We start from the raw sequence: 72,089 nt of genomic DNA on the forward strand, positions 1-72,089 counted from the left end.
GAATCAGAAAGGGGAGAAGTTGGAAATTTCTTTTGCTCAGAAGAACAAGTGGAACAAAGACTGGATGCAGTATTGGTTCTATGTTAGGACCGGCGGCATGACCTCTATGGATAGCGAAGGGAAAAACACACCCATTACATGTTGGCGTCCGTGATGACCCCGATGAAGCCTTCAACTCAAGGAACTCCAAGCACGGGGACTTTTGAGGGGCATGAAGTGTGCGATAAGGCTTTTGCCTTGGCCTATCGATACTTTGAAGGCCAGGATCTGGTGGAGGAGATGGTAGCAGCTAACTACTGGCCGCTGGTAGGAATAGACCCACAATGACTATTGAGATGGTCAATCTTCCTATCTTTGGCGAAGGAGTCAGGGTTCCCTTCCCTCGGTTTGGCTTTCAACCTAAGGAAGGTCATGCTGCTAAAAAGGTTGTGAAGCCTGTAGAAGTGGGGGCTTGAGAGATACTCAGTGAGATGTCTGATAAGGAGTATCTAGCGCGTAGGGCCATCGTCGACACGATGCCCCATCTTAATCATGTTTTTGAGGAATTTGGGATTCATCATGAGGAGCATGATGTGCCTATGAAGGTACAAAAGTCGCTGGAAGATAAGGCTAGGAAGGCTGCTACCAAGAACGTGACTGTTGCGGCTGAAGCTAAGAAGAGAAAGGGTACTAGCACATCCAAGGTCGTCAGTGAAAGACAGAAGACTGCGGGTGCTTCCACTGCCACCTCCACCACTACCTCTACTAAAGCTGATGAGGAGGTTGTGGAGAATGTTGGTGGAGGCTCGGCCTCCATGAATGCTGGGATGGATGGCGAGCATTCTGCCACCTCTTTAGATCTTAGTGGTAATGACTTTGTCGGCACCGCCCTTCAAGGAATGGGTGGTGGCCCTACTACTGAACCCTTCGTCGTGGTGCCTATGCTGGACATTTTGGGTGATGACTCTTCCAGCTCCGAGGGCGAAGGTACCGGTAGTGGCGATGCTTCTCCGCCGAGAGAAGGGGAGACCGCTAGCGCTGACCATCGTCGTCCTTTGGCTGCTCTTGTGGAAGTGTCCGAGGACGAGGCATAGGCGAGTTCTCCAGCTACTCCATTCTAGAGCATGGCGTTTCAGGCCACAAGTCATCACGCCTCAGATGCTGGTGCCTCAGATGTTGTTCTGAGCCCTTTGCATCTAGGTGAGTTGCCTTTTTAACTTTGTTTTTCCTTGTTGTTTGTATTTTTAGTTTTATCAGGACTTGACTTATTTTGATTGTTTCAGCGGGTTTGACGAAGGCCCTTGGGAACCCTAATGATCTAGTGGGCGTGGACCTATCTCAGATCGGCTTGGAAGGACCTTTGAGGCCTCCGCTTGTGGGCACGACTCCTCATCCATCTACTCCGGGCCTTGACGGTGGCGAAGGTTGGTTTTGCTTGTTTTCTGTTTCTACGCTATCTCCATTTTCTTTGAGTTTTGCTAATGCTTATTTGTTGTTTTAGGTGCCTCTGACAGCACAATAAGTGGGTGGGTGGATATCCTTCAATTTGTTTATAATGATATTGGAGGTTGTTATTTCTATTTTTTGTTTTCTTGCTTTTGGTCTTGCGTCTCTTACACTTGATTTTATATTAGGCCGCCTTTGCCACCACTTGAAGAATGTTGATTACTTCAAGCTGCTACGGATGAATTTGGAGCAACAATGCATGGTATGTTTCTTGTTTGCTTTCTCTATCATTGTTCTGTTGTGCCATGGCTGACCTTTGTCTTGACAGAGCCATTATCTTTTGGAGGCCATCGAGGAACGTGCACACAGGAGGTGGTCCACCGCAATGTGGCTATCGAGGCCTTGAAGAAAGCAGTGGACACTCTTAAGGCCAAGAAGACCTAGCTTGTAGGGGAGGTTGGTGGCCTCCACACTATCCAAGCTGAATTAGAGGAGCTATAGAAAAATGTTGATTCACTGAAGAGGGAGGTGGATGGCACAAAAGCTGCCGAGCAATTGGCTAATGAATGTGCCCTAAAAGCTATTGAGATGGCCGATAACCTTCGCAAGGAGGTAGACACCGAGAGAGAGTCTAGTGCTGCCTTGAAGGCGCAAGTGGATATGCTGACTAAGCGCCTCGAGGACACCAAGGCTATTGGATTGGCCGTAGCGGAGCTCTATGTGGGTGCCCTCAAATAATTCAGGGGCTCTACGTCATCGCTGCATTCTGAGCCTTCGGCGTTCAATATCTTTTCCTGGATGAAGGCCAACTTCTTGAAGCTCCCTGACTTTGTTGGCGGCGCTATCGATTTTGGAGCCCTGGCCTTCGCCACCAACCTTTCCAAGATGCTGGCGTAGGATGGCTGCCCGCATGCCAAAGATGTGAAGGAAAGAGACCTTGAGGGCCTGGCCGATCTTACAGTGACTTCACATGATATCAAGAGATCGGTTCGCCACTTTATGAAGTCATTATGGGTAAAGTTTGGCTAGGCAATGGCTCGCTCGATGGCAGAGGCACGCCGAGCTGAGGTTGGTTTTTTCTTTGTTGTTTATAGTTTTTCGCTTAAGCTTTCTGTCGCTTGTTTGTTGTTTTCAAAACTTTGTATTGTTTTTGTAGGAGTCGCAGAGGATGGAGGTTGCGCGTGTTACTACTGGGGCACCATCTTCCTAAGCTACAGAGATGCTGACTCCAAAGGCTCCTTCCCCTGCTACCGAGGCCCCAAAGTCTAGGGAACCTACGCCTGTGCCTACTAACCCGAAGGTGTAATGTCTAAGTTTTAGCTAGTTTTTTTAGGCTTGTTCGAAGGCGATGTGCTACAAACGCCCACCCTTTTATGTATATCTAGGTCTGAGTTATGAATTTGTCCTATGTAGGTCTCCTTCGCTGGTCCTGTGCAAGACGTACTCCCTGTCACTATATATCAAGATGGGATTTATGTTAGTGGTGACCTTTGGCAATATTGGTGGGAAGCTTTTCCCCAGCGTTCTGTTTGTGACATGTTTGCTTTTGTGAAGTACTATATTGATGATAAACGTGCGGAGTTTACTAGGTCACTGGCCTAGCGAGGGCCTCGCCTTAGTTTTATGTTGATTTGTTTGACTAGCCTTCGCGCCCTTGTAGTTGTTGCTTGGAGGGCTTTAACGCCTTTTGTGCTTTGCTCTGTTATTGCCTTTGGGCTTTTGTACTATTGCGCTTGTAATGTGCTGTTGTTGTAATCATATCTGCTTTTGTAATGAACTTTTCCTGGATTGTTTAGTTGTGCTCTTATTTTTATAAAAGATTCTTAATATAAGTTTTAGCTAGGCCGAAGGGTTACATTTTCTGTGGCTTACTTTCTCTCTCTTGCCTCCGCTTCTCTCTTCTCTGGTCGACATTGAGTATGAGTCTATGTGCTCACACAGAAAAGGTGAGGTATTGGTCTTTGACCTTGCGCGCCTGGTGGAGGCTTTAGTGTCTGTTTTATCGCTTTGGCCTCCGTCTTTGTGCTTGCTTGGGGTTGACATGAATTCTCTAGCATGTCATTGCAGAGAAACTAGAGTGCTCATGTTCAATCTTGCAGTTGTTGCAGAGACTTTGGTATAATTTGAGCATCCATCGGAGGTGCTGGTCTTTAATCTTGATGCTTCTCCATAGGCCACAAAGCAATTTGAGCAAGCAACAGAGGTTGAAGGAGCATTTCTTGGACATTGCCTCCGCTTGCGCCTGGATTGCTTTGTTTTTGCCTTTGGATTGCTAGAGCAGCAGTGCTCCCATCAAACATGCTTGATGCTGGGTTGCGCTAGATGGTGTCTTTGGTTGCGGGGGGGACGTTATGTGCCTTCGTGCAATGCCCTCCCACAACCTCTAACACTGACTTCTTGCTATCGGACTGTGGTCATATGATGCCCCGTGGAGGCTGCACGACATCGAGTGGAAGATGCGTACAACCTTAACGTGGCCTTCGCGGGGCTGTGCGAGCTGCTAGGTTTATGAGTCTTTGCACAGTACCTTTTGCTCTCTCGTTTCTAAGGAAACTCTGGCTTCTATGTTTCTCTTGGTTGGTTTGGCTTCCACCCTAGCACTCTTCTAGGGGTAGGGATATGAAAATGCACTGACTGGGGCTAGTGTTGGGGTAAGGCGCTGGATTTTATAGCCTACTACTTGTACGACTTAATAAATCTTGGTGGTTGACCGATGTTTATTGCTTAGATACATTTTGAGGTCGTAATAAGACCGATGGATTTTTTGTACCTAGCGTATCTTTGTTCTTTATTTCTGTTGTACTTGGGTTATTAATCCCTGACAGTCATGTGATGCCTAATAAGGATAGGTCTTCACCACGTGTTTTCTTGCCCGATGCCCATGGGCGATGGTAGGGGTATGCACCTGTATTCCATGGAATACCCAAGTTTTTGTAGACAAAAACAAATACATATTATATGTATACGTATATAGCTGTTGTAAAAATTGCAAAGTTGGCCCATAAGCCCATCTAGAAGCCCATGATGTTACCGAAAGATAGAAACTCCTCTGAGTCCCGTCCCTGCACTTTGCTTCTCTAGTGGCCGACGGTGGACATTGCAGCACCAGCAGTTTGGTACTCTGTCTCTCGTCTCTCGCTCGCATCGGCTGGGAGCCTAGGATCCATGGAAGGATGGAAGCGGTGGTGGCTGGTGGCATAGGCACGTAGTAGAACAGTAGCCTCCCCTCGGCGCCGGTAGCCCAGCACACCGCACGCACTGCCTTGGTGCCTCCCCCTCTGCCATCACCGCTTGCCCTTCCCCTTCCCCAGTTCGGCAGTTCCCTTGCTCTGCGGCGCTGCAAGAGCGGTCCGATTGAGGCATCGAGCGATGAGCATGACCTACGCAGCTACAGAACCATTGAAGTTGAAGTAAGGTGAGCACAGTAACACAGTAGTGTTAGATCCATTCTTCAGAGTTAAAATTTAGGATTTTATTTTCTAATTTTTTTGCATTGGATTCTTGTAACATAGATGAAGAAGAAGGGTGCTAGCATATTTGCATTGTGGGAGAAAGCTACAAAGGCAAAGAAAATAGCTTCCACATCCACACCAAATCCTCCTCCTGTTGAGGTTGAGAGCCAGTCCCCTACTGAGAGCAATCTGTAGCTAGCAATTATGGAAGCATAGGATGATGGTGAAGCAAATGATGAAGCTCGAGCACCCCAACTGGACACGAACAGAATTCCCCCAACTCTAATTGTAGAAGATGATATCATTAATCAATTCCAAAAAGGGGACCGTAGAGTTACATTTTAGTAGCTTTGATGTTTTGTAATCTTCTTAATTATTAGAGACAATGGCACTATGCCACTATATTCAGAGGTTGTACTTTGCTTATTACTATTGCACATTTGTATTGAAATTTTTTATGTACGCGGAATACCTAGCTATGAAATCCTGGCTCTGCCACTGCTAATGCCTACGGTGAAGGTAGGTCTTTGTCAAGTTTTTAGCCTTTTGGCCGTTTTGATGAATCCTTGATACCTATATGTGGACAAGGCTTTGTCAAGGTTACAGGCTAGTTTAGCCGTGGAGGTTGTTCCATGCTTTTAAAGCCTTCGGCTAAAGCAGTGGAAGGTCCTCTTTGTCGTGGTGTTGTTATTGAATGTTGTGGCTCCATTGCTAGCCACTTTCAACCTTTGCTTTTCATGGTATTCTTGGGGGGAATTCTCTTTATATTTTTAGAGGTTTTTACATGGGACCTGCCCTATTAAAAACCTCACCTCTGGTAGGAGCCCCCTTTGTGAGGAAAAGAGTACAAACCCTTTTGCATGAAATGTAAAGGAAATATAGAAACTAGGAGAGGTGCGGTGACATTCGCTTATAGTTCCACGAAGACCACTTTTTTACATTTTAGATGTAGAACCTGCACAAACTATAGATGTTCCAGGTATGAGTGATTGTTTTACCTACACTGTATGTCAAGAAAAACGACCCTGGCCTCCCGGCGGCCTTCGCTGTGTACAGTCCTTCCCATTTAGGTTGGAGCTTTCCCGTATTAGCCGCATCGGGCTTCCTTCTTAGGACTAGGTCTCCATCTCTTATGAGCTTTCTGACTACCTGGCTATCTCTCCACTTTTTGGTTTGCTCTTGGTATTTTGTGATGTTTTCTACTACTTTCAATCTTGTGCCTTCAATCATCTCCTTGGAGTATTCTTCATCTTCTACTAGGGCTTGCTTTATGATGCGAAGGCTCTAATGTTTGATTTCCTCGAGCAGCATTGCTTCTTCACCATATAAGAGTTTGAACAGTGTAAAGCCTGTTGTTTAGAGGCTATTGTGTTATGGGACCACACAACCTTTGGTAGTTCTTCTACCCGTTGGCCTTTTCAGAGGTTGAACAAGATCCTCGATATTGCTGAGAATATTACTCTATTAGCTCTTTCCACCACTCAATTTGACTGGGTGGTAGACCAAGGCGAAGGCTATCTTGGTGCCTATGCTTTTGCAAAATTCTTTGAATTTGTCTGAGTCGAATTGTTTGCCATTGTCAACTGTTAAGGTTCTTGGCACTCTGAACCTACAAATTATGTTATGCTAGAAGAACTTTTTTACTGTCTCTGATGTGATTGTTGCAAGTGGCTTGGCTTCAATCTATCTTATGAAATACTCTATGGCTACTACTGCAAACTTGTTCCCCCTATGATGGTGGTAGTGGCCCAACAAGGTCCATGCCCCATCTTTGCAAGGGACAGGTGGGGTGGGATGAGTTGTGCGGTAGATGAAGGTTTTGACTATTGAGGGGAGGTGCTCTGGCATGCCTGACATGTCTTGACAATTTCTTTTGCATCTTTGATGTGCGTAGGCCAATAGAATCCTTACCTGATGGCCTTCACAGATAATGCCCTTGGACCAATGTGCGAGCCGCATATGCTTGAATGGATTTTTTTGTAGAAGGTTTTTACCTTCGCTCTGAGGTATGCACTTGAGCAGCGGTTGAACAACCCCTTTCTTGTATAGTGTTCCATTTATTAGTGTGTACCTTCTCACTCTTGCTATCATTCTTGTTGTGCTTGCCTCATCTTCTGTGTGATGTACGTTGTTCAGACAAACTATGATCAGTTGCCTCTAGTCCTCAGACTCAATGACTAAAACTGATTTGAATGCCTTTGTTGTTACTTGCGTGGTCGGTGCTTGCAACACTTGGTAAAAAGTTCCACTTGGTATGGGCAAGTTGTTTGCTGCTGCCTTCGCTAGCTCATTTGCCTTGAATTCTAACCTTGTTTCATATTTTGTGCAGAGGCCTGATGGAGCTATCAATATGGCAGAGGCTCCAGCTCCCAGATGCCCCAAGCCTTGTCTAAATAGAGGGTCCAAGTTTGTACTTGGGGTTGTGAGGGCTGGTGTGCCGAAGGTGTCCAATCTGCCATAAAATCTACCAGTGCTTATGATTTGATTGTTGTTCTTGATACATAGTTGAGTTTGAACTAGGATACTTCTGTTGCCCATTTTCCTATTCTTCCGAAGGCTTCTTTGTTGCTGAGTATGTCCCCAAGTGGTTGCGTAGAGGGCAATGTGATTTCATGTGCCTAGAAGTAGTGCTTTAATTTTCTTGAAGAAATCAACACTACATATGCTATTTTTTTATCTCTATATAGTTCAGCTTTGCTCTTGACAAGGCTTCTGAGATGTAGTAGATAGGTTGTTGAATGACCTTCAACTCTTATTCTTTCTCTGGAACAAGTACCCCACTAACTTTATGGTCGGAGGCTGCCACATATAGCAGTAGTGGTGCTCCTAGATCTAGTACTGTTACCAGGAGTTTGCTTGCCATGTAGTTCTTGAGCTGTTGAAAGGCCTTCAACTATTTTGGCCCCCATTCAACTTTGTCTCCACCTCTTAGGACCTTAAAGAAAGGGAGGCTACGTTTGGTTGACTTTGAGATAAATCTGTTCAATGCTACTATCCTCCCTATGAGCTTTTGGACTTCTTTTTTAGTTGATGGTTCCACCATCGAGATTATGGCCTTTGTCTTCTTTGGGTTAGCTCGAACGCCTTTGGGTCCTATGATCTACCCAAGCACCTTCCCTCTGCTAACACAAAAAATGCACTTTTCTAGGTTTAGTTTTAGGCCTGCTTCCCTAAGGCTGGCGAAGGTTTCCTTTAAATTTGCTATGTGGTCTTCTTTATTCTTGCTCATTACCACAATGGCACAATGTCATCGACATAAGCTATGATGTTTTTCTGTAGCTATGGACCAAGGACTGCCTTCGTCATTCTAGCGAAGGTTGAGCCTGCATTCTTTAGTCCTTTGAGCATTCTGGTGTAGCAATAAGTTCCAAAGGGGTAGTGGAACTTGTCTTCTCCATATCTTCTTTGTTGAGTCAGATCTGGTGATATCCTAAAAATTAGTCTAGGAGGGAGAAGCGCTTGCATCCTATCGCCTTATCGATGGAGGTGTCTATCCTTGGTAACAAAAATAGGTCTTTCTTGCATGCTTTGTTGAGATCTGTGAAGTCTATGCACATTCTCATCTTTCCATTTTTCTTTGGTACTAGTACAACATTTGCTAGCCATTCTGAGTACTTGACTTCTCTGATGACGTTTGCATCTAACAGGCTCTGTACTTCTGCCTTCGCTGCTAAGATTCTAGCCTCTAACATTTTGCTTTGTTGCTGCTTCCTTAGCTTCATTCTAGGGTTGATGTCAAGGGAGTGTTGTATGATATCCATGCTGACTCCTTTGAGGTCGGAGGCTGACCAGGTGAAGACATCTTTGTTCTTGGCTAAGGTTTCTATGAGTTCTGCTTCTTCTTCTTTCGACAAGTTGCCTTCGATAATGACTTTTATATCTAGGACTACATCTTCCAATGGGACTGACTTTGTTTCTTCTTGATCTTTGAGATTTGTTTTGCCCTTCAGCATGTCCAGAGGCTCTAGTGAATTGCTTTTGGCTGCTTCAATAGAATTGATGTTGCGCTACAATTTGTAGATTGCTCTTTCTATGTTTCTTGCCTCCTTTTGACTTCCATGCACTGTGATGGTGCCATGCAAAGCTAGTATTTTCATACATAAGTAGCCCAAGTGAATGGCTATATTGAACTTGTTTACAAATGCCCTACGGAAGATGACATTGTATGGGTAGTAGAGGTCTACTATGTCAAAGGTAATGTATTATGTCCTGGCATTCTCTGGGCTTCCGAAAGAAACTAGTAGGGGTATTTTTCCCAATGCGTTGATCCTTTTTCCTCTGAAACCTATCAGTGGTGCATTCGAAGGCTGCATTTGGCTTCTGCTTAGTTTCATTTGATCGAAGGCATTGACAAACATGATGTCGGTAGAGCTTCCGGAGTCCATGAGAACTCTGTTGATTTCCCAGCCTGCTATATTGGCTTTGATCACCATTGCATCAGTATGGGGGTAGCTCTCCAACTAGAGGTCTTGTTTTGAGAATGTAATGGGTGTCTTTGACCAATCTTTGTAGCGCACTAGACCCTGCACTACTATGTTGTTAATGAGCCTAAGGTGATCTTTCTTCTGCTTCTTTGTCTAAAATTCCATTGAGGAGTGTCTGGATATCGGTAGTATCATGCCAATGGTGGGTAGTGGTGTATGTGGATTGAGCTGGTTTTCTGGGTTGGGCTTGTTTTTGGGAGCGTTTAGCTGTGGTGGAGGTGGTGGCGGAGGTAGTGCTTTAAGTTGTCTATTATGCACTTGAGATGGCTGGCTTGTCTCTATGAATGTTATGGATGGAGGCCTTGGGTTTATGTTGGTGAGGTTGGCTTCTCCGCGCTGACTACATGGCTGCCCGTGTAGTTGGGTGCTTGGTCATCATGCAGGTAGGAAGTTTGGGTAGTATGTGGCTGCCAAAGTGGATGGGTGAATTTGATTGGAGTTAAGGCTTAGGTAGATTGGGCAATATGGTTGTTGCGGAGGTACAACGAAGGTATAGTTGACCTCCCTAGCGGGTTGTTGTGGCGAAGGTTGAGGGTTTGCCCTATTTTTTATCCTCTCCTAGGTTTCTTTTGCATCTGGGCAATCTCTAGTGATATGCCCTTTGTTTTCTCCATGGAAGAAATAATACTGTCTTCACAGCCTTGGTTCCTGGTTTTTGTTCTAGCTCTTCTTTTGATTGTATTTTTTGCCTTCATACTGCTTCTACGATGCTTTGTTTTGTTCTACCTCAGGCATCTATTGCCATTGCTGGCTACGCCCTTGCTACTCTATGTTGAAAACTTATTGGTCAGGCGCTTGCTGAGGCTATGGCTAGCCTTGGCTTCTGTTGCCCCTCTGAGCGTTCCTGCCATTTCCTTGGTACTGCTTGTTCTGATTTTGTTCTTCTATCCTTCTTCAGAGGTCATTGCCTGACCTACAGTACTTCTCAAACTCTCTGTATAATTCTTCTATGGTGCTTGGCTTCTTCCAAGCTAGATGAGTTGTGAAGGCTCTGATGCAGAGGCCTTTAATTGCGGCCTCGATTGCTACATCTTCTGGGATATTTGGTGCCTTCGCTTTAAGCTGCACAAATCTCTAAAAATAATCCCTCAGTGCTTCACCTTGATTCTATTTGCACTAAAACAAGTCCATTGATGTCAAAGATTCAATGGTGAACCCTTTGAAGTTAGTGATGATCTTGTCTCGGAGGTCCTCCCATGAATATACTAAACTCAGCCTCAACATTGAGTACCATGCCAATGCATCTCCTTCGGCTGCAATGACAAATGACTTGGCCAAGATAGTGTCATTTCCTCCTGCGGAGGCTACGGCTACCTCAAAGCTCATGATGAATTGGCGTAGATCGGACCTTTTGTTGAATTTAGGTAGGGTAATGGGCTTGTAAGATGGTGGCTAGGGTGAAGTTTGGATTTCCTTGGATAGTGGGGATCTTGAATCTATTGTTCTTTGCACTAGCGGTAAGTTGAAAGGTGTGTCGAAGGTTGGTTGGGCGGCCATACCTAGTGAAGGGTTAAGCTAGCTTTGATTTGCTGAGTGGAGCTGGTTAGATGTGTTGGGTTGGGGCTAACTTTGCTGCATGCTTTGTATCTCCGCCTGTAGGATAGCCAACTGTTGCCTGATCTCCATCTAGGATCTCTGGTATGCCAAGAGGGGGGTGAATAGGCCTATAAAAATTCAACTCAAACCAAAGTCATATTCACCCACGGCACTGCCGCTCTGAGAGCGCGACACTGTCGCATAGCTGCACTACCGCACCAAACAACGGCACTACCACACCTGCAGGAGAGATTAGTTCACAGTTCAAAATCTACCCAATGAGATTTAGATCAGGTAATTTCTTAGGTTCCTATAGGGTAGAAGATCACACATCGACAGCTGAAAGTGGTGGAAACACCACACACAAGTAGATCGGCCACAATCCTAGAAATCACCTCAACAACAACAAGAACACAAGTGTAGCAACACAATCACAAGATGACACAAGGATTTATCCCATGGTTCAGCTTGCCACCAAGATGAAAGGTCCTAATATGGCCAGAGGGGGGTGAATAGCCTATTTAAAAATCTACAAATCAACTAGAGCAATTTGATTAGTATGACAAATAACGAAATGCAAACTTACTCTAGCTCTACAAGGGTTGTAAGCCACCTATCCAATAATTCTAGTTGCAATGATTACTAGGCACACAACTTACAATGTTACTACTCACTAAGAGCTCTCAATCTTGCTACTCTAAAGCGCTCCACTAGATGAACTTAAAATAACAAAGCAAGCTCTCAATTCTAATTACACTAAAGAGCTTGCCACAACTAGTTTGTAAGAATATAAAAGAGTGAGTAGGGTGATTATACCGCCGTGTAGAGGAATGAACCAATCACAAGATGAATACTAAATCAATCATCGGAAGAATACCAAAGGGCAAGAGACAACCAATTTTTCTCCTGAGGTTCATGTGCTTGCCGGCACGCTAGTCCCTGTTATGTCGACCAACACTTGGTGGTTCAGCGGCTAAGAGGTGTTGCACGAACCTCGTCCACACAATTGGAAACCACAAGAACCTACCCACTAATGAGGTAACTCAATGACACGAGCAATCCACTAGAGTTACCTTTTGGCTCTCCGCCGGGGAAGGCACGAGACCCCTCACAATCACCACAATCAGAGTCAGAGACAATCACCAACCTCCGCTCAATGATCCTCACTGCTCTAAGCTATCTAGGTGGTGGCAACCACCAAGAGTAACAAGTGAATCTCATAGCAAAACATGAATGCCAAGTGCCACTAGATGCAATCACTCAAGCAATGCACTTGGATTCTCTCCCAATCTCACAATGATGATGAAACAATGATGGAGATGAGTGGGAGGGCTTTGGCTAAGCTCATAAGGTTGCTATGTCAATGCAAATAGCCAAGAGAGTGAGCTTGAGCTAGCCATGGGGCTTAAATAGAAGCCCCCACGAAATAGAGCCATTGGGCTACTCACTGCACTGAACATAGGACAACCGGATGCTTCGATCAGATTGACCGGACGCTGGACCCCCAGTGTCCAGTTGTGTGATACACGCCACATGTCCCCTCTCTTCAAATACTAAGCGCCTGATCCCAATGGTTAAGTGATGACTGGACGTGCTGCTATGAGGTGACCGGACACTGGACCTCAGCGTCCGGTCATTTCCAGTAAGGTTCCATTCATGCAAAATCACGACCGGACGCGTCCGATCATGCTTGACCAGACTCACCCAGTGTCCAGTCACTCAATGTCTCCACCGTTCACCACACGTCAGCATATGTCAGCATTGACCGGACGCACCCTGCCAGCGTTTGGTCACAAGACCGAGATGTGTGCTCACTGCTGCTACTGACCGGACTCTAAACCCAGCGTCTGGTCACTCTGTGAACCCCTGTCTTTTCTGTCTAGGATGCCGGTGGCACCATCGGACTATCTGCACTCTATGGGTGGACACTCCGCCGGTGAGGTTTCTAACCCTTGCTCAAATGTGCCAACCACCAAGTGTATCACCTAGTGCACATGTGTCAGCATATTTTCACAAAAGCATTTTCAAGGGTGTTAGCACTCCACTAGATCCTAAATGCATATACAATGAGTTAGAGCATCTAGTGGCACTTTGGTAACCGCATTTCAATACTAGTTTTACCCCTCTTAATAGTATGGATATCTAACCTAAATGTGATCACACTCGCTAAGTGTTTTGATCACCGAAACAAAAATGGCTCCTACTATTTATACCTTTGCCTTAAGCCTTTTTGTTTTTCTCTTTCTTCTTTTCCAAGTTCAAGCATTTGATCATCGCCATGCCATCACCATCGTCATGATCTTCACCATTGCTTCATCACTTGGAGTAGTGCTACCTATCTCATAATCACTTTGATAAACTAGGTTAGCACTTAGGGTTTCATCAATTGACCAAAACCAAAGTAGAGCTTTCACAAGGCTTGCTTAAGTCCACGTTGTTGACATATACCACTAAGGCATAGGGATTTGCAACCCTACCTCATTCTCAAGTCAAGAGAGTGAACTCTTGAGATTAGGGGTGATTTTACTTGCTGCAAGAGGTGGTTACAAACCTCCAGGGGCTGCCACACAAGTTGGCAAGCTTCATGAGCGATGCTCTAGCCAGCTAGGACCCAAGCTCTAAGAGTAACAAACACAACCATCGGCTAAAACGTGAACCAAGTGCTCTTTAGAGTTTGGGAATCAATGGAGTTGCTCTCTAATCGAGTTTTGGACCCTTATCCCTCAAGGATTGATGGGCAAATCAAAGGATTTGCTTGGGGGCTTGAGGTCAACAATGGAGTGAGAGAAAGAGAGCTCCTGCTCTATTTTGGGTATGCTGAAGTTAGGAAGAGGAGTGCAGGTTCCTGTTGGGAAGGAAGGGGAAAGGTATATATACCCCCTAGCCCTCAACAGTTACTTAAATTGCAGATAGCTATTGGCGAGAAAAGGGAAAGGTATATATACCCCAGCCCTCAACGGACACCGCATCCAAGGGGTCGGGCGAGATGAAACCTGTGGCCTCAAGGTTGGGCGAGATAGAGCCTATGGCCTAGAGGTCGGGCGAGATAGAGCTCATGACTTTGGGGTCGGGTGAGATGGAGCCCGCACCCAAGGGGTCAGGCGAGATGGAGATTGCACCCAAGGGGTCGGGCGAGACGGAGCTCGCACCATGCAAGATAGAAAGGGTAATAGTGGAGTGTAGAGTGTCTTGGCTATGAATCTGAGGATGCTTGTAGTTGTTTGAGTACTTGGTAGCACATATTAGCTTAAGCATTGTGTCCCCCTTTATAGTACGGCTTTTTCTATACTCAAATTCAAGATATAAAAGAATCTTAAACCTTTTTTGAGTTTGAAGCCATTTATATTTGTAATTGAGGGCTCCTCCGTTTTGTGCAGCATCCTCAAATATAAATTCCCTGCTTGTCATCTTGATAAATCTTATTAGTTCTCTAATTGCGTGGTCATTATCACCAAAACCCACAATTAAGGCTTGATTGTACTTTCAATCTCCCCCTTTTTGGTGATTGATGACAACCCATTTAGAGCTTTACAAAAGATATGAAATAAACACTGAGACTTTTTGAGCCATGGGTGCAGAGCCACCCCCTAAGTATATGACTAGAGAATTGAATTCTCAAATTGGCATAAGAAGCCAAGATTCACATTTTAGTGAAAGTGATGGGGCTCCCCCTACATCCATGCTCCTGTGGGGTGCTGTATACTATGTCAGGTATGTAAAATGTGATGCAAATGATAGTTTATGCACAAACTGGTCTGCTATTGTAGCTAGGTGTGGCACTACCGCACCAGAGTGCAGCACTGCCGCACTTGCTGTAACAGCATAGATCAGAACAGACACCACATAGCATATGATACATATAAAGATATACATTCTAGCACAATTGTATCATAAGCGATAGCATAGATTAATATATGTCCATATCCCACACAAAAAGTCAAATAGTAGCATTATTTTATAGTTTAGAGTTTTAAGCGACTCTCAAACTTTTCACCTAGCGAACACTAACACTCATTGAATAGGACATGAAGCGCAGCTACTGACCATGGCATCGAAAAGAAAAGTTGTTGACCCCTCTAATTTTCCCCCCTTTGGCATAAAGCACCAAAAAGAGAAGAAAAGAAGAAAGATCAATACTTACTCATCATCTCTCTGGATGTCCATCTAATCAATATCATCACCTCCTACAGCCCTAGCACCTCCTGCAGTAGTCCCAGCACCACCATCACCATCATCGTCGTCGGAGTCAATACGTGCATGGCCCTAACGGCGAGTAGTGGTGGTGTAGCGAGTGGAATGAATGGAATGCCTCAGCTCCTGTCTCTGACGGTATCCCTCCAGGGTCTCATCCCAATCTGCTACTCGTCCCTACTGCTCATCATCATCATCATCATCTGAATCTATATCGGAGAGACTCAGAAGGTCATACTGTGGAGGAGGTGGAATAGGAGGAAGTGGTGGAAGGTACTGTCCACACTATTGACGCTACTCAAGCTATCTCATACGCTCTGTCAGCTGCATAGGTGCACTTGTCGAAGATTGCCTTCAACCACTTGCCAAACTTCTTCATCTTGCCTCCTCTACGAGACCTAGAGTGGGAAGACTCAGGGATATCTACATGAGCATGAGAGCTCCCAGCTCCCTGAGTAGCTGCAGCTAGTTGGGTCTTCTCAATTTTATAGACGATGTGCATCCCATCCTTCGGAAAATAAAATCCAGTGACCCTCTCAATCATGAACATGAGGTAAGGGGCATAGGGCAGCCCCTCCTCCCATCCTCTACTACAAATCTTAACTCAGTCCACATGAGTCTAGGAACATTGAACCTGTCCCCACCAGAAGCAAATCTAGCCAACACATTTCTCACATAGCCATTAATATCTGAGGCTGCTCCATCCTTTGGGTTGATGGTGTTCCTGATGAGGTTGTTAAGGATGTAATAGAAGCTATGTAGACCACTGCTCTTGCCATCTGCAATCCTTTTATCTCTCCACATGTAACTGATGTCACGAATCTTAGCTCGAGGCTCCATGAATGTAAGTGTAACCTCGGTGCTCCTTCCCAAAGCCAATAATCTGGCTAAAAGTGACAAAGTTGACTTGGTAGTGTCGACCATCAGTCATCTAGTGAATCTCATCAGAGGTCTGGTCATAGAAGTATGTGGCATGAAACTGTGTAAGGACCTCCTTATTCTAGTTATACTAGAAACCCATGATGTTTGAAAGCTGGAACCTATCATAAATTTTGATTACCTTGTCAAACTCAAGCTCCTCCTCCTGCATCTCATCCCAATCAATATATTGTATCTTGATGATCTTGGTTTTCTTGGATGCAAGAATGGTAGTGGCATAAAAGTTGGAATGAAACTCATTCCAGAATCTATAATCAATGCCCACATCCTTGCGCATTACATAGGGATTGATCCCCCTTGCCTCTTCCACCAGCTTTCAACTCTTGGAATAGTTAACAACTGCATGCTGGTGGGAGTCATCTGGAGGTCTTATGATGATCTCACCCTCAAAATCTCTCATGTATCTACCATCAAACTTAGAGATATGTTGTGGGGTGTCAGAAATGGCACCAGTGGTACGACCTATCATCTCCAGCCTCTCCTCATCTTCAATGTATTACACGCGCCTCCCCCTATCACCAAGTCCCCTTGGAGCTGCACTACTACCTGCTGTTGTTGACCTCCCTCAACCACGGTGAGATGGATCCTTATCTCTTTACTATTCATCTTCCTTTTCCCTCTTCGGTCATTATCTCCATGCTCCATCTTCTCAAACGAAGATAGGAGAGAAGGAAGACACTACTCGGGCCAGGGGCAGTAGCAGCCATCAGCAACATTGAGGGATGGCTAGCAACTACCACGGCACTGCCAGAGACCGGCAATGCGTAGCCAAGCGATGGCGTAGGCACGAGAGGATAGAGAGACATGGGCATCGGCGTTGAGGGGAAGAGAGAGGGAAAGAAGTTACTGCAGACCTAAGGATAAGAGGAAGAATAAATGGACCCTGCAGTAAAATTGTTTTGGATGAATCTCAATTGAGATTCAAAGTGCAGCACTGCCGCATGCCTAGCCTAGCACTATCGCACGGCAGGCTCGGCACTGCCGCACTCCCCAAAATAGTGGGAGTTAGCTATAATCTATATGACTCTCTCTATATAAGATATGGACACATATCACCTATATACCATGATCAGAAACAAATAATCAATATAGACCATGAGCATGATACATAAGTTGCCTTTTATAAATCATTTTCATGCACAATATGAAAATTTTCAACTCTTTTGCCTAGATACTATTTTATCAAACGAAGGCATGCTAAAATTCAAACCACGTTACAAGAATCAAGTATATTTAGCTCACTACGCAAAACACAAAACTTTGACTCATCGAGGGGCTTTGTGAAGATATCGGCTAGTTGCTTTTTGGTGCTCACATGGCAAATTTTGATATCTCCTTTGGTTTTGTGGTCTCTCAAGAAATGATGTCGTTCTTTAGTGTCTTACGGGATTTTTGGCTAACTTTATAGCACTTTCGTTGTCACTCAAGAGTGGGATTTTTGTGAAGTGACATCCAAAATCTTAAAGGGTTTGCCTCATCCAAAGTAGTTGAGCACAACATGCACTGGCTGCAACATACTTGGCCTCGGTGGTGGAAAAGGCTACATAATTTTGCTTTTTAGAACTCCAAGACACGAGGGACTGTCTAAGGAATTGACATGTCCCCAAAGTGCTTTTTCGATCTACTTTGCAACCGGTGTAATCGAAATCTGAATACCCAAGTAGATCAAACTTAGAGCCCTTAGGATACCACAAACCAAGTTTAGGAGTGTGTACTAAATATCTCAAGATTCTCTTAACGGCTACTAAGTGACATTCTTTTGGGTTAGCTTGAAATCTAGCACACATGCACACACTAAGCATAATATCAGGCCTAGATGTGCACAGATAAAGTAGAGAGCCAATCATGGAGTGATATACCTTAGTATCCATGGCTTTCCCTTCATCATTGAGATCTAGATGTCCATTGGTTGTTATGGGAGTTTTGATAGGCTTGGCATTCACCATGTGAAAGCTCTAGTTTGGTTTTGGTGAATTGATGAAACTCTAAGTGCTAACCTAGTTTATCAAGTGATCATGACATAGGCAGCACATTCCAAGTGGTGAAGCAAATAAAGATCATGACATGATGATGGTGATGCCATGGTGATGATCAAGTGCTTGGACTTGAAAAGAAGAAAGAGAAAAACAAAAGGCTCAAGGCAAAGGTATAAATGGTAGGAGCTATTTTATTTTGGTGATCAAGACACTTAGAGAGTGTGATCACATTTAGGTTTGATAGCCATACTATTAAGAGGGGTGAAACTCGTATCAAAATGCAGTTATCAAAGTGCCACTAGATGCTCTAACTCATTGCATATGCATTTAGGATCTAGTGGAGTGCTAACACCCTTGAAAATGTTTGTGAAAATATGCTAACACATGTGCACAAGGTGATACACTTGGTGGTTGGCACATTTGAGCAAGGGTTAGGAACTTCACCGGCTGAGTGTCTGCCTGTAGAGTGCGGACAGTCCGATGGTGCCACCGGCGCCCTAGATAGAAAAGATGGAGGTCACGGTAAGTGACCGGACGCTAATCTCTGAAGGACCGGTGCGTCTGGTCAGTAGCAGTAGAAAAAAGCATAGCGTCGGTCATCGACCGAATGCTGGCTAGCTGCGTCCGGTCACACTGACATGGTCGTGCACAGAGGAGTCACCGAGTGACTGGACGCTGGGTGTGTTCGGTTGAGCATGACCGGACGCGTCCGGACGTGAAAAGTCATCTCTGGATGCTTACTAGAAATGACCAGACACTGGGGTTCAGTGTCCGGTCACTTTGAGCTGCTGCGTTCGGTCATCACATGACCGTTGAGATAGAGTGCTCAGCATTTGATGAGATAGGACACGTGGCACGTATCGCGTGACTGGACACTGAGGTCCAGCATCCGGTTAATATGACCGGAGCGTCCGGTCACCCCATGTTGTGCCCTGTGAAGGGGTACAATGGCTCTATTTCATAGGGGCTTCTATTTAAGCCCTATGGCCGGCTCAAGCTCACTCTCTTGGCCATTTGTATTGACATAGCAACCTTGTGAGCTTAGCCAAAGCCCTCCCACTCATCTCCATCATTGATTCATCATCTTTGTGAGATTGGGAGAGAATCCAAGTGCATTGCTTAAGTGTTTGCATCTAGAGGCACTTGGTGTTCGTGTTTCGCTACGGGGTTCACTTATTACTCTTGGTGGTTGCCGCCACCTAGATGGCTTGGAGCAGCGAGGATCGTCGAGCGGAGGGTGGTGATTGTCTCTGGCTCCGATCGTGGTGATTGTGAGGGGTTCTTGACCTTTTCTCGGTGGAGAGCCAAAAGGTACTCTAGTGATTGCTCATGGCTTGTGTGATCCTCATCTTGTGTTGGTTGTGCAGCACCCTATTGAGGGTTTGGCGTGTGAAGCCAATTAGCGTGTGAACCACCAAGTGAGTGAATCGCCACAACAAGGAGTAGTTTGCCGGCTAGCAAGTGAACTTCGGTAAAAAATCATTGTGTTCATCATTTGATTCTAAGATGATTGGTCTTCATTGGTATTCATTCTTATGTTTGATTGGCTCCTTCCTCGACATGGCGGTATAAACAAATTGCTCACTCTCTTTACTTTACCGCAAACTAGTTGTCAAGCTCTTTAGTGTAGCTAGTTGTGAGAGCTTGTTAGTTTGGTTAGTGTGGCTCTTTAGTTAGCCTTTGAGAGCACATTAACTTAGTGTAGTGTCATAGCTTTTGTGTGGATAGAAACTATATAAACTAGAATTGTGGTAGGTGGCTTGCTATTTTAGTAGGCTAGCGCAACACTTGCTTCGCCTCATAATTATCTAACTGGTTTGTTAAGTGTTGTTGTAGAAATTTTTAATAGGCTATTCACCCCCCCCCCCTCTAACCATTAGGACCTTTCACCATGTCAAACTTCTTGAGCATATCATGGGTGTACTACATTTGGCTAATGAAAGTTCCATCCTTCACTTGCTTGATTTGAAATCCAAGGAAGAACTTCAATCCACCCACCATGGACATCTCAAATCTCTTTGTCATGATCCTACTAAATTCCTCACAAAAAGTATAATTAGTACTACCAAATATTATGTCATCGACATATATTTGGCACATAAATATATCTTTACCAACTTTGTAAGTGAAAAGGGTAGGGTCAGCTTTGCCTATTTCAAAGCCTTGTTTAAGCAAGAATTCCTTAAGGCATTCATACCATGCTCTCGGTGCTTGCTTAAGCCCATAGAGCACATTTTGGAGTTTGTAGACGTGGTTAGGGAACTTATGATCTTCAAAGCCTGGTGGTTGCTCAACATAGACAAGTTCTTGAATAGGGCCATTGAGAAATGCACTCTTCACATCCATTTGATATAGCTTGAAGTTGTGATGAGCGGCATACGCTAGAAGCATTCGAATTGCTTCAATTCTTGCCATAGGTGCATATGTTTCTTCAAAGTCGAACCCCTGTACTTGAGTGAAATCTTAAGCAACCAACCTTGCCTTGTTCCTTGTCACCACTCCATTCTCATCTTGCTTGCTATGGAAGACCCACTTGGTACCAATGACATTGGTATTGGGTCGTTCCACCAAAGTCCATACTTAGTTTCTTTCGAAGTTATTGAGCTCTTCTTGCATGGTCATCACCCAATCCGGGCCTCTAAGTGCTTGTTCTACCTAAAGAGGCTCCAAAGAGGAAACAAACGAGTAATATTGACAAAAGTTTGCTAAATGTGAATGAGTTGTTACCCCTTTTCGAAGACTCCTAAGGATGTTATCAATGGGATGATCATGTTGTATTGTTTGCCTTAGCCTTGGATGCTCAATGGCCTCTTGTTCATCTTCTGTATCTTCATCATCATCTTGCTCAAATATGGGTTGTAGGTTTTGTCCATGAGCTAGAGTCGAATCAGCTGCTGATGACTATGTAGGTGTGTCACTGCCGTGCTCTAGAGTTGCAGCAGGTGTTTGCTATAGTATAGCATCAGGTACGTCAGCAAAAATTGGTGCAGCAGCAACTTGAAGAACCGCCACTTCAGTGACTTCATCTTCTTGTGGTCTAATATCACCAATAGCCAATTGTTTGATTGCTTCACATGGTGGATCCTCCTTTCCTACAACACTTGAATCAACTTGCTCCACTTGAGAGCAATTAGATTCATCAAATGTCACATTTACCGCAATCTCAACTCTCTCGGAGGTTTTGTTGAAGACATGGTAGGCATGCTCATTTGATCCATAACCAAGAAGAAAACCTTCATCAACTTTAGATGCAAACTTAGAGATTTTGGGTTTCTTGTTAAGTATGAAACACTTGCACCCAAATACTCTAAAGTAAGACACCTTAGGCTCGTTACCGGTTAGAAGCTCATATGAAGTTTTCTTCAACTTCTTGTGTAGGTAGAGGCGGTTGATGGCATGACAAGCGGTGTTGATGGCGTCACACCAAAAGATGTCTGGCGTCTTGTACTCATCTAGCATTATCCTTGCCATGTCAATTAGTGTATGGTTTGTCCTCTCTACTACACTATTTTGTTGAGGGGTGTATGGAGTTGAAAACTCATACTTGATGCCCTCTTCATCAAGAAACTCCTCAACTTGGGTGTTCTTGAATTCGGTCCCATTATCGCTTCTCATTTTCTTGATGGGGAGATCGAACTCCTTTTGAGCTCTTTTAACAAAAGTCTTCACCTTGTCTCTAACTTGACACTTATCAAACAAGAAAAATACCCAAGTGAAATGGGAATAATCATCAACAATAACAAGACCATATTTGTTACCCCCGATACTTAGGTAGGTGACCGGTCCAAAGAGATCCATGTATATGAGCTCCAATGGTTGCATCGTGGTCATGATGCTCTTTGGTGGGTGAGGTACGCCAACTTGCTTTCTGACTTGGCAAGCGCTACATATCCTATCTTTCTCAAAGTGAACATTTGTTAGCCCAAGGATGTGTTCGTCCTTTTGAAGTTTGGCCAAGTTCCTCATCCCAACATGGGCTAGTCGACGATGCCAAAGCCACCCCATGCTAGATTTTGCCACTAAACAAGTCTCAAGATTAGCTTTACTCTTGTTGAAATCAAAAGCTTGTTCTTTAAATGACCCATAAAGACAATAGAGGAATCCTCTCTTCTAAAGACTTCCACACCCTTATTCGTAAAGAGACAATTGAAGCCCATCTCGCATAATTGAGAGACGGACAATAAATTGTAACCTAACGAATCAAGATGTAAAACATTTGTAATTGAATGCTCAAGGGTTATAGCAACTTTACCGAGACCAATCACATCCCCTTAGAGTTGTCTCCAAATAGAATATTTTCATTTGAGTCCATCATCGGGGAATATGATGAGAACATACTCCTTTCTCCGGTCATATGATTTGTACATCCAATATCAAGCACCCAACTTGATCCATCGGAGGAGTATGCCTATAAAACAAGTTTAGTTGCAAGATTTAGGTCCCTAATTTGACTTGGGGCCTTGCATGTTAGTCATAAGAATTTTAGGAATACAAATAGAAGTATTCCTACATATGTTGGTTTCCTTTCCAACATATTTTGCAACTAATTTCCCACTGCTGTTGTTTCTCAAAACAAAGCATGATGTCAAGCTTTGTCAAGGTGCATAAGTCTTTGGTTGATAGGCATACTTATGCTTGGTGGCCCACACGAGTTCCTTAGGCTTCTGGAAAACCTTTTTCTCCTAGTACACCTTCTTCTTGGGATTAATTTGATCAGGAACAGAATTGGTAGCCTTCCCATTTTTGCAGGGCACGGCACTGCCGCCCTTTACTGCGACACTGCCACTATGCGGCACTGCTGCTCAAGGACGCTGCACTATCGCAGTCTGTGTAGGCTGATTTGTACCAATTTTGCCCTTCCTCTCAAACTGCACACACTCATAGCCATTCACTATCCTTCTTCCATTTGTCTTGGCTCCTTTTGTGTGTCCAAGCCCATGTTTGATTGAGGGATGCCTTCCTTGCTTGAATTGTGACCCTTTTGATTCATCAACCTCCTTGTCATTGGATTGGGTCACACTTATCCACCCTTTTCCAATGACTTCATTGAGCCTAGCAATCTCCTTTCTCATAGCTTCTATGTTTGCAAGGTTAGTGGAATAGGCATTCAAATCAAGATTAAAACATTTTTCACAACCTTGACTAGTGGAGGGAGTAGAGGTTTCCTTTGCCTTAGTGAGATGTGAGTTGCTATCCCAAAGAATGCTATATTGCATCTCAAGTTCTTTGTACTTTTCATCTAAGTCATAATACTTTTTCTTGAGGGCTTTATTTGCTTTCTTTATGATAGCATGGTCCTCTTGCTCTTTGGTCAAAGCCTTGCACAAGGATTCCATCTCACTTCTCTCTAATGCAAGAGCTTCTTTGCTAGCAATATAGAGATCCTCTTATTGGATAAGAGTCTCTTCTCTAGATTCTAGCTCGGCTTGGACACTCTATGGATCTTCCATTAGCTTAGTGATGAATAATTTGGTTTTTCCATCCAAATTTTTAGTTATCATGTTTATTTCTTTATCACTAGATTCATCATCACTAGAGCTATCACTAATATCACTACTAGAGATATCACTAGGAGGTGGAGGAGATTTGGCCTTCAATTTGGATTTTACCTTCTCACCCTTTGCCATGAGACAAATGTGAGGAGAGTAGTAGTCATCATCGGACATGTCGTTGAAGAGCCTTGGTGTAGGGGATGACTTGTGAATAGCAAGTTGCAATCTTCTCATCCTCTTCACTTGTGCTTTCTTTAGTTGAGTCCCATTCATACCCAATGTGAGCCTCTTCCATGTACTTCTTGCTCTTTCTATGATCGGCCTTCTCCTCTTTCTTGTCCTTCTTGTATTTGTTGTCCTTGATCTCATATGGACACTTGGCAATGAAGTGATTGGTCTTCCACAATTGTAGCAAGTCCTCTTTTTCTTGTTTGGGGAGCTTCTCTTCACTACCTTGTAGCCTTGCTTCTTTAGCCCCTTGTGATACCTCTTCATAAAGAGAGCAACATCATCAACTTTCTCATATTGATCATCATCTTTTTCACTTTCACTTGAAGATGATGTGGTCTCTACTCTTTCTTGAACTTGCTTGCTTGCTTTGGGCTTGCTAGTTGAAGCTTGTTGGTTGATCTTGGATTTGCTAGTAGAGCCTTGCTTGCTTGATTTGTTGGCCTTAAGAGCTACATCCTTGTTGATCTTGATGCCTTCTAACTTTGCTTGCAATTCTCCAAGCTTCTTCCTCTCATTTGCTTCTTCTCTTTGCATGTCAAAGGTCAAGATCCTCCCAAGTACATCATTTGGTGTGAAGTACTCAAACTTTTTTTTGTCTCTAATTAGAGTTACTATGGTCTCATTTCTTGGTGAATAAGCTTCCAACATAATCTTGACAACTTTATGATCATCTAGCTCATCATAACCATAGCCTCTAATCTTGCCCACCATGGTCATTAACCTATCAAACATCTCTTGTGGCCCTTCTCCATCCAAGATAACAAATCGGTTGAGCTTGGACATCAACAAATCAATTCTTGCCTTTCTCACTTTGTCAACTCCTTCATGTGCAAGATGCAAAGTATCCCAAATTTGCTTGGCAACATCCACACCAATCACTCTATTGTACTCATCACCATCCAAGGCACTAAGTAGCACACTAGTAGCTTGACCGTTGAGGTGGATGATTCTCATTTCTTCCATGGTTGGATTCTTGGGATCAACTGGTGGCTCAAATCCATTGCAAATAACCTCCCAAATGCTAGGATGAAGACCTATAAGATAGGCTCTCATCAAGTGCTTTCACTTGGCAAAGTTAGTCCCATCAAAATGAGGTAACTTGCCCGTGGGTACATGATGAAAGACTTGCGGTCATGGTTAGTCAAAGACATAGAAGAATAGTTAAAGGATACGGCAGCATATTTATTGTCGTCATTCTTCTTGCCCTTTCCTTTCTTGTCCTTCTTGTTATGCACTTAGTAGGACTCATTATCATCACCATCTTAGGAGTTGCTAGATAGCTCACTTGAAGATGCATTGGAGGCTTTTGCTTCTTGTTTCTTCTTCTTTCTTGCTTCTCTTCTTTTTCTTCTAGCTTCTCTCTTGAGTCTTCTTTCTTCTTTTCTTGCTTTCTTCTCTTCTAATCGCTGCTGCTCCTTCTTCTTCTTCTCTCTTGCTTCTCTTTTCTCTTTTCTAGCTGCCCTTCTTCTTTCTTTCTTCTTCATTTTGAGTTTTTTCGACATCGGTTGCCTCTAGCTGGGGGAGCGTGGAGTTGCTCGTTGTAGAGGCGCTAAGCTCACTGCTATCGGTGTCATGCAGCCCAATGTCCTCTAGGTCGACGTTGATGGGCTTCACAACACCGGATCCTCCCCTAGGCTCCATACCTCACACGGTGAAGCGCACATGAGGTAACCTCGCTTTGATACCACTTGTAGGATCTCTGGTACGCCTAGAGGGGGGTAAATAGGCCTGTAAAAATTCAACTCAAACCAAAGTCAAATTCACCCGCGGCACTGCCGCACCTACAAAAGAGATTAGTTCACAGTTCAAAATCTACCCAACAAGATTTAGATTGGGTAAATTTCTTAGCTTCCTGTAGGGTAGAAGATCACAGATCGACAACTGAAAGTGGTGGGAACACCACACACAAGTAGATCGGCCTCAATCCTAGAAATCACCTCAACAACAACAAGAACACAAGTGTAGCCACACAAGCACAAGATGACACAAGGATTTATCCCGTGGTTTAGCTCGCCACCGAGGCTTGCCTAAGTCCACGTTGTTGAGGTATACCACTAAGGCTTAGGGATTTGCAATCCTACCTCGTTCTCAAGTCAAGAGAGTGAACTCTTAAGATGATGGGTGATTTTACTTGCTGTAAGAGGTGGTTACAAACCTCTCGGGGCTGCCACACAAGTTGGTAAGCTCCACGGGTGATGCTCTAGCCGGCTAGGAGCCAATCTCTAAGAGTAACAAACACAACCGCCGACTAAAACGTAAACCAAGTGCACTTTAGAGTTTAGGAATCAATAGAGTTGTTCTCTAATCAAGTTTTGAACCCTAATCCCTCAAGGATTGATGGGGAAATCAATAGATTTACTTGGGGGCTTGGGGTCAACAATGGAGTGAGAGAGAGAGCTCTTGCTCTGTTTTGGGCGTGCTGAAGTTTGGAAGAGGAGAGCGGGTTCCCGTTGGGAAGGAAGAGGAAAGGTATATATACCCCTCATCCCTCAACGATCACTTAAATCGTAGATAGCTGTTGGCGAGGAAAGAAAAAGGTATATATACCCCAGCCCTCAACAGACACCGCACCCAAGGGGTCGGGCAAGACGAAGCCCGCAGCCGCAAGGTCGGGCGAGACAGAGCCCATGGCCTAGAGGTCGAGCGAGATGGAGCCCACAACTTTGGGGTCGGGCGAGATGGAGCTCGCACCACGCAAGACAGCAAGGGTAATAGTGAAGTGTAGACTGTCTTGGCTATGAATCTGAGGATGCTTGTGGTTGTTTGAGCACTTGGTAGCACATATTAGCTTAAGCATTGTGTCCCTCTTTATAGTATGACTTTTCCTATACTCAAATTCAAAGATATAAAAGAATCTTAAACCTCTTTTGAGTTTGAAACCATCTATATTTGTAATTGGGGGCTCCTCCGTTTTGTGTAGCATTCTCGAATATAAATTCCCTGCTTGTCATCTCGATAAATCTCATTAGTTCTCTAATTATATGGTCATTATCACCAAAACCCACAATTAAGGCTTGATTGCACTTTCACTCTATAGTACGGCCTGTAATGATGTCTAGGCTACCCTCTAGTTTGCAGCGAAGGTTGCCACCAACCTATCTCTTTCCTATTGTGTGCTCTGTAGTTGAGCTTGTAGTTGTTGAAGCACCTGCTCGGGGGTGGGGTCTGAGACTGGCTGATCTTCGCCTGCCGGAGGCTGATCTTTGACCACGGGCTCTTCTTCAACTTGGTCTTCTGGGACGCTAGCGTAAGCGCTACGAATGCTACGCCTAGGTCGTCCCCTCGTCAAGGGCTCCACGAGAGTTCTAGCGGAGGCTGCTCTCTTTCTTGCCATCGTGGGTTTTGCTAAGCCAACACGCGGTGGGCACCAATGTTGGAAAGAGGGATTTCCAACAGGTGGGATAAGGAAGGACTAACGGAGGCCTTCGCCTGACCGAGTGCCCTGGGCGAAGGCGTGAAAGATGAAAAGTGGGCCCAAGCCTGATTAGGGTTTCATAAATGTATTCAACCACCTCCCTTTGTACAGAGTTTGAGTCTCCTTTTATAGGGCACTGCTTACTAAAGCTACTCTTTACAATTCTACCCCTTGTCGGTTACAATACATCCTCGAAATATTCCTATACTAATACAAACCGCTAGGGGTAGTTTGGGTGCCTTCTTCTTCAATCGTCTTTGCTTGATGGGCCGCTACCGTGAGTGCGTTTGCGGCCCATGGCCCGGCAACGCCGCCCTGCGGGAAGTCCCTCGGCTCCTAGAACCTTCGCCCGGACCTTCGCGCCAACTCCTATAGCCTCCGCAGGTATCGCCTGAGCCTTCGCCTTCGGCTGCATCCGAGCGCCTTCACCGCAGTTTCCGGACCTTCGCTCAGGGCGTCTGACCGGGCGGAGGTTCTATCCTTCTTTCCCTACACAATGCTCACAGAACATGGTTAATCGTTAGTTCTTAGCGCCACTGCGATCCTTGGAGCCTCTGCGACTCGTAACCGTGTCCCGACAGAGCTTTTAGTTCTTAGGACCATAACCCTCCCTCTATTAGACATATCGGATTCAATTAGATGAGTCTTTCACATGATAGTCCGTAGTACACCTGATTAAATCATTGATGATTAATCCACATGTCATTCAATTATGGTTCATAAACTATTTATTGGATGGTCTGTTTCAATATATATATATATATTGAAACAGACCATTGCGTAAAAACTGTTTCTTGATATTAATTTTTATTTTTCATACAGAAAACTCTTGCAGTTCAAAATAGGAACGGATGCGTAGGATTGCTGATGATTTGCATCCGAATCCAAACCCTTGGAGGGCATTCATTTTGAGCATTAAAGCAACCAAATACACGAGCATGTAACAGTATATTCAAAACTCTATGTAGTTTGCGTCATAAACCATTTCAGACTAAGGCCCTGCCCAGATCCCTTCAGCTTTTAAGAATCTGGTTTTTAAAAACTGGGATCGAAACAGGCTAGTTTTTGTCCAATTTCTTGTATCAGCTTTTGCCAGTTTCTTGTGACCCTATGAGCAAAAAAAAATGAAGCCAGATTCTTAAAAACTAGGGATCCAAACACTCCGACCAATTTTTACTCAGAATCCAGATTTTAGAAACTAAAGGTGAAAAATGTTTTTTAAGAATCTGAAACTCATCCAAACAGGCCCTAAGTCATTTTTTTTTTCTGTCGCTGCACACGTCACACGATCTAACCACTAAAGGTAAACTTAAAACAATAAATTAGATACGCACCAATATTACAAATATTCACATTACATAGAACAAAGTTACAGATAATGTACATAGGAATACATTTCGGTGACTAGCAATAGCAAGCCAGCAGTTGATTTCATCTAGCTACAGCCATAGCCGAAAACGGAACACTGCCATACTCTAGGAACCTACCAATAGACCCAGCATCATATTTCACTCACAATAGCACCCAGAGTGGCGGCTACAACTGGCCGATGCGATCCTGTTAGCAATGCAAGAAAAGAAAATCTCAAATCAACAGGCATCACAGTTTGAGAATAAACAGTACACATACAATCAGTCCGATCCTCTGGGTGCCCAAATGCAGGTGTAATCAAACTCAGCATAATGAAGCTTCCAGCGGGTCGAAAATTAGAAGTGACTACTTGAACACAAGACTTTACCTGGAGCATTTGCATAAGTTTTGGATTTTGCTCTAAAAGCTGGCAGAGCTTCTCACGATCACTAAGTAGACTCTGCAAGAAATAAAAGTTATGACTATTAGTCTCCTTGGCATTAAGTTCATCCCAAAATGTAGTTTCATAAAAATAAATTTAAATGTTACCTGAATGGCTTCTGGAGATGAAAAGAACTGGTTTAAGTTGATCCCTGAGTCTTGCTGCTGTTGTGAGAAACTATCAGCTTGCATACCCTGGTTCTGAAGCTGTGATTGTTCACCAACTTGCCTCAGTGTTTGCCCAGATTCCTGCTGGCTTTGATGATACAATTGTAGTTGAGGAATGGGTAGCTGGTTAGGAAACTGCAATGGAACTTGTGGCAAGATAGCACTCTGGGGATATGGCAGCTGCTGATCTTGGTGTGGTAATTGGAGAGCACCAAGTTGTTGTAGTGTCTGAGAAGGATGTGGCTGCTGTGGTGGTGGTGGGGGTGGAGGTGGCCGTGGTTGTACTGAGGAGACAGAAGGCTGAGGGTTAGAAATATTTTGTGGAAGACCAGATGAAAATTGAACTTGTTGAAGAGGCATTCCAAAAAACGGTGTAGGCATTGAAGGCCTGCCCATCAGAAATTGTGGTGCAAATGATGGCAGCAGATTCGATGTGATCATGCTGCCAGATGCGGAGTTCATGGCTAAATTTGAATCACTAATAATAGAAGCAGTTGGAGAAGGCTGGACAACACTCCCTTGGTTATACAGCGTTGCTGGAGAGCTAGAGCTCATCATAGCATGTTGAGTAGCAACAGCTGAATAAGGTGTATGGGGTGGCATCGGCCGAGCAGATAAACCTGAGCTGAATGTCTCCAGAGGGATCCTATTTACTGGAAATGTGTTCCATAGAAGCTTGGCCTCTGCATTGGGTAAATCATTCGCTGATGAACCGCCAACGCCTGCAAGCATATATTGAGTTTGACCCTACAAAAGCAAGTTCACATTTCAAAAGCTGAATTATAACAGATAAAAACAGAAAAGAAGCTGCATAAAGCTTTCCTATGTTCAATTACCTGAAGGCCTGTGAAAGCACTAGGCATACTAGAGTCAAAAGATTGTGTAGGATGACCAGAAGGACTAGGTGTTGGTCGATCTCTAGCACTAAAGGAAGATGACTGCCTATTAACTGAATCAGTATTTTGCATGGGCACCGATGAAATTGGTGGTGGCATTGGTGGCAGAGGTGGATGGTTATTGGAATGTCTATGCTCATGCCCATGGGATCCACTTGACAGAGAAGTCCCAGAAAATTTTTGTGGACTTCTCTTTTCATGTCTGCGAGATAATTGTTGATGATCTGCTTGTACAGATGATCTCCCAGACACACCAATAGAAGGATAATTAGACTCTTCAGCATGATCACGAAAAGAATTCTTCCCTGGGCTAGAAACTGAATATTTCAGTTCCAAAGAATTGTTAGCTTCTGAAAGCATTGCAGTCTGGGAAGAAATGTCAATGCCAGGACTTTCATCATCCTGTGGGAGTGATGTGGCCCTCTGGGAAAAGGGAATTCTTTCATTCTCCTGATTTTCTGTCTCAATAACAGGACCAGGAGAATTTTCCCCAATAATGACAGGTGGTGATTGGAGACTATCATCTGGTTGAGGGAAAGGAAGTTTATCATCTGAACCTGATTCCTCATCAAAGACAATTTCAATTTCTTGGTCATCATCGAGATCAGTCTTGGGTTGACGCAAGTTCTCTGTCTTAGTACGAAGGCTGTCATCTAAACTTGTCTGACTTTTAGCTTGAGGTGCATCTCCAGTTGGGGCTGGCACAGGATTTTGACGTTCTCTCTGCCTTGCCATAAATTCATCAACATGAATGGATGGAGGCCTTCCACTAAGCATTCCCCGTGGAGTAGAGTTCACAATATTTGACGCACTACTTGCACCATCTATGTTTCTCTCTCTTGCAACATAGTCATCTACATGCATTGAAGGTGGTCTACTTGTGTTAGGTTTCCGCTGGCGGAAAGTGTCTCTGCGTGTATGTCCTGAAGAAGCATTGGTTGTATTTAAACCTCGTGAGAACTGTCCAGTGGGTTCAGGCAGTTGATTATCCCTTACACGCCTACTTGCACTCTCTCCCAGTGCTAATTTCCTCCTGGCAGATTGGCCAGGTGTTAGTTGTTTATCAAGAGAAGAATCAGGCAACTCCCAAACTAGTCTCTTTGCAAATTCACCCTCTTGGCAGTCAAGAGGCTCTTCTGAATCAACAATAACCTTCCACACATTAGAGAAGAGAAAAGAAGATTCATCATTTACTGACACATTGGCTAGGGATGGCATCAGATGAGCTGTCATAACAACAGAGCGAGCAATTTCGGACAGTGAGTCAGTGCCTTCTTCAAGAACCATCTGCACTGAATCTGCGGATTGCCCAGAATTCTCAAGAATAGTGCGTAGTAATGTGATCGAATTCAATAGCTGTGAATTGACATCAATATTAGAAACAGGACAGTAGAGCAAAAATATTCTAACATAGTAATGAAGTTATATACCTTGCGTAAAAGAGTCTTTCCAACAGCAGTCGTTGAATTTTCAAAGCTTTGGCATATCTTCTCTTCAGATGTCTTCATGAATAACTCAATCTCACTTGGACTCTCACCAGATGATTCCAAGGAACCACTAGGATCAGAAGGGAGCCCAAATAGATACCTCAATATTAACAGACCCTCGAGACTACAAGGAACAGCAAGATAATAATTGCAAGTCAATAAGATTTACTCTGATATGAACCCTAAATATGCAAAAAGAAATAAACTGCAAGCCAACGCAAATAGCACCGGAATCAACTAATACCCAATCATGGTAAAAGTTAACTGTGAATACAACAAGTTCGTTTAAAGATATCAAAACAAGTAAAAGTGTATAGTGTTACTTCCTCTGTGAACAAATCAAATGCAATTAAAATTAAAATAGGTATTACTTCTTCACTATCCTGTGTGCACATCACAGGCAATTGAACAGATCTCTGAGCTTTCCAGCGAACACAAATGCCAAAAAATTAAATCAAAGCAGACCACTAAAATGCAGACTAATGTACAATGGAATAGACAAACATCATGCATTTTTTTAGGAGGATTCACAGTGAATTCAGGAGTGAGGGCATCGGATAGGATGGACCAGAAACAGCAACCACACTATGAAAATGATTTTAACTTTGAGAGCAGGATAAGTGGATAAATTGTACCAATAATGAGTACATTATTCAAAAGAGAAATAAATGGAAAAATAAGAAATGAAGAAAATGAAATGGAAATGGAGAAGGCTGGGACATGCATGCACGATGTGACAGCATGGAATCTGGCAACTCAGGATCCTACATGGATGGTCTTATACCCATATGTATAGATAATAGGATCCTACATGGATTGTGGGTGTATGGAGATGGCTATCTCCCCAAACATGCATGACCCACAGACACGGCGCAAGGTAACACAATATACACAGTTCTGTAGAAATTACCATATGTTGACTACCTCAACAAACAGAAAGAGAGCAAAAGGCAAGTGTGCTAAATAAAATGGCTTCACCCAATGAACATTGACAACATGTAACTGCAAATAATACCTCTATACAATCTTCTGTGGATTAAATGCCATTGAAACATTCAAAAGCAATAAGAGGAAGCAACACTTACTTTTCACCATATTGGCTGAGGGTGATAGCACCTAGTGTCAAGGAATAAATAGTTTCTACTAAATAATCCATTGGTTGATTAGAACCAATATATTTTACAAGCTTCTTCCAGCACTTGAACAATGAGGAAAAGCAATTCCAACCATCCAGAGTTGGCAAGTTATGGTTAGGGTCACTCTCATCTTTTTCAAGAACATCTTTGTTGGAAGTATGTATTTGTGACAATATCAAAGTTACTGCACTTCTACAGGTATAAGAAGAAGCCAATTCCTTGAACGCCAACGAACATGCTAACATTTCCCGGCCAACAGGCAAAACCTGGGGTATTTATATTATAACATGATAAACATTATAATGAATCACAGAAATAATATAAACTAAATTTGAACAAAGATATAAGAATGATATTGAATTTTTTAATAAAGATTATAACTTGTTAATGATTTCAAATTTAGAGTTGCATTGTATACGATTCAGTTAAAACAGTGATGAATACATTAGGAAGTACTTCAGGTGGAAACAAACTAACAAGTTTTCTAATATGCTCAAAGACATCTCAGCTACAGGCAAGATAATGTTCAGCATCCGTGTAACACTCAAGAACAAATATAATCCCATCTGCTAGATACGAAAAAGAGAGAAGAAATGCAAGTGCAATAGTGCAAATCGTTCAATGTTTACACTGTCACACCTATTACTTATATTTTCTGCCTCATTTATTGCTGAAGTTTTTTTAGACCTTTTTTAAAACTTCTACATACATAGTGTTTTATCAAAATGAGTATAATTTCCAATTGTTAACTTTTCCAACATACTATTACTTTCCCACAGCATTAAGGAAAATATGCAGTACGGTAAATAATTAAATTTCTAAAGTTCATCTTTCATCCAGGTATTTCTTATTCCGAATATACATAAGTTTGTACACCAAAAATGACTGCATGTACTGGGATATCTTAAGATGATTGCATACATTACTTTAGACTCAAAGGGAATTACAGTTTCAATAATAAGGTCTGTAAAACCCTGGCAAAGAAGAAAAATAGAAAAGCAACGGTCAGCAGGTATCTAGAAAATTTTTCAGCATCCCAGGTCAACACCTTCACGGTTTCCTTCTGTTGTCTAAGAGCAACCATTTTGAATCTAAAGCTGATTTTTGAGGTTTTTCATGCCAAATGGATTAGTGTACCAAAATTCCAGCTCCTAGCCTCTTACAAGGCTACAAGTATTTACCATATAAACTAGGTGGACTCAAAACACAATTGAAAGCTCCAGAAGTTCTCACCATTATTACCATGTGGCCCAACATTACAAAATTTGATGATGTAATTTCATGTGGAACCAACAAGTGCCTAATTGTCTGTTCTTATTGCCAACTCTCAGGCCAAATCAAAACACACAGGGTCATCTCAAATCATATCTAATTCCTTCAGAGCAGGATAACTTAAGAACATGACAATACTGACATCATGAAGCAAAGCTTGGGGATCAAATAAATAAACAAGCAATATATTATGAAGAGTGTTTCAATACGCATCAAAACCCATGTTTCCACAAGAATAGACTAATGATAAACAAACTAAAAGAAATGTACCTGGCAGAACATCATGAGGTGATGCATGACAAGAGAGCATTCATGAACAGATTTCTCATTCAGGGACCTAGTTGAATGGAAAATCATTAGTTTTAGTATGTAAATAAGAAATATGTTTCTAAATAAATAACAGCGTGATTGTGTGTTTACTCTTCAATAACAGCCTTCTCATTATTAGACGGGTCGATACTAAAGATATATGCAATAGATTTAAATAGAGGGATCCTCCATTTGAGCATGAGGTCATTCTTAGAGGCCGCCATTCCAAAAGTCTGATTATCATCCGAAAAAGATGCTCGGCTACAATTCTGTAGTAACTTTCTAAAAATCCTTGTGAATCCCATCCTCCAAAGCAATACCTGAATTAAGAGAAATGAGAAGGGACCACGAGAGAAACAGCTTCCAAGAATCATAGATAGCAAATAACCTCTCACCTTGCCAGTAGGATGCTCAGATAATTTTACAGTAAACTGAAGCAACTGATGCACCTGGAAAATGCATAAAGAACTTCAGGTTGCCAATGCTGTGTTTTTACCAAATAAATGATGACAGAACTGAATTTTAGGAACAAAGAAAAAAGAGGCTCCTTCAACCATTCTATGATGCCGAGAAAATAACCGAGTGTTACATGCTTCATTGTTAAATTGGCACACAAATAGAATTTTCTGAAGTTTGATGCTTGATCGATTTCCAAAGACGATTCAAGGCACATCTAGAAATGTGCCATACAGTTCAAAACAGAAACTTCTCAAAATGCTGGCAGGAGATTCATGCCAGAATCTAGCAAATTTTCAGGACACCCCAGCACCACAGTGGCAAGCATCAAGGTCTTTTGTGGGTTATCCCAGCAGAACTGATTGTTTAGTATGTTCCAGCACATAAAGGGAAGAAAAAAAAAAGCAAACCAAAGCATCCAGACAAAAAGGAGAAACCAGAACAAGGCTTTTGGATTTATCCCTGTTCCAGGAACCTAACCAATTTAGGTGAAACTCAGAAGGCTCCAATAGATAAGTGAGTTGCGCATAAAAGAAGTGCTTGCATCAGCATATAGACAAGCTCTAACATTCATCTTGCTAAAAAACAAAAAAAAAAAATGCAACAAAATCATACAATCATACAAAAAAAAAGCTGGCCTTCAAGAACTGGTCAAACAAAGGATTGCATTTCTCATGAGGTAAATGCCCACCTAACTCCAAGAATTCCAACAGTAATGCATTTACAATCACCAAATTAAAGTGATAGCACATATATTATGCAAGCATAATCACTGCACATTCTCATACCTTAAAGATCTCTCTCTCTGACAGGGAAGTTTTGTCAACTTTATCGTCTAACCATATAAATATAGGGCGTAGAAGAACAACTGCACACTCAATCTTTTCTGAGGCAACACGAACAATGAAAACACGAAGCATGTCCTGTATCACCATCAAGGCCTGCAATATACGATGATTTATGTAAAAAGTGATAAAGAAAAGAAGCCATTTGCTTTGGAGAGATATGATAAGCAAAAGAAATAAAGCCAGTACATACCGAAGTAGCAAAGTTATCAATGATACGAGCAAGTCTATCAAGTTGTGGCATCAGCCTCACAAGTAATATGGCCACATGTTCAGGATGCAGGTACCAATTCACCTCTTTCTCCACTTGAGGCCCAAGCACTGTTCCAGTACTCAAAGATCTAATGGCACTCAGAGAAGGAAGTTCAACTTTCCATAGCCATATGCCTTCATCTGGGAATAGATCACCCTACAATGCACACAAGATATGAGAACAGCAGTAGAAAAAAAAACTAAAAAGATGGCATCAATACTACTTCCTCTGTTCCAAATCATAGTTCAGTTTAGCTTTCTCCTAAGTCAAATTTCTTTACCAATTTATAGAATGTATCAACCTCTGTAGTAGCAAATCAGTTTCATTAGATAGACTCCCTTTGAAATATATTTACTCGAACTTGGTAATGCATTTACTCGAACTTGAAGATGTTAATATATTTTTCCAAAAAATTGGTCAAAGTTAGAGAAGTTTGTCTTAGGACAAAGCTAAAGTGAACTATAATTTGGAACAGAGGGATAAGAAAAGGGAATTTATAGTCATCTCAAATTAGACATTAGGTTTGAGGACATGTGCCACAACCCACGATATTGGCTGAAGCTTACTAAGGATGATATGGTGATGGAGCAAATATTCTTCCACAAACCAAAACGTTAGCTTTAGGTCCTACTTAGGATTGGATGATCCATTCGTTCTCACATCCTCAGTCCCAGAGGTGCAAAAGTAGCCAAAATGCTTACCAGAAGACAAAGCAGACTAAAAGCAGCCTTTGGGCCCAATGGTACAGACGCATTAGTAGCCTCGATATTTTCAAGAAGGCAATGAAACAGACCAGGTGCCCAATTATACAACGGCCAGCAAGCAAGTGCTGACGTGATAAGATGGCAAACAACACCAAAACCGATAGCAAAAGTAGGAAACATGAAGGACAAATCTGCAGCACAAGCTGCTAGCCTCGGGCTGCAAGAATAGAATTGCAGACATTGTTAGATAGAGAGTTTGAGAGGGAAGGGTAGGAGGTATAAAATGGAACGTGATATGCACAACCTAACTTCTCGATGCAACTGCAGAAGAGAACTAAGAAGTTTTTTGTTGCGGTATTGTTCTTTTGTTTCCTGCAATGAAAAGATAACCCAAGACCACAAAATCAGCTTGAAACAATTGTTGTGCTCATACGCAGAAGATATATCCATATTGATTGTGTCACAGAGAATAGGAAGTGCAGCTTACACGTAATATATGAAGGAGATTTATCAACAAGACAAGTGAGGGAATCATGAGGTCAACAATAGCTTGCTCATGAGTTCGATCTAGAAGTAATTCCGTGGTAGAACTCAGTTCAGCCCCTTCATCAACAAGGTAATCTGAAGAATAATTTTGAAGTTTTAGGACAAAAAAGAGCACACAAAGATTCATGAATACATACAAGAATCTAAAGATATACTGCTGTCACAAATTCCATGTCACAGTAAAAAATATAAAACATGTTGCACTCACCATAACTATTTGATAAACGCTCAAGCATAGACTTGCAGTTCATCAGGACTATGTATATAACAGTTATGGCGCCTTCTTCAAAAAGGGATGACGCCACGGCCTTTGCAGATAGCAAAAAGGTAAGCATGTCATCGCGAACTATAAGTCATGAATAAATGGGTTTTCCATGAGACCTATGAGCATGAGTTTCTTACCTTATCATCCGAAATAAATGCCAAGATACGGAAAGCGGTTGTTAATTGGACCACAGAAGTGATGCATAGGGCAACTCCGTCAAAATACTTATCCGCAACAAATTTACCAAGAAGATTATCAATGACCTGACCATCTGAGCTACTATTTGAATCTGCAACTACATTTTCTACATCCATTGAATCTGACACAAGCACATTTCCTGAAGAAAGATGAGCATCTCCACCAGATGCAAGAATAGCAGAATAACGAAGAAGCCCGCGAGCACCATTTCTCTGATAAACAACACCAGCATCAATCCATTCAAGCAACCTTGTTGGTGCATCTTTCCTGTTTGAACCAGGAGAAGATGAATGCAGAGCCTTGTGCAGATCAACAGCAAACCCAATCCATGATTTAAGTGATGAAGCGGTTGAATCCGCAACCAAAACTTCAAGAATTTCTGCAGCTGAATGGAAAATTGCAAGACCCAAAGGCGACCCTCCTGAGATCAGACAGACACAAAGACATGTAAGCTCATGAATACAACACTAAATCAAATGGAAGGATCCAGAAGATTCTCAACCATTCTTAGCCATGACTGAATCAAGATCCTTATATGAAGAGAGAGATCTCAGTAGAACTGATATTGCCTGCAACAAAAATATTGACATCACTCAACAACCCAAATAACTTTTGAGAGAATTCCCCATGTGCCACTAAAAAAACTTACTCACCCATATGTAAAAAAAGAAAAAAAAACATCTTAACTCATGTGCCACAGCTTCCAATTTTCCATTCCAGTGCCACTACTGTCAAGTTCTGCCTACTTGTCACCCATTAGGTCTACTTGTGCTGTTACTCTTTGCTTTAACAGACAATTTTGCCCTTGCTTGAAGGATATAACCCTTCTCCTTGACTGGAGTTGACCCTGACCCCATGCCAAGATCATCCTCCTCGTTATAGCCATGGCCAAAGCGGCGAGCTGTCCTTCCGAGGCTGACATGCTATGTTTCCCTGGTCAACAGAGAGGCCAGAGCAGGCAAGGAAGCAGAGCCTCGCCACCAGGATCCTGGGCACAAGGCCCTTGCCGATGCATGTACCCACATCATCGGCACCTAGCCTTGCAACATGTCTGTCGTCTCGCCAATGACGATCCCCGATGAGCACAGCAGCACATCACCGACAGACTGCATGCGGACACCTTGACTGCATCTACACCAAGGTGTGCCGGGCCCAAACAGCAATTTGGGCCTGCTGACGGATTATGCGGTACCGTTCGCATTCGAGCAATGAGCAGACGCCGACGCCGCAGAGCAAGTGCTGCAGTGGCGCATGGGTGCGTTCCTGAACAGCTCGAATGCCGTGGAGGGGGCAGGGGACGATGACCGCATGCTGCTGTGCCTGTGCCCAGAGATCCCCGGGGGACATGAACAAGATGCGGCCCAAGCCTGTGGACCCCATGTGCATGATGTACCTCACCATTGCCTGTCACATCGTCCTCCCGCTGCAGGTCGTCTTCATATGCTTCAGTGAGCATGCTCTTCTCCCCCTTCCATATACATATTTGTTCGTCTGCTTTACTTGATCTGAGCCTGACCGACGATGATGGCTTGCAGCAGGGCACTCATCCCCACAGGTGGTGAGCAGGTTCTCCCAAGTCTGGGATAACCCAAGAACTGCCATGGAATGGATGCTTCCACCAGTATGCACTGTAGCTGTGTGATCTCTGTGCCAAGGAGCACCCCCTAGCGTCTTTTGTGTGTGTGTGTGTGTGTTTCTTTGTCTGTGTTATTTTGTCTGAATGGCATGGGGAACGAAAACAAGCAGCCTATTACTGAACTAAAGTGTAATACAATATTTTCCACACACATGATTAACAATTACTCCCTCCGTCCTAAAAAACATGGATTTTCAGTTGCCCTAAGTCAAACTATTCTAAGTTTGGCCAAGTTTGTAAAGAAGAGTATTAAAATCTATCACATCAAAGAGCTAAATTATGAAAACACATTTCATATTGTATCTAATGAAGCTCATTTGATATTGTATATGTCATTATTGTCCTTTTCTACAAACTTGATCAAACTTAGTATGGTTTGACCTAAGAGAAAAGCCCTTATATTTCAGGACGGAGGGAGTACGTAGGCAAAACTTGACAGTAGTGGCACAAAGAGCAAGCGGGCTCGAGCCTGGTTGGCTAGCTCGTGTTAGAGTTGAGCTAGCAACCACGGTTCGAATCCCCGTGTGCACAGCATTAAGCCATCTCATATGGCCGGGGTTTCGACCCTATTAGCTTTTTTTAGTAGTGGCACAGGGAAACAGAGAAACTTGACGCCATGGTACATCGGGGAGGAGGATTTTTCTGTAGTACATATGGGTGAACAAGGTTTTTTAGTGGCACATAGGTAATTCCCTCAATAACTTCCGTAAGAGAATAGTAGACGTAGACAAACAGAGTGTACCTCAGGAAAATACCCAAGAGCTAATAATGCTTGCCGACCAGAATCAGACCTGTATCACAATGTAAACCTATGTGGTGAACATCATATGGAGTCATTGAAAAGTCTACAAATAAAGATGTTGGAAACAAGAATCTTTCCCTTTCCAGAAGTGCAAACCTTTGTGTTGAGAATTTAACTAGGCATCTTCAATTTTAGATACAACTCTTAGTTAAAATATAAAATTTGCAGGTATTTAACTAGAGCACTGAGAGGAAATCGATGCATTACTGGACATCCAGAAAATATTGGTGTGATGTTCTATTATTGATTATTGTGGAAAAGATAATTTTGTGAGAGAAAAAAATCTGAGCAGGGTACTGGACACAAAATTGGATGATAATCTCTATTTGCAGCCTCTCGTTATTCTTTTACACAACTGTTCATATGCACAAGTAAATGTAACACTATCTTCAATACTGACCTTGAAATGGCACAAAGTTCCCAAAGAACCCACAAAAGTTCGTCAGAATTTGGAGGAACTGAGGGTATCCTATTGGCAGCACTTGCCTATAGAGAAGAATATTATTATCATTAGAAATAAGAGGCTATATACAGTTCAAATCCGATAAATTATTTGCGTGTAAATTATGTTCCTACAAGTGATATAATATAACTAATACTCCCTCCGTTCCAAATCATAACATTTTGGCATTTCCAGATACACAATTATGTATAGGTGCGTAGCTAAAGCTATGAATCTAAAAAAGCCAAAACGTCTTATAATTTGGAACGGAGGGAGTAGTATATGTAACTGCATTCATAGGGTGGACAAAATGATACATAGTATGAACTGAATGATTTCACAAAAACATGTGAAAACACACACAGAACACTGGTTGTCTAGCCCAGGGCAGGAGATGGAGATGTGGAGAAGGGGAATGCTAGAGATAGTTTATTTTTTATCCTTTCTTTCATGATATCCTTTATTCCATAATGGCATCCTCTTTAGAAAGAGTCCACATTCTTAAAATTGAATTGTATAATCTTATGTATTTTAGTTTCATGGCAGCATAAAGCCAAGTTGCCAGCCCTTGACCAACAGTAGGCCAGTAGGGCATGCCCCACATGACACCCTTTCTTTCATCGACCTCTTCAGAGTGTTGAATATGTGTATATGAAAAAGCTCTTATAAAACAATAGAAATTGAATAGGTGTGATGCAATGAGGCCTGCACAAACCACTTTAAGATGTAATTCTGTGATCATTCCAACTTCTTTTGGGCGGCAGAAGAACCCTTTTGATAAAAGAACAAAAGCCTGCCGAAGAGTTATGCATTCTGCTTTATTCATATTTTCTGCATCTTGAAGAGAAAGAACTACAAGCTCAGTTGCTTCAGGTTGACTGAGCAAGAATGATAACCCTGGGAATATAAAAGAATAAGTTCAGTCAGAATTTCAGGAAAATGGATATTAAGATGTTTCCAGTTTAAGAAAGGTAAAATGCTGATCAAAACCTGAACGACAAAAGAGGAGGGAGAGGATAATAGATTCAATTGATGATGCTATCCCCATCAAAATTTCGGCAGCAGGGCCACTGGCTAAATGCAATATAGGTGATGACAATAAGGCCGCTGACAGAGGAAAAAAACTTCTTTCCTGCATATAAAGAACACAGAAGTAAAGAAATTGTATCTCAAGTAACGAATTTAGCTGTAAGCTTATAGAACAAGTGCATTTATAACGTCTATGAATACTGATAATCAACAGATTGTAGAATGCATTCCCATAAATCATTTCGTTTATGAAGCTAAGTTAAAATATTTCTCATCTTGTGCTTTTAAGTAGTTAAAATTGATAATCAACAGATGGCCAATAAAATACTTTTCATCTTGTGCGATTTTGCAGTTATTCAATTTGCTTTATCCAGTTGCCCAGTTAGGCAACGCCACAGATCACATATTCTCCAAATCATTTTCTAGTTGCCAAACTCATTTACTCCCTCCGTTCCAATTTATAGGTCGTTTTAACTTTTCTAGATACAAAACTTTTATTATGTATCTAGATATATTGTATATCTAGGTGCATAACAAAATTTATGTACCTACAAACTCCAAAACAACCTATAATTTGGGACAGAGGGTGGTACTATCTTAGCTTCAATTTGGCATCAGAATCAAAAGAACAGATATGCTTGCTCCTATGGTTGGGACTGTTGCCTGGATAGCTAGCAAAAGTTACTATTTTCAAGATAAAGAATGGTATGACCATCAGCTCATCATAATTTTTCATATCAGAATGCAAGGGATGGGTCAAACCCGTTCTGATTGGAAATTGTGGAATCCTAGAAAGGCCAATAATACAGGCTAACAGGAAAAGAACAAATGAGATACCATGGTTACAGCAGTATAAGGTTCAGCCTCAGTGGAATTGTAACAGCGGAATAGAATAGCTATCACAAAATTTTCTCAAGTACATGAGAGAACTGTGTATCGTTGCATTAAGAATAAAGAATAAAGATCCAGTTAAGGAGGTAAGGCGATGGGACCGGATGGTATCCCAATCAAGGTGTGGAGATGCCTCGGGGACATAGCAATAGTATGGCTAACCAAGCTGTTCAACCATATTTTTCGATCGAACAAGATGCCTGATGAGTGGAGGAGAAGTATATTGGTACCGATCTACAAGAATCAACAACAACAACAAAGCCTTTAAGTCCCAAACAAGTTGGGGTAGGCATACCGATCTACAAGAATAAAGGGGATATTCAAAGTTGTACTAATTACCGGGGAATTAAGTTGATGAGTCATACTATGAAGCTATGGGAGAGAGTTATCGAACATCGCTTGAGAGCAATAACGCGGGTCTCTATGAATCAATTTGGTTTCATGCCCGAAAGGTCAACCATGGAAGCCATTTTCTTAATAAGACAAGTTATGAAGCGGTATAGGGAGAAGAAGAATGACCTACACATGGTTTTTATTGACTTGGAGAAGGCTTATGATAAAATACCAAGGAATGTTATGTGGTGGGCTTTGGACAAACATAAAGTCCCAACGAAGTACGTCGGGCTCATTAAGGACATGTACAACAATGTTGTGACTAGAGTTCGAACAAGTGATGGAGACACGGATGACTTCCCGATTAGTATAGGACTACATCAAGGGTCAGCTTTGAGCCCTTATTTGTTTGCCTTAGTGATGGATGAGGTCACAAGCAATGTTTTCAAGTCGTTCGATTAATCGCGATTAATCACGATTAATCGTCCTAATCGGTCCCTGCTGACTGATTAGGGGTACTGTCGACTTGTACAAGTCGTCCGATTAATCGCGATTAATCTTGATTAATCGTCCTAGTCGGTCCCATGGCGACTAGGTTCGACTGGACGACTTGAAAACATTGGTCACAAGGGACATACAAGGGGGCATCCCTTGGTGTATGCTTTTCGCGGACGATGTAGTGCTAGTTGATGAAAGCCGAACAGGAGTGAATCAGAAACTGGAGTTATGGCGAGAGACTTTGGAGTCCAAAGGTTTTAGACTCAGTAGAACTAAAACTGAGTATATGAGATGTGACTTCGGCACTACTATTCGGAAGGAGGAAGATATTAGTTTGGAAGGTCAAGTAGTGCCTAGGAAGGATACCTTTCGATATTTAGGATCAATGCTACAGAGAGATGGGGATATTGATGAAGATGTTAGTCATAGAATCAATGCAGGGTGGATGAAGTGGCGGCAAGCATCTGGTGACCTATGTGACAAAAGGGTACCACAGAAGCTAAAAGGCAAGTTTTATAGGACGGCGATTAGACCTGCTATGTTGTATAGTGCCGAATGTTGGCCCACGAAAAGACGACATGTTCAACAGATAAGTGTCGCGGAAATACGTATGTTGCGTTGGATTTGCGGTCATACAAGAAGGGATCGAGTTCGGAACGATGATATACGTGATAGATTAGGGGTAGCACCAATTGAAGAAAAGCTTGTCCAACACTGGTTGAGATGGTTTGGACATGTCCAACGGAGACCTCCAGAGGCACCGGTGCGTAGTGGAATCCTAAGCCAAGATAGTAACGTGAAGAGAGGCAGAGGAAAACCGAAGTTGACTTAGGTAGAGGCAATAAAAGGAGACTTGAAAGGATGGAATATACCCAAAGACTTAGCCTTAGATAGGAGTGCTTGGAAGACAGCTATTCACGTGCCTGAACCATGATTGCTTCTGCTGGGTTTCAACTCTAGCCTACCCCAACTTGTTTAGGACTTAAAGGCTTTGTTGTTGTTGTTGTTATACCACCCAATCAAAGAAGTAGAAAGTCTGCAACAAAAAGAAAAGAGAAACAAGGACTACTACCAGGACTCAACTCAACCCAATGCAAGCTGTGTCAGACCTTGGCTGACAGCACCATAATAGAGATGTTAACACTTATAAGATCAAAGAGCTAGTAAGGTTTGGACCCTAATTCCTAGAAACAGACATGAAATGTTGAGAGCGCAAAGCATTCATAGCCTGTCAAAACAGCAGTCAGAGCACATAGGTACAGAATACGTGCAACTGTGTAATATTGACAATGAAGTTATATAAAATAATAACATAAAAACAGAGAAGATAATGCAAATTGACACACGAGTATTAACCTAACTATGATCAAGCTCAGACCACATAGGTACAAAATATGTGTAGAAACAGCAATGCAAATTAACAGTATTACCTGGATAAGAGACAATAAGTATGGATCAGTATCATACTGCAAAAAACTGTATTTAGACGAAGTTATAAGATCAATTGTTGCTTTGTATGAAAGCAAGCCTTCTAAATGTTCATACTTAAATATTCTTCTAGCAGTAGCCACTGGTGACGGATCTTCAATAGGGCCACAGCAAATAATCAATTTCTGTATCAGCATGTGTCAACATAAAGTCACAATGTAGCCCATCACTTTTGAGGATGACACTGTACACACAGATGTAAAGAATGTTTGCCTGTAAAAGGACAAAGTGATAGTCTTACCAGCATTTCAGCAAATTCAACACTAGCAGAAATAAGAAATGGAACTCCATCAGTAGAAAGTTTATCATCCTGAAGATTGGAAATCACTTTGACTACTGCAGACTGCAAAACAACCAACAGCTTCGCATCATCAACGTTACATATATAAAACTACAAAACAATGCATTAAGATTGAATACAAAGATCAGTCGGTAGGGGGTTAGGAGGGGGGTACTTCGAACCTCGTATTTAGATAGTATCTCATAAAAACGCAAGCGTTGTAGAACATATGTAGCTAGAGAGGCAATATCATGCCTTTCCTTTTCCAGTAGAAGCTTCAGCAAAGAGCAATAGCCATCACTGCCGCCAACAGGTATACTGCTGTGCTCAGTTTGCGGCCACCATCCCAGGAAAGCTTCACATCCAAAACCATTCCGAGTAGCATGCTCCACAATACCTAGGAGAAGCAATATGGTAGCTGCAGATTTTGGTGTCTTCCAGCAAAGCAGATTAATGATTTGCTCCATCCCACCAGTATCAACAAAATAAAAGCAACTCTCCTTTGAGGAGCATAGCAGGAGAACCAAACTCAAAGACAGGACCAACCATTTGTTCTGAAATCGAATTGGCGTGAGATAAAAAAAATGTTGAACATTAAATAGATGTGTAGCCAATCAAATAACATCACATAATATACCTGAGAAGGACATTGTAGATCAAGTAAAGAAAAATTCTTGTAATATGGGAAACATTGGTTAAACAACTCAATTAGAATCTTGGTCGTGGGCAAGTCTTCATCTACTCCAATGGTAAAACCATTATCATTGAAAAGATTACTGTCAGTAACAGCATGGACATTTTTCCAAATTTCAGAGAGCTCATTACCAGCTTCAGCAAGAATTTTGTTAATTTCCTGAGAATCAAAATCACTCTTGGTGAACGCATTTGCTGAGTCTTGACTCGAAGTATGTAGAATATGGTTTGTACTAGCAGTCACATATTTAGAAATAGCTGAGAGAACTGCGCTTCTTAGGTTAGGAATAAGATTTTCCACATCAGACATTTGGTACATTTTCAGAGCCAAATGTAAGACTTTCTTCGCTTCAATTGATAAGTCAACACTAGTGGCATGAAAACTCAACGGTTTCAATGATGATAATGATTCTTCAAATGACAATTTGGATGAATGTAGCGCTGGTGGGAGGTCTTCAAGCTTTCCCTCTGATGGAGAGCTAACAACATTCGCAAGAGAATGGTCCAGGCCTAGTTCTATGTTGAATTGACCAAGGTCTTCGGCGGTATTGCCATATATTACAAGGGTGAGGCTGCGATAAGTTCCACGCAGAACTAAATGGTTTGTCACAATAGCCTGCAAATTAAGAAAAACAATGAAATCCGTGTGAAGCGAAAGAAGAATCATGCCCCACAATATCAGACAAGCACATGTGACAAATACTACCAAGTCAATGACTGCCACATGATTTAGATAACAAGCAGAAAATCTAGAACAAGGCAGTTTACACTAAGTAAAGAGCAACAGAAGTCCTCAAACATGTTTGGCTGTATTTCCAATGTCTATTAACTTGTAAATTGCAGTGCCCAGTAAGAAAATCTGTTACTAGAGAGCTCAATAAGCATGACATCTGACACCAGTGACCTGTAAATTAGTTCGAGTCAAGGTGTAATATTATCCATGACTACCAATTAGAAAGCATAGAACTGCTGCTGACTTATGGTTGCTTGGATATTCAGCTTTACAAAAAATGTCATTTGTCAAATAGAGTTTAAATACAACAACAACAAAGCCTTTTAGGCCCAAGCAAGTTGGGGTAGGCTAGAGTTGAAACCCAACATGAGCCCCTAGTCACGGTTCGTCAAATAGAGTTTAAATACCACATTTTAATTGTTTTTTAATAAGGGCCACATTTTGTTTGTTAGGATAAAATAAGGATACTGAAAATCTGTTTTTCGAACACAAAATGATGAGCTTCATCATATCTTTTTTCACAAAAGAAAATTAAACAAAAAAACAAAGAACAAAGTAGTTGATACTATTACTCCCTCATTTCAAAATATATAGGGTGTAGTATGAGAATTCAAAAAAGTCAAACTTTGACATCATTAGTCAAAATATATGTATATTTATTATTTAGTGCACAAAAGATGCATCAATTGATTTGTATTTCACATGTATTTCAGTAAGACACTAGAAGCATACCCCGCAGATTGCTGCGGGGAATGTGAATGAATTTTAGTGGATGGTGTGGTATGCTGACGTGGACAAATAAATGCATGTTAGTGGATGATGTGGCTTGTTGAGGTGGATAGCTTGCATGAATAGATAGGTGCCACAGTTGCATGTGCTAGTGGGCTGCTGATGTGGATGGTTTGCATGTCGAGATAGAATTCTAGTAGGGTTTAGGATTATAGGATATATAGATAGAGATAGAGATTGGTATGTAGTAATTGGTAATATATTGTAAGACAAAGTACTATAGTCAAAGTATACTTCGAAAGATTTTTTCAAATCCTAATATGGTTTATTAGAGGCAGAAGTAAACAAGGATTGTACTATTAAATAGGACCTTAACTAACAACTTAAAACCATTTTATAAACACTCATTAAACAGCTCCCAAAGAATCTTTAAATAATTTTGCAGCTCTGAGTTCAAGGACTCAATGTCAGACTCTGGAAAGTTCAGGGTCTTACAATCACTTATTGCAATTTATAGATCTGAAATAAACAACTATTTGAAGTCCTAAACCCTATCCACTGTCCTATCTGTCATACACACATAAAATATCTTTAGATCTAGAAATTGCAGTTGAAACTTACTACTGATCATTAAACTGCAAAGATTCACATTTTCCAGATGGATAAAAGGGTGAGCAGATAATCCCATCCTCAGTTGAGGGTGTTCTGCAGGTTTTGTTCATACCACACTCTGGGACTAAAAGCCATAACAATGTTATATGTTAAGTTAGTGAGATTTTTTCACATTTCAGATCAATGGTTCCTAATCCTGTTCAGCCAATAGTTTACCATGCTGAAGAGAAAGTCTATCATATCGATACTGCTTAAAGAGAAATTAGGTGGTTCTAATGGGTTCTACCATATTCACCTTAAATGAATATCTGTGGATTGATTTGCGCATGCACCACATAGCATCCTCAAGTGAGGATGGGATTATCTGCTCACTCTGGATAATGTGAATCTTTGCAGTTTAATGATCACAAGTTTTAACTGCAATTTCTAGATTTAAAGATTTTTTTTGTGTACGACAGATAGGACAGTGCACAGGGTTTAGGACTTCCAATATGAAAAATCTCACTAACTTAACATGAAAGATGAAATGTTGTTATGGCTTTTAGGCCCAGAGTGTGGTATGAACAAAACCTGAAGTAGTGTTGCGATGGCTGCAGCCAAAATTAGAACTAATTCATATCTTAAACAAGAATTCTTGTTTCTCTATAAGTGATAAATTAGCTTCTTATGATAAGATCAGTTACATGATATTTTAGCTGGCCAGAACATTATCTCGATGAGTTGAAATTTGAGAAGATTAGACAACACATTTTCAGAGGCTCCCTATCAATCATCTAAATAACCTTGAAATTCATAAGGAAATATACAAAATGTTCTTTTGGGTCAGCCTCTTTCTTCAACCGGCCAGATTCTTGGCAAGCTGCATAGGAGAAGAGCTCCTGACAAGTCAACCAAGGACAGGCGTCCTACCCTCACACATTGGGATCCTTACCCAACCTGGACTACGACAATCCTTACCTCAGCAAGATATGGGTAACAATAGCAACAAAATAAGAAGTGCCAGTTAAGAGAACAAGACAAACTAGAAACTATGAATGTATTCATACCTCAACTTCTAGCACATTGGATGAAGAATGTGAATATAAGAAAGGATGGCAAAGACGCCTAAATCGAGACTCCCCATCACAGTGAACAAACACTTCCAAAGCAAATGAAGGTGGCGATGTAGCACTGGATATAACAACAACAGTAGTAATCAGGGAACATGGCTCATCAATCAACATAAACAAAAGCAGTGTTGTTAATAAAAAAAATTGCACTTGCTCCTTGCACAGGTCAACAATTAGTACAACTATATTAGGAAATCCAAACTGAAGGAACTGGAATCTTACTCTAAAGAAACAAAAGCATCAATCATTACCAGCAAGTTGTATCAAATCTTAAAAGGAAAAAAAAAAGTGTTTTAAGAAGATTGTCTCAGGCTTAATGAACTGAATGGGTACTATAATTTAACATTACTACCACAAGAAACAACAAAACAAGAAGTCACAAATCATTGGCATCTGCATATAAAGTATTGCCACCAACATGACTACTACCAAGGATTATTGTCGATACACGTATTACCATAGTCCATAGGTCATTCCCTGTGGGGGGAAAATGACTAACTGAAAACTTTGCAAACTCTTCAAAAATGGCATGCCTTATATAGTTTACAAAGGTTCTTGAAAATTGTCAGCTGTAACGCATGGAAAATTCATATGTGTAATCGCATTTGCAAGATTTTAAAAAAAAAAAAGATAAAACTGAGAGTGTTTGTTTGATCCTTCCATGTTTTGAAATATTTTTACTATCTACCATTGTTATTATGATTGTAGTTAGGTTAAATGGCATAAGCAAACTTGTATGCAATCCAAGTTTGATGCAACCATTGTTGTTTTCAGCATGCTTCAGAACTGTAAAAAAAATATTTTCCTTAAGACATGTTCTAACCAAATAAAATCATTCCAAACATTTGGATCTTTTTCAACTTTTACTCATAGAAATATAAGCACTTGATAATCTGATTTAGCTGTTGTTCTACAGTACAAAAGCAAAAGGAACACTCTCATCGAACACCTAAATAGTTGCCAAGGCATGGCATTAAACCTTCAAGGGTCAAAAGGGACAAATGAAGGTAATTAACATATTTACTGTATGCAGAGTCACATAAGCAAATCCTATCACCAATATATCAAAACGGTCAAACATCAAGATCATCAGACGTTATAAAAGTGTTAGGTTTCATGCACCAACCAGATGGACCCAAAAGCTTAAGCGATTGGGAAGAGGTGGGCAATCCACTAATACTTCACAACAAAAAGTTATCCCTGTTTTCGATAAACTGCAATAGACAAATAAGTTCTGCAGGACACATTCTGTCACAAGTAACCTTTACATCAGGATCATCTTTTTGCTGATTAGAAAATTATCGTAAATACAAGAGTGTCGTAAGCACAAAAAACAAGATTCAAAAGAAATGCTTCTTACCCAACAAGGGAAATGTTTGGCATAGAAGGAGATGCATTCTGCTCAAGAAACTCACAAGCAGTTATCACAACTGGTTCAGAAAATAGCACCTGCATGATGTAAGGTGCACTTAAGGATAAGAAACATATATGAAGTTAAGACTTAAGAGAATGCCACTCCGTTTATCTCGACATTTGTTAGTTGCAATCATTGACAGCTAAAAATTAGATTCTTGGCTTAGAGGAAAACGTCCCAAGGTTGAGTACCAGCTGTGCAGATTTCTACTCATTCATATCCCAACATTACATTCATAGGTTAGTGGAAAATATATTAAGGATAGGTTCTACGATACAGACGATCGTATCGAACAGGGACAATAAATAGTTGGTCCAGCGTTAAGGGTCTCATTAGCATTTAATCCATCCATGTATGATACAGTATGTTCAACTACAGGCAAATGCAGAGCCATGGTAGTACAGATCCGGTAGTACAGATCCTATGTCATGAACTTCTAAAATGAAATAGTTCTTAGGTTTTCCGCAATAAATAACAGTTAGCTGTGTTCTGTCTCTGTGAGACCTAAACCTAGTTACCATGATTAGGTACAATATTTTCCTCACTGTACCGCTTCATCTACATAATTAGTGCATTAAGATCAAATCACTCCAATTACCTCTTGTTCTCAACCTTGCCTAACCATGCAAGTGCATTGCATGTACCCAACACCAGCCTACCAAACTATTAGAGCATTTTATTCACCCAGCACAAGCTTGGTCGGATATTCCAGAGTGCATTAACAATAATATAAAGGGGAGAAGAAACGGGATTGGGAACCGCACCTCGTCGACGTACTCGTCCAGCTGGGAGTGGAGGATCGTCTGAGCGAACAGCACGACAGGCTCCGGGCGGCCCATCGCCGCGAACTGTTAAGCCCGGACGGCCTGACTCGGTGTTGCCGTTAGCTCGCCTGCGCAGGGAAGTTAGTAGGCATCAATCAAAATAGCCACATAGCTAATTTAGGGTTTGGGTGCTCGGTTTCGCCTAGCAGGAAGGGAGGAGAAGGGGTGGGAATACCTTGTGGGTTCTCGTCGCCGACAAAGAGACCGGCTAAGGCCTCGGCACCTGGCGTAGGGCGGCGGCGGCGGCGGTAGCCCACCCAGCCGTCGCACAGAGAGAGGGGGAAGAGAGAGCACATGGGGTGAAGGTGAACAGATGCGGCGTACGGCGGTAGCCCGGTCCGAGGTTGTTCGGCCCGGGAGCGCACCCGCACGGGCCTTTTCTGGGCCGTTGTTTTTCGCGTAGAGTATTTTTTTGCAATTTATTTTTTCTTTCACTGTTTTTATTTTTTATTATTCTTCTTATTTCATATTTTTATTTCTTTGTTTATACAGGACACTATCAATGGCTAGAGGAACATTGATTTCAATTAAGTGAAAAAATAATGTTTCATTAGTATATCACAAATAAGTAAATGGAACATTTTTATATTTTATTAAGGTTGAACATCCTTTTTCAATTGAAACTAGAAACCCTTTTTACTTGAATGTAAAACAATTCACGAACTTAGGATGTTTTTCTTGTGTATATCATGTTTTCCTTCTAAACTATAAACAATTTTCTCTTCAATGTGTGACAATTTTCGACTAAATCTATAATATTTGTGTTCTAATAAACATAAACAGTTGTTCCACTAAACTAGAAGCATTGTTACTTAATAAAAAAATATATGAGCTTATTGAAATATGTTCTAGGTGCTCCAAAGAGAACAAATGAAGATAACCTACACTTGGATATATCATGAAAAGATTGAGTCTACCTAAGCCTTACTCTGCTTCCGCAATTTACTTTCTAATAATTGTTATTATTATTTTTGTGATGATTTCTAAGAATTATTATGTTAGAGTAGGATTAAAAATTTAGGTCGCATAACTCTTTTGTTGTCAACCTTGGGCGTATGAGTGATTTCGGCTAAGCAATATGTTTATATTACGCAAAAGGCCCATAAAAGCCCAATTTAGGCCCTGTTTGGCAGAGGTGATTCTCTGTTTGATCCAACAGGAGCTCTGCCAAACAGTTTTTCAAAGAGAAGTGATTATCTGTTGATTCCATGAAGTGATTCTCTGAAATAAAATAGAGGTTGAAAAGTAGCATCTTCTAATTCTATTAAGGGATTCTCCATCATTATTTTGAGAGTTTATGCCAAATAATCAAATAGAATCACTTTCAGTCATAGAATCATTTCTCTTAGAGAATCAGCTTCCATAATCAGATGGAGCTCTACTAAACAGGCTCTTAAGTATAGAAGATTTTGAGTTACTCTCACTTTTTGAGAAACCAAACATTTTTAACTTTGACCAAATATATATAAGAATATATTAATATTATGGTGAGTAATTAGTATTTTTAGATAAATCACTAAATATAATAAATTTATTTGGAATACAAATGTTGCTAATTTTTTCTACAAACCTAGGTCTGTTTGGATGCGAGAACTAGTTTCTATATAGCTAAAAATTAGCTATATTCAGCCCTAGTGTATCCAAACAGGAGGACTAATAGGTGCACTAATTTTGTAGCCAAACCTTCAACTTGTTGGTAGACGACTAGATAGCCAATCCTAATTAATTTGAGATAATTTTTAGCCCAACTAATAACTAGCCTAGATCATCAAACGTGCTTCTAGTTAAATTTAAAAAGGTTTGATCAGCTTTTTTTTTATTTTGTTTTTGAGGAAGTAAGACTGAAGAGAAGACAATTAAACCAACATAATAAACATTTTTAAAGATAGAGGAATGAGCAGATGGTGCTGCTGTAGGCCAGCAGCGGGTTGGTGGAATAAACGGTCCATGAGACCGAATTTTTTGTTTTTTTGTTTTTTGAAAAATTTTCACAAATATGTCTCTGGAGGTATACGTCTCGGCGTCATAGATTTTGGCGCCTAGGTTTTGGGCTCGACGCAAACGTGGCAATGACTTGACAGGCACCTTGGCGCCATAGATCTTGACGCCGAGCTTGGCGTCGTAGATCTTGGCATCGAGCTTGTCGCTGTGGTTATTGATTGAAAGCTCTAGTTTGATTTTGGTGAATTGATGAAACCATAAGTGCTAACCTAGTCTATCAAAGTGATTATGAGATAGGTAGCATATTTCAAGTGGTGAAGCAAATGAAGATCATGACATGATGATTGTGATGCCATGGTGATGAGTGCTTAGACTTGAAAAAGAAGAAAGAGAAACAAAAGGCTCAAGATAAAGATATAAATGGTAGGAGCCATTTTATTTCGGTGATCAAGACACTTAGCGAGTATGATCACATTTAGGTTTGATAGTCGTACTACTAAGAGGAGTAAAACTCGTATCAAAATGCGGTTATCAAAGTGCCACTAGATGCTCTAACTCATTGCATTTGCATTTAGAATCTAATGGAGTGCTAACACCCTTTGAAAATGTTTGTGAAAATAAGCTAACACATATGCATAAGGTGATACACTTGGTGGTTGGCACATTTAAGCAGGGGTAAGAGACTTTACCGACAGAGTGTCCGCCCCTAAAGTGCGTACAGTTCGACGGTGCCACTGACGCCCTATAGGCCTATACAGAAAAGATACGATTTCACAGAGTGCACAGACGCTGGCCTCAACTAGACCGGCGCGTCCGGTCAGTGGAAGCAGTGAAGATGCTGGCGTCGGTCTTCGACCGGTCGTTGGGTCACTTCATGACCGGACACTGGCTGGGTGCATCCAGTCCTACTGATGTGAAAGAGCACAGAGGAGTCAGTGAGTGACCGGACGCTGGGTGAGTTCGGTCAGGCATGATCGAAAGCGTCCGGTCACGAGTGGAACCTTACTGGAAATGACCGGACGCTGGGTCCTACGTCCGGTCACTTCGAGTAGCGCGTTCGGTCATCACTTGACCATTAGGATCAGGCGCTCAGTATTTGAAGAGATGGATGACATGGCAGTCATCTGTTGACCGGATGCTGGCAGGGTGTGTCCGGTCGATCTGACCGGAGCATCCGGTCACCCCGTGTTGTGCCCAGTGAAGAGGTACAACGACTCTATATCATGGGGGCTTCTATTTAAGCCCCATTGCTGGCTCTAGCTCACTCTCTTGACCATTTGCATTGACATAGCAACCTTGTGAGCTTAGCCAAATCCCTCCCACTCATCTCCATCATAGATTCAACATTTTTGTGAGATTGGAAGAGAATCCAAGTGTATTGCTTGAGTGTTTGCATCTAGAGGCACTTGATATTTGTGTTTCGCTGCGGGATTCGCTTGTTACTCTTGGTGGTTGCCGCCACCTAGACGGCTTGGAGTAGCGAGGATCATTGAGCGGAGGTTGGTGATTGTCTCTAGCTCCGATCACGGTGATTGTGAGGGGTTCTTGATCTTTCCCCGGTGGAGAGCCAAAAGGTACTCTAGTGAATTGCTCGTGGCTTGTGTGATTCTCATCTTATGTTCATTGTGCGGCACCCTATTGAGGGTTTGGCGTGTGATGCCAATTAGCGCGTGAACCTTCAAGTGAGTGAATCGCCACAACGAGGACTAGCTTACCGATAAGCAAGTGAACCTCGGTAAAAAATCATTGTGTCATCATTTGATTCTGATGTGATTGGTCTTCATTGATATTCATTCTTGTAATTAATTGGTTCACTCCTCGGCTCGGTGGTTGAAAGGTCCTTGTTTGGTTTTGGTAATTGAGTGACAACCTAGGTGGACTAATTGTGTTTATGTGAGATACACAGGTGATTAGTCCACAGGTGCATGTGTGTGAGCAACATATGCCATGGAGGTGAAAATGGCTTGGAGATATTGCAAAGCTCATATATGTGATGATGAAGGAGCTTATTGCACATGAGACATGACATTGAGTCATGTGATCAAGGTGGAGAAGATCAAGACAAGACTTGGCTTGATGGACCGGTTGCAAGCATGAAGGGAAAGTCGAAGGCTTTGGAGTGATGGACCGCGTGGCGGTGAAGCTTGAGCAAGACTTAGCGCTGATGGACGATGGCAATGGTGAAGAGCAAGTAAAGTTAAGATCGATGAACCAATATGATCACATGATGATATGAAGTGGATCATATCATTATTGATCATGTTGGTGCATGTGTTGCATCAACATTAAAGAAGATGGAATGGAATGCGCAAGGCAAAGGTATAACCTAGGGCATTTCATTTTATCGGTCATAGGTGTGTAGAGAAGTTTATGACCAGGTTTAGGATAGATGGCCATACTATCAAGAGGGGTAAACTTGTTTACATATCGGTCATCTAGTGCCACTCGAGTGATCTAACTTTGCATTGTCACTAGGATCGAGTGGCGTGGAAAGTTGAGTGGCTAACATCCTTTGGGAAATGATTGTGAAAAGCTAACACACATACACATGGTGGTGTATACTTGGTGGTGTTGGCACATTTACAAAGGAGGTGATGTTTGCAAGCTCGGCGGGATTCGGCGCTTTCGGGAAAATGGAATGCCTATTTTCTATTGCGCCAGATGCAAATTCTTGTGGTTGGCACATTGGAGTAAGGATGAAAAAGTTAGAAGTGAAAACGTGTTGATCGTGAAGACGCTGGCGTCGGTCAACTGACCGGACGCTGGGTCTGAAAGCACCGGACGCTGGCAGCATGCGTTCGGTCGAGCTGGTCGGTCGGCACAGTACCGAGGGTATTGCACCGAACGCTGGTCTGTGTCCGGTCAAGGTGGACCGGACGCGTCCAGTCAAAGAAATACGCCTTGAGGAGATTACTGGAAACGACTGGACACTGAGGTTCCAGCGTCTGGTCAGTTGAAGCTGCTGCGTCTGGTCAGGTCAAGTGACCGTTGGAATCAGAACATGTGATCATCTGCGGGCGACCGGACGCTGAGGTCCAGCGTCCGGTCAACACGACCGGAGCGTCCGGTCGGCCTGATTTTTGCCCAGTGAAGGGGTAACGGCTAGTTTAGCCTTTGGGGCTATAAATAGAAGTGGCCTTCGGCCATGGCTGGTGCTGAGCACCTTGGGGGACTTTGTGTCCATGCTTGAGAGTGCTTAGGAGCCCTCCATCTCACACATACTTGATAGCGATCATCCGATTGTGTGAGTGAGTGATTCTAGTGCGATTGCATTGTGAGGTTGCATCGAGTTGCACTAGGTGATCGAATTGCAAGCCGGTGGTGCTTGTTACTCTTGGAGGTTGCCACCTCCTAGATGGCTTGGTGGTGGTCTCTGTCGAAGCGCGTAAGAAGCTTGTGCGGCGCTCTAGAGAAGTGCTTGTGAGGGGCATTGTGCTCGCCCCGCGGGAGCCATGAAGAGCAACTCTAGTAAAGTGTGTCATTGAGTTACCCTCACTTCCGTGATAGGTTCTTGTGGCGCCCGACGTGCGGGCTTAGCGGGTGATGCTAATTAGCCGCCGAACCACTAAGTGAGCGGTCTACACAACAGGGACTAGCGTGTTGGCAAACACGTGAACCTCAGGAGAAAAATCATCGTGTCAACCTTATTCTTCCCGTTGGTTTGCATCCCCGTTACACAAGCTTGCAATTACTTTTATACATATTAAGCTTGTGTAGTTGCTCTTATAATTAGATAGCTTGTGTAGCTTGATAATTACCTTCTTGCTTGTGTAGCATAGAAGTAGCTCCCTTGCGTGGCTAATTTGGTTTTAGTAACCTTGTTAGTCACATTGCTTAGTTTGTGTAGCTAAGTTTTTGCGCTCTCTAATTAGGCATTGGTTGCCTTATTATTGAGCATTGCTAGTGAGCTTAGTTAGCTTTGTGCTTTTGCTTACTAGCATGTGTAGGAGCTCCTTTGTTGCTTAAAGTACTAGTGGCATAGATTTGTGTAACCTTGCTCCTAGAATTGGTTAGGTGAGCTCTAGCTAGCCTGGCACCTTTGTTGCTTGATTAGTATCTTTGGAAGGTGCTAGAGAACATAGATAGAGGGGTGTAGTCTTGACTAGACCGATAGTTATAATTCCGCACTTGTTTCGGTTAGCCGACGCGATTAATTTTAGAAAAGACTATTCATCCCCCCTCTAGTCCGCCATCTCGACCCTTCAGCGGTATAACCATCTTTTTCACTCTCTTTATATTACCGCAAACTAGTTATCAAGCTTTTTAGTGTAGCTAGTTGTGAGAGCTTGTTAGTTTGGTTAGTGTGGCTCTTTAGTTAGCCTTTGAGAGCACATTAACTTAGTATAGTGACATAGCCATTGTGTGGTTAGAAACTATAGAAACTAGAATTGTGGTAGGTGGCTTGCATTTTTAGTAAGTTAGCGCAACACTTGCTTCGCCTCATAATTGTCTAACCGGTTTGCTAAGTGTTGTTGTAGAAATTTTTAATAGGCTATTCACCCCCCTCTAGCCATTAGGACCTTTCATTTATGCCAAGCCCTGTCTTATGTATGGGCCCCTCCCTTCCTTTCTCTCTTTCTCTCTCCCGCGCCCACGCTAGGCCCTGCCGGGCCGGCCGCGCGCCGCCCCTCCTGGCCCGCGCCGCCTCATCTGCCCTAGCTCACCGCGCCCGTCGCGCGCATAGGCGCTCCCTCCGACAACCCCGGCCATGACATGGCCCCTGCTCCCAGTGCGCCATGACCTCGCCGTCGATCCCGTCCTCCATGTCCCCGTCCTACTCCGGTCCCGACATCCACGTCCGCGTCGCATCGTTGCATTGACTTGGACAGGTAAAATTTTTGAATATGCAATGTAGGTACTTAGTTAGCTTGAATTGTAGTGTTACTTTGATTATTTGGTAGTTTCTAGTAAATTTGATGATGTAGGTAGTTGATTTAGTTAGTGAGATAGATATAGTTAGATAAATATAGTTCGATAGCTAATGACATAGGTACATAGATATAGTTATTAGATAGCTAGTTGATTTCGTTAGTGAGATAAATATAGATTATTTCAAAAAGTAAATCTCTATTACTGTCCACAGCATTAGTAAGCTTAGAATACACCCAAAAAAATCCTAAATAACAAATCTAGTAAAGACACAAATCTATCAGATAAACTCGATATCCACAACAGAAGTGTTAGAGGTGTACTCCAAAAGGAAGGGGAAAATCATGTATAGTATAGAGACTAGAAGGGCTACATGCACTTAGGTATATCTCTTGAGTCCAATAATCAGTGCTACTGCAGTACTGCCTACTGAGGAATGCCCTTGCAAATCATGGTTATGTAGCATGAGACCAGGAACCAAAGGCTATTGCTTGAGTTGGGAATTATCCAGTAGTCAAAGGCATGTCAATCAAAATGATTATGGTGGTGACTGACAGATTACTATCAGGCTGCCATGTAAGTGAAGTCTCAGAGTATGGCTAATGTTGTACTACTAGGACTCCTACATGAACATAGTGGTAGATTGAATTATTCTTCTAGTCATGACTGGCAAGGTCTCTGTAAGCATGATCGTCTTGGGCTTGTAAACATTGCATGGTATTGTAACTCCTGTCAATATATAATGAATATGGGGGCTATCACTTCCGTTAAATCTTAGCAGTATCGACTTCTTATAGGAGCTAGCTTAAACTCACCGGCATTGCTTCTGAAAGTGAGCAAGTTTACTAAAAAATGCTAGGACAAAGAAAACAAGAGTATATGTTAAATTAATTAACTTACCATACTTACCAACAGGTCGTCGCCTCTTCAAATACCCACAAGCATGGGTAATTGCTATTACATTTTATGTTGTTAAATATGTTTCTCGAATACCCATACAACTCACATGACATACTTATTGTAGTCTTCCGAGTCCGAAGAAAACTGTGGGTTCACTAGGTGGGTCGATCCTGGACCAATTTATCTGCATCAACAGTATATCTAATACAAATCTTCGATCTACAAAGGGAAGTTAGCAGCGGGTACAAGGAAGACAAAGACGACGACGACAACAATGGTGCAAGTTCATAGGAGGCGCTCTGCAATGATCCATATTGCATCTGCCCTAATCACAAGAACAAGGGGCCTCCGCCGTCACCCCGCCACCACCAACAACAACAATGGGAGGCTACTGTGGAGAAGGTGCAACAGAATTTGCTATGTGTCTATACTACTAGGATGACCCTATCTTATTCATATGGTACATCCATGTGTTTTTTGTTTGGTTTAATTATCTAAGGCATGTTAGGTTTAGTCGAAGGAACTATGTACCCTTGTTTGGTACATGTTCTCACATGCCATTTCTTTTGTTTGTTGTTCGCTTCAATTACTTAAGGCATGTTAGGTTTAGTTCTGAATATTATGACCACAAATAATAAAAACAACTACATAATGAAAAGTCCAATACTATGACACATTAAACAACACATTAATACTAGAAGTGCGTGCCAACAAACTAAATAACGTAGTACATGACCTAAGCATGCACATACTTAAAGTGCATTACATGACAACACAATGAAAAGTCCAATAGTAGACAACATTGTTTATGAATAAACCATAGAACTAGCAAGTAATGGAGACTACTGAGTGCAACAAGGCTACTTTCCTTTCCTCAGGGCATCAGGATTCTTCTCCATCGCTACTTTTGCTCGGCGTGCATGTTCAAGCTTCTTCTCCCTCTCCTCCCTGTATGCAGCAACATGTCTCCTTTCCTCCTCTTTCTTGTGCTCCTTTTCTACAGCCTCCTCTCTACGTATCTTCTCTATCATCTCCTTGTCCTCTGCCTCCCACTGCAACAGTTCTGCATCCATTTCTTGTCTTCAGGCTTAACCTTAGTGTCGATCCACTGCTCAAAGTCACAGAGCGGTGGAGGGGTCTGCAAAAAATGCAATTGTTACAAAATAAAAAAATCATGCAAGATGTCATATGACAAAAACATCAATTTATTACCATCTTGTTAATGCGGCGCTGATGAAGTGTAGGCTCAAACGCAAAATTGAACACATCCAATACCTCTGCCTGTACATGTTATCTTCATCGAACTTGGCTACCTTGCAAGGATCGCCACAAAAACACATAGGCACTAGAACACCACTAGGCAGAGGCAATGGGTTGAAGGCATTTCTGGTCGTCCGACCATAACTATAATTTAGCAATTTTTGTTCTAAGAACCAAAAGCAATTAACATTAAACCCTACACCTAGGGTTTCCTATTTGATCCACAACAATGAACCCATATCATAACAACGTGCGCTGAGGTTACCTTGGTTTGGTAGCTTTTCTACGCCTTGGCATCCTACAGTTGTATAATATAAATATTAAAATTGCATGAAACCCTAAGTAATGATGATTCTTAAGTTAAAAAATTTGACTAATATATACCGAATCAATTTAAAAAAAACTAGGAGGGAGCGAGGATACCTTGCTCTTGAAGATCTATGGATCAAATCAAAATTTCCAAGGTCCAATATGCCGATTCGTGAGGTAGGGTGAAGTGAGGAGAGAAAAAATCCGAGAGGGAGGAGAAAGAATAGGAGGAAGGCTTGGGCAGGAAGATTGGGCGCTGGGTTAAAACACCACCTCGGTGCCATAGATCTCGGCGCTGTTCTCGGCGCCAATAACCCCAGCGCCAAGCTTGGCACCAATAACCACGGTGCCAAGCTCGGCGCCAAGGTTCCTGCCAAGTCACCGCCACATCTGCACCGAGCCCAAGACCTAGGCGCCAAAATCTATGGTGCCGAGACATATAAGCTTGGCGCCACCAACGATGGCGCCAAGCTAAGGGTCCAGATTTTGAAAGCATACCTCTAGAGGCATATTTGTGAAAACATTTTCAAAAAAAGGCTAAAAAACAAAAAAAATGGTCCATGAGACAGAGGCACGGTAGCATAAAGCTAGGACTAGGAGGGCCGATTTTTTTTATTTTTAGCCTTTTTTGAATTTTTTTTCACAAATATACCTCTGGAGGTAAGATTTTAAAATCTGGACCCTTAGCTCAGCGCCAGCGTTGCTGACATCGAGCTCTTGGGCTCGAAGCAGACATAGCGGTGACATGGCAGGCAACTCGGCGCTAGGGTTACTGATGCCGAGCCTGTCTTACGTATGGGCCCCAATCCTTTCTCTCTTCCTCTCTCTCTCTCTCGCACCTCCCTCACCCGAGCAGCACACCGCCACCGCCGCCCGTGCCCTCTCTCGCCTTCGTCCGCACACACCCACGCCTCACCATGCCCCACGCCACGCCTGTTCACTCGCCAATCCCCGTGCTCGCCCTACGCCCGCCCACCAGCACAATGCCGCCACCACGGCCGTGTCGGACCCCACGCTCGTGCCGGTCCCCTCGTCAGTCCCCATGCCTGCGCTACGCCCCCACCTCGCCCATGCCCGCGACCACCTTAGCTGCGCCCCGCCGCGCCGGTGCAGTGACCATGACCATGCTGCCCGCCACCACTGACCTTGGCCACGCCCGCCGTGCCGCCCGCGCCCGTCGAGCTAGCCTCGCCGCGTGGAGCGCTGGGCATCCCACGTCTACCGTGCGCCACCACCATCCTCGCCCATGCCCCTGCCGGCCTTGGCACTTGCAGCATCCGCCCGTGCCACCATCGGCCCGGCTCGTCGTCCTGACCCATGCCCGACGTCCACTGTGACTCCATCGACGTCCGCGACTCCATCGTCAGACAGGTAAAAATTGTGAATTTGCAATATACGTACTTAGTTAGCTTTAATTGTAGTGTAGTAGTTTTGGCATTTGTTATTTACTAGTTAATGTGATGACTCAGGTAGTTGATTTAGTTAGTGATCTAGTTAGATAGATATGTAGATAGATAGAAACATAGATACATAGGTACATATATATAGTTAGATAGCTACTTAGATAGGTAGTTACATATTTAGTTAACTAAATAGGATCTAGCTATTTAGTTAGTACACTATATCCATGTATGTAGTTATTATCTTATTTACTTAGTTTACAGTTAGAAAGTACTTGTTAGGTACTATCAATCGTCTAATTTGGACTAAAGGACATGTGTTTCATTATGTGTTTGAACTAGATGGACAACCTAGTGACCATATATCATGGTGGCACCGTTGAATACGATCGCTATGGATATGTTGAATTTGTTGACATACAAAGCATGCCTATGCTATTCAATGATAGGCCTTCATTTAGTGAGATAGTTGCAAGGGCTCAGGAGGAGCTGTATTGCCTTGGAAATGATGGCATTACAGTTGAGGGTGTACTGCATCTAGGTTCTCTTTCCAACATCCTCAGGCGAATGATCCCAATTGATTTTGCGGATTAGTGGGAGAACTATGTGAGATCGGCTATGAAGAGCCAGCTACAATGCTTAGGCATGGTTGTGCATCGGGTGTTAGTTGATCCCATCCCTCATGGGTTTTCCCCACCAATGGGTCACCAGGCACACATCGACCCTCCTGTCCTAGAACCTGATATGGATGTGGATGTTGCACCTACGGTTCTCGATGCTCAATCTGCCCCTAATGCGATAGTTGAAGATGCTTGTCAAACTTATGTTATTGTGGTAGATCCTCCTCATGAGATCCCTTTGACATAGAATCATCTGAGTAAGTGTCTTAACCGTATGGTTATTGGGAGCTTACCCCTTTCTTACATCCATTTCTTTCATTCTTTCCTCATTTCTCTATGAAAGGATCAAGATGCCCAAGAGGGGGGTGAATTGGGCTAATTTTAATTTTTTTTGCAATAATTAAGTCCTACGGTTAGCCCAATTAACCCCTTGTGCTTAGAAAGTGTTTCTATTAATCTACTACACAAAAGTTTAGCAACCTATGTTCCAATCCTACTCTAGCATAGAAATTCTATGAATGTAAATGATAAGAATTGAATTGCTCAAAGTAAATGCTCAAAGTAAAGAGAGAAGGAGGAACGTGGCAATGTTTTGCTGAGGTATCGAAGAGTCACCACTCCCCACTAGTCCTCATTGGAGCACCCACGCAAGGGTGTAGCTCCCCCTTGATCCACGCAAGGATCAAGTGCTCTCTATGGGTTGATTCTTTGACACTCCATCGTGGTGAATCACCCACAACCACTCACAACTTGAGTTGGGTCATCCACAAGCTCCGTCGGATGATCACCAAGCTCCCAATCACCACCAAGCCATTTAGGTGATGGTGATCACCAAGAGTAACAAGCATGAACTCTCACTTGACCACAACAAGCCTAATAAGAAGGGTGGATGCACACTTTGCTACTCTTGCTTTCACTAATGAGGGCTCTCTTTGGGATTCTCAAATCTCAATCACCTCACTAGGACCTTGCTCTTCTTGGCACTCTCAAAGGTGTTTCTCAGTTGTTGGAATGAGCAGAAGTACCCCCTCACATGAATAGAGGGAGTATTTATAACCTTGGTTGAAAAACGAACCGTTATGTGCCTTTACGGGGTGACCGGACGCTCCGGTCATGTTGACCAGACACTCCGGTTAGTTCTCCCCAAACTTCAGTGTTTAAGTTGTGACCAGACGTTGGACAATGTCCGATCAGCACTGACTGGACGCGTTCGGTCACAATTTTCCATCTCTAGAACATTACTGGAGTCGACCGGACGCTGACACCCAGCGTCCGGTCACTCACCTCTCAGCGTCCGATCGCATCCAGATGATTTCACCTTAATCAAATGAACTGATCGGACTCTGCGCCAGCGTTCGGTCACTCTAGAACTAGCGTCCGATCAACATTTGACTCTCCATTCATTTCCAACTCTCGATCATACATAAATGAAATTTGTTCCAATGGATCTAAGGGCTTTTTAGGAGCTACCTAGTGCTAGATTTAGTAAGTGTGCACCACACTTAACCCACTAGACTCACCTAGGTCAAGCTACCCATCCATACCCCCCTTAATAGTACAACCAAAGGAAAAACAAAGTCCTAAACTACTCTAAGTATCTCCTCAACACCAAACGACACTTAGAACTAGTCCATCCTTAACCTTGTCGTCCATCCTTTGAAAACCGAAATAATTTCCATCGTAGGGGCATGACCACCATGATAGCCCAATCGATATCCACTACCGTGACCTAACTTAATTGCCTCTACAAAACACATGTTAGTCATAGTAATCACATATTATCATTAATCACCAAAACCCAACTAAGGGCCTAGATGCTTTCAATCTCCCCCTTTTTGGTGATTGATGACAATACCACCTCGAGTATGTAAAAGAGATGAGGTTTTTAACATGCTTGGATCATGTAAGCTTTTGACAATAAGAACAAAAAGAGTTAGGCAAGCTTATATAACCCAAGCCAACATGATGTACTCAAAAGATATGAAATAAGCAAGAGTACAAGTAATAAAGCTCATTTGCATCAGAGTAAAACGCGGAAGCAAAACAAATGAGCATAACACAAGTGATATGACATATAAAAGATTCAAAGTAGAGAGCACACATGTCAAATATCATGATCACATAGATATCACTATCACATAAATATAGTTTGATGCATAAAAGTAAACACATGAATGCATAATAGTGTATCACACATAAAAACCAAATATAATAGAAAAACTAAGGTCCCCCTAGATAAGTTGCTCCCCCTAAGTCTAACATACACGATCCCTCTCCCCCTTTGGCATCAAACACCAAAACCTAAGGGTCTATCGGTGGAGCTATAGTGGACGAGTCAGGCGCTGAGGTGCGAGGAGCGAGCTGGAACTATGTGCTATCATCATCTGATCCTAAGCTCTGAGCAGTCCGACCCTCTATAGCTAGAAGCGATGCTGAAGTGGTTTGGGTCGGATCTATAACTGGCACTGCCTGCTCTGATGATGCAACTAATGAAGGGAGCATCTCTGTAGTCCTGGTAATATGTGCAACTATGAAAGGACCTAGGACATGTAGCTCTGGCGGAGTAGGCTACCCTATCAACACACTAAATGAAGCACCAAGGCTCTTGGAAACTAGGGTGAGCACTGACGAACTCTAAGGTGGAGTAAAGCTCGTATGAATAGGAGTGAACTACGGGGCTAGCATTGGCGAAGCAAACCACTGGGACACCTGCTCTATAGGTGAAGGAAACTGTGGCGCTAGCGGTCCCTGACTCTAAAGCCCACTAGACTATAAAGCTAGAGTCATAGAAGTGGTGGCAGGCTGACCAAGCTAGGGTGAAGGCTGTGGCGGTGGAGCCCCAATAGCTATCACAACATGCTGCATAAACCCAAGTTGCTACTATTGCATGAGAAGCTGCTACTGATGCATGGCCTACTGCTGCTGTTGTATAGCCTGCTGTTGCTGCTGGATCGCCTGCTGCTATCGCTAGAACTCATCATGCCGAGTCTAAAACTGTGCAAATGTAGTAGCGGTCTCCTAAGCCTGGCGAGCCTAATCCTGCCTCATCCGTTCAAGTATGGCAAGTAGAGTGGAGTTTGTCTACGGTGCAGGTGGAGCTAAACTAGAGCTACCGGCCTCATGGTCATGTCGTCATGGAGGCATCTGAGGGATATTGCGGTGGTCATCATCTGAGTTGTCACTAGGGTCGCTCTCGACCATCCCCTCCTGCTGAGCATCAAGTTGTTCCTCCTTTGTAGCTGCTATACCCCTGATGGTCTCATCCTATTAGGCTGCAGTCTAGCACCTCTGGATGACATGCGCGACTGGCTGGGTGTCCTCACTGCACTATGGCGGATCATCTGAGTCATGTTGTATGCAGAGAACTCTGTAGTAGCACCACTATACTCTGCTAGCATCTCAGGTGGCCTCATAGTAACTGTCCTATGGATCAAGAATGTAATCCAGTGAGCATATGGTAGCTGCCTATGACCCCTAAATCCCTCTGCAACAGTATCCTCTATCTCTGATAGAAGGAGATCCCAAATATCAAACACAGTCTGCTGCATCAGAGAGTTCAGTAGCCATAGCTGTATACGAGTCAAGCCCTTACGATACCCCATCCTTGGAAGTAGGGTCCTCCTCATAATAGCATCAAGCACTCTAGCAGTAGGAGTGAGATCACTAGGTGTCCTGCTCAACCCCTCGCCGAAAGGCTCTGTGAAGCAATGACGGACTAGATTTGTAGGAGGCACCATACCGCCATGAGGGCGTCTGGGAGGCGCTATCTATCCATAGCAAACCTCATGTAGCCAGATGAGCTACTCCTGAAGCTTGAGTATGTCTCTGACCCTAGAGCTCATCAGCATGTAATCTCTACCTCTAAAAGCAAAATGAATGAATCTGTGTTGTGGGTCAATCCAAAGTGTAGCATAGAACTAACGGACCCAAGATGGAACATATAAGCCTATCCATCCAAGTAAAACTATTAGCCCTGGTAGGTAAGATAGGTAAGGGCGAATATGCTCTCTAGCGGCTGCTATAATGGACTCAATGTTGCACACCCTCTGAGATCTGAATACAGCCCCACTGTTAAGATATACATTATAAAAACCTTCCTATAGTGGTGTGTAGAAACCCTCTGAAGCTCGGTCATCTCTCATTGGCGGGAACCACTGCTCAAAGTTCACAAATCTGAGCTGCTACACCTGCTTGGTCATGGCGGCCCTCAAATCCAAGTGAGTCACTGGAGGTGGACCTTGTGGTCTAGGTGTTGGATGAGAACCCCTCCGCTGTGTCTCTAACCTCAGTGTGACTAGAGCACGGGGATGACTAGAGCGGCGAAGGCTATGGCTAAGGTGTTTACTCTGTCTCCTCGACCTGCTCTCCTTCTTGAGTCTGCTCTGTTGACTATGGCTACTGTTGTGACTCCCCTTGAGGCTGACTCTCATCAATAGCCACATGTCATCCTCCAACCATGACAGTCCTAGATGGACCACCATGACAACACTCAACCTGCTCTAGTGCAGCCCTCGTAGATGGAGAAAGCTGATCTACAATAACAACACCACTCTGAGTACCTCCTCTCTCTACACGCTCTCTGTGGCCTCTGCAACTGTAGCTGCTCTTGTTGTATCTGCATTAGGGTACTTGCTCTTCCTAATTGCTAGCTTCTTCATCACCTTACCTTTTGTATCTGCAGGCTAGTAAGGTGGGGGCCTCGAATCCTCATCACTGGGACCTCCTCCGACATTCTTGACATGAGCCATCTGATGAAGCTAAAAAGAATAACTGCCCTAACAAGAATCAACTGCCAACTGTCACTTCCGAGGCTTGGCCTCGATCCGTACTTGCGAGCTTGGCCTTGAGTTGACTATCAACTGCTGTCGACAAAATATGGTCAACAGTCTACCTAGAGGTATGCCCAAGGTAGTAGATTGTCGGCAGACAGATGCGCAAGCCATAAACAAGATGGTGACACAAGACAAACATGAGGTTTTATCCAAGTTCGGTCGCTAAGAAGGCGTAATACGTACGTCCTGTGTCTGATTTGTATTGCTGTATGTCAATGAGAGATGATTTTTAGAGGGATCCCCTGCCTACCTTATATAGTCCAGGGGGCAGGGTTATAGATCTGGAAACCAATCCTAGTCAGTTACAATTGCCATATGTGGCCAGATAAGGATTCTTATTCTAACCGACTAGGATCCTGTTTGATCGCCAAATCCACCTTGACTCCTTGTGTGGGACTCCGATCAGGTTGGCTGGGCCGCATGTCGTCTTTCGGGTGGACCGGACCCATCGATCCGGGCTGGCCCAAGCTTAGCCATAAGGGTATAGGGGTTAATACCCCCACAGCTAGTCCCCGAGCACCATGTATTATACTAAGACATGCCATTTTAACCTTCTCCGATAAGTAAGGCTTGAGTTCTTGACATTTCTGACCACCGTCATCGCCAGAGAAGTAAGTTGTCCGAAGAATGTATGGTGCTCTTAAGAAAAAAGAAAAAGGTTTCCGTCCTGAGAAGTGTGCCCACTTGTATTTCTGGAAAGAAATGTAAGTGGTCTTGAAGCATAGCGTCCTTGAATCGTTAGAGGTGTAGGGGTCAAAAAACACAACACATTCACCACAAGGTGAAGTGTGCCCACTTAGTCCCCGAGCCTGGTAGTAGGTGACGTAGGCACGTGGTGCCAGGGTCCAAAAAGAATTCCCAGTTAAGTTGAGAACCCAATTGTCGTACAAACAAAAACGAGATGCACCGGCAGGTGCATCGTACCGACGTAGTCCCCGAGCTTGCTTGAAGGTGATGTATGAACCTTGTAGCAAGGTCTAAATAAATGTCTCTCAACTATATGTGAGTACAACTCACATGTAGCCAAGGAGAACCATTCTCTGAGTAGTGGTCGGGACAGTCCCCGAGCACATTGATAATCCTTACAATCATTCAAAGCACAGGGGTCAGTTAAAACACATTCACCGCAAGGTGAAGTGTGCCCACTTAGTCCCCGAGCCTGGTAGTAGGTGATGCAGGCACGTGGTGCCAGGGTCTAAAAAAGAATTACCACCGAAGTTAAAAATCTAATCGTTGTACAGGCGATACAAGATACACTGGCAGGTGCATCATACCAACGTAGTCCCCGAGCTTGCTAAAAGGCATAATATCAGCCTTGTAGCAAGGTCTAAATAAATATCTCTCAACTATATGTGAGTACAAATCACATGTAGCCGAGGAGAACCATTCTTCGAGCAGTGGTCGGGACAGTCCCTGAGCACATCAGTTATCGGAGCAGTCCTCGAGCACGGTAGTGGTCGGAGCAATCCCCGAGCACGTTAGTGGTCGAAGCAATCCCCGAGCACGGTAGTGGTCGGAGAAGTCCCTGAGCACGTCAGTGGTCGGAGCGACCCCTGAGCATGGTAGTGGTCTTGGCAATCCACGAGCACGGTAGTGGTCTGAGCAGTCCCCGAGCATGGCAGTGGTCTGGGCGGTCTCCGAGCATTATAGGAGTCTGATCCATCCTTGAGCACAAAACAAGCATCGAAAATACAAACGCCATTGATGTATTTATTTGGTGTATTTATTTATCTCCCTTCTCTGCCAAGTCTAGTCTGATATGTCTGGTCAAAAAAGCAGATGGGTATAGTGCGTCATTCTGTCTTCTTACTCTTTTCTGGCAAATAGTCGCTTGGCACCTGTATGGAGGTGCATCAGTGTGGGCCCTCTTACACTATCCACGAAAAGGCGCATACACTGGTAATGAAGGGGCGCATTTATTAGTGTAAATCTCGAGGTTGTGTGAACAACCGTCTGCGGCGCATGCGCACATCTCCCAATAATCTCAAGCGGACAAAACGACAGAGCTCTTTGTTATTTATAATGTAGATCTAGTAAGTTACTCATACCATTCCCCATTGTCATTCGCCGCTGCGACCTTCTTCTTCCTCTTGCCAAACCCTATTCCTCCAAAAATCATCGCCAACCCCCTCACCACCGCATCCACCCCCTTAGTAAAGACAGACTAATGGTGAAGAGAGACGCCCAGAAGAAAGGCGGAGTCATGGCGAAGGAGTGGTGGAAATCATGGAGCAATGAGCAGACCATCGAAGACCTCGTTGCCATGGGAGTGCTCCACAATAAGGCACTCGCGGGATGGTGTGTGCTGGAAGGAGAAAGCTTCCCCGATCCACAACCAGGTGAGATTGTGGTGTTCGAGGATTTCTTCAAACGGGGTTTCGGGGTTCTAGTGCACCCTTTCCTTCAAGGTCTCTGCTTGTACTATGAGATTGGGATTTGCAATCTACATCCCAACTTGATTCTTCTTGTCTCCACCTTCATCCATCTCTGCGAGGCTTATGGTGGCTTCTAGCCCCATTTCGACCTCTTTCGCCACCTATTTTGTCTGCGAAAGAAAGGGAGCGGTGGCTTGAAGATAGCCGGGGGCTTCTACCTCAATCTTCGTGATGGCATGAAGACCCAGTACCTGCACTGCCCCTGGAACACCTCGCTAGACGAATGGTACAAGAAGTGGTTCTACATCCATGAAGAGCCGAACACAATCACCCTCTGTGACATGGGGTTGATTCCGGAGAGGAAGAACAGCTGGTCGGAGAAACCCAAGAACTTGGAGTAGATCGCAGAACTACTCGGGATGATCCCGTGGAGAAAACTAGATGGTCCAAGCATGGTTGAGAACTTCATCAGCCAAAGGATCCAACCCTGCCAGAAGAGGGTACATCCTGGCTTCGAGTACCAGGGAAGCGCAGACCCAACAAGGACCAGGAAAGAGGCGCTCGACAAGATAGAAGTCAAGGCCAGGATTAGGGAGCTATTCAACCTGGCTGATCCCAATTACGTCAGGTTGAACGACATTGAGCATGCCTTCAAGCTGGCCCGACCTCCCCCAAAGGTAAATGATGCTTCCTTTTAACTGTAGAATCATGTTGTAACAAGAAATTGACTGTTGTCTCCGTTATGTGTCTTAGAGTAATGGTCGTGACCAGGCAGCAGTGTTCGTGTCTCCACCCCCCGGTGTGGATTAGCCACAAGTTGCCAGCCCAGCTGCCCCGACCAGCGCCAGGACCGATGACGTCCACTAGGCGACACTCGAGGCTATGGAGGATGCGCCGACTAGAGCCACTGGCAAGCGTCCGGCTACCAACAAACGATGCCAAGCCATATTCCCCCTTTCAAATGACGAAGCAAAGGATGCAGACATCTTCCAGCTCATCCCTCGAAAGAGGAGGAGACAAATGGGGTCGATGGAGCAGGGTACCTCCTTTGTGCCAGCAGTGATCGCATCACCGACCACTACAATATAGAGGACAAGCGAAGGAAATGCCGAGCATCAAGCCCCGACGTCTGTACCAGTGGTGGAAAGAGTTCCGGTGGAACCTGTCGAGCACGCAGAGCAGGGGCGGTTGAGGAGACGCTCCTTCGCCACATCATTCCACGCTTCGAAGCTATATCTATAACTTTGATGTAAGCTTGTAATTTGTATTGAATACTATTATCTTCTGAACTTTTCTCTAATAAATTAGGTCAGCGTCCACCGAGAACCCTGACCAGCTAGCTGGGTGCAGCACAACTTCGCTAGCAATGGTAGAAAAAACTGCCCAGCAGCCAGTCATGGAGGAGCCTGTAGAAGGAACTCCGCCGGGACCTCAGCAGGCAGATGACCAGACATTAGTCCCCGAGCGGTTGGTCAAGAAGACAGCCGAGCAGAGTACAAATACTCCGAGCACAAAACCTGCTGAGGTAGATATCTTGGCACTAAGGGAGCCGGATCAAGCTGAGGAGCAGCAGCCGGAAGTGGCATAGAGCACTCTTGCAGATGCAATGGCTCATGGAAAAGACCTGGTGGTCGTGGAGACTACAGACTCTAGACCGGCACCGCCCCCTGAATAGGAGGCTGAAGAGGATGAAGTAGAAGAGGTCCTGGGCTATCCCCAAGATAAGCGACAACATGTATATGTGTCACGCTGGCGGAACGACGAATGGGTTATGCACGAAGAAATCCCAGAGGTCGAGGAGACCCTAAGAGTCAAATGGGCGACAAAGCATCTGGTGACAGAAGTCTAGGTATGTTTGGCTTGACCACTTGACCCTGTTATGTAGTTGATCTATCTGACTTAGCTTATTTATGTGCAGAACTTGATGAAGACCGCGAAGTACCGAAAGAGGTGCTTCGACCAGATTGAGGGGATCACGGCGAATAATAAAGAACTGGTGGCCGAGGTGGAACACTTGCGCCACCAACTTGAAGCTGCTGACTAGAAGAGGGCAGAGCTAGAGGCATAAAACCAGAACCTGGTCGACCAGCTTAATAACAAAGAGCGGGAAAGAATAAGTAAGTTGTCACTTTATCATAGCAAGTGTGTAACACGTATTGTTGTGTTGTTGGTAGTGACAGCTGTAATACAGGCTTAGAAGCTAAAGTAACCCGCCTCCAAGAGGGGAATAGCCGCATGACCGTAGAGTGTGGTTGTCTGAAGGAAGACAACGAGAAACTGGCATGCAGCTAGTCTCAACTCCAGGACCACACCACCAAAATGAAGGAGGAACTGAAAAGTAAGTATTCCAGACCACCTTTCTCATCTTGTTGCCCGCCTTGTCTTGTCGTGCAATAACATTTTGATGTATCATATGGTGTTCAGTTTTAAAAGTCAATGCCAAGAGGCATTTGGAGGCCGTGATCAAAGAGCGTGATGGCTGGAAAGCATGATGCCTCGAGGCCACCAAGGAACGGGACACGTGGAAGAACCGGTGCCAAGAAGTGGCAACTGGCATTGTCCCCGTCCTCGACCTTATCGACCCGGCGCTCGCAGAGGAAGAG

General features: G+C 43.1%; 1 protein-coding gene across 1 annotated transcript; it reads right to left on the reverse strand.

The window, feature by feature from the left end:
• Window positions 1-28,445: 28,445 nt before the first annotated feature.
• On the reverse strand, window positions 28,446-51,310 carry LOC136523841 (protein virilizer homolog). The gene is made up of 29 exons (XM_066517387.1): window positions 51,156-51,310; window positions 50,921-51,048; window positions 50,103-50,191; window positions 48,680-48,803; window positions 45,504-46,175; window positions 45,049-45,420; window positions 44,828-44,929; window positions 44,529-44,711; window positions 41,338-41,479; window positions 41,063-41,244; window positions 40,306-40,391; window positions 39,846-39,894; window positions 37,970-38,036; window positions 37,407-37,888; window positions 37,213-37,312; window positions 36,946-37,079; window positions 36,763-36,830; window positions 36,456-36,675; window positions 35,695-35,910; window positions 35,445-35,597; window positions 34,596-34,649; window positions 34,312-34,520; window positions 34,162-34,228; window positions 32,569-32,885; window positions 31,427-31,607; window positions 29,937-31,352; window positions 29,041-29,847; window positions 28,880-28,951; window positions 28,446-28,698 (listed from the first exon to the last, which is right to left on the reverse strand). The coding sequence occupies exons 2-29, from the start codon at window positions 50,993-50,995 to the stop codon at window positions 28,678-28,680; spliced, it is 6,660 nt and encodes a 2,219-aa protein (XP_066373484.1). The 5' UTR covers window positions 50,996-51,048; window positions 51,156-51,310; the 3' UTR covers window positions 28,446-28,677.
• Window positions 51,311-72,089: the final 20,779 nt, after the last annotated feature.

The sequence above is a fragment of the Miscanthus floridulus genome, chromosome 2 (genome assembly GCF_019320115.1).
Source record: "Miscanthus floridulus cultivar M001 chromosome 2, ASM1932011v1, whole genome shotgun sequence".
In the NCBI taxonomy this organism is placed as follows: Eukaryota; Viridiplantae; Streptophyta; class Magnoliopsida; order Poales; family Poaceae; genus Miscanthus; species Miscanthus floridulus.

Coding starts and splice junctions, on each gene's coding strand:
- LOC136523841 (XM_066517387.1), bottom strand. CDS start 50,995: ATGGGCCGCCCGGAGCCTGTCGTGCTGTTCGCTCAGACGATCCTCCAC. Junction 50,192..50,920: donor TGGACGAGTACGTCGACGAG/GTGCGGTTCCCA, acceptor TACATCATGCAG/GTGCTATTTTCTGAACCAGT. Junction 37,080..37,212: donor GCGTTTATCAAATAGTTATG/GTGAGTGCAACA, acceptor ATTATTCTTCAG/ATTACCTTGTTGATGAAGGG.